The following is a 72,089-nucleotide window of genomic DNA, read 5'->3' on the forward strand; positions in this document are numbered from 1 at the left end:
CCTCTTTGATTTTGTCTCTGACCCACTGTTTGTTTAATAGTGACATAGCTGGTATGATTAACTTACTTGATATTCTTTGTTACAACTAAATGATAATGGAATCATCAAAAAGACCTTCATTAAAAGAAAATTTGTGAAAACTGTCATATCTTGAAATAGGATCATTATGAAGGTTTACTAAGCTGTTGCTAGTTGGGCATTCTCCTGTTGGTTTTGCTTGTTGAATTTGGGTGGCTTCTATGATAATCTCCCATCTAGTTTGGTGCATTCCTACTGGGATGTGAGTATGGAGGTGGTAGTGTATAGTTCAGAACTTTCAGGGTCTGTAGAGCTGATATGAGCTCATATGGCAGTAACTGGATTGTGAGTGTGGCTGTTAGGACTTCTAATAGTACAGAGGTGTAAGTGCGAGAAAAGGGCATAGGAAGGTGGTCTTCCCAGACTCCAAATAGTCCCTGGATAGCTCATCCATAAAACTGGCATACCTGGAGTTTGGGGCTGTTAGGTGTCTCTGCAGAGATTAGTGGAAAGGCCTTGAAGCTTTTCCACTGGCATACCTGTGGTTATGGGGAGTGTATGCATCTGCTGAGACTTTAGCAGGGCCAAGACTTGCCCTACCTACCTCCTTAGGGCCCCCACTGTGATAATCTTTAAAATCGGTATATCAATGAGTTTTTGAGGCTTGGCTTGAGAGTTAGGTGAGTCTATGGTGCTGGCTGGTAGGCAGACATGACAATGATTATGGATCGTGGGCATGGCTGCTGGTTCTTTTGGAAGTACCAAGGTGGGGTGGGGTGGGGTGGAGTCTGGCTTGTATTGAATTCAAAAAACACCTCAACAACTTTATTAATGATTTGAATAAATTCATTTTTTTTTTTTTTTTGGTTTTTGGGCCACACCCGGTGACGCTCAGGGGTTACTCCTGGCTATGCGCTCAGAAGTCGCTCCTGGCTTGGGGGACCATATGGGACGCCGGGGGATCGAACCGCGGTCCGTCTCCTAGGCTAGCGCAGGTAAGGCAGGCACCTTACCTCGAGCGCCACCGCCCGGCCCCAAATTCATTTTTTTAAAGACAGTCAAATTGAGCAGTGGGGGAGTTATATACCAACTTTTGTGATACTCACGTTAATAAGTTCTGATAAACCATTGCCATCGGATCAGCTGATATGAATAAATTTTTTTTTTTTTGGTTTTTTGGGCCACACCCATTTGACGCTCAGGGGTTACTCCTGGCTATGTGCTCAGAAATCGCCCCTGGCTTGGGGGGACCATATGGGACGCCAGGGGATAGAACCGCGGTCCTTCCTTGGCTAGCGCTTGCAAGGCAGACACCTTACCTCCAGCGCCACCTACCCGGCCCCATGAATAAATTTTTATGAAGTCTATACATTAATGGATTTTGCTCATCTTGCATTTGGCTTTTCTTTTTTTTTTATTAAATACTTGATTTGTAGAAATTTTTCACTTGCTCTAGAGTTACATATCTTTCAAATAATTTCTATCACTCTAGAGTTTGTGATATCATGGTAAACAAATTCTACCCTTTAATACAATCCATATATCAGTCATTTCTAATCTGTATGTTACATTTTTGTACCCTGTTCAAAAAATATTTCTCTACTTCAAGGTCATGAAGATTTTTTCTTATTGGTGTAGTTTTATCTTTCACATTCAGGCATATAATCCTCCTAGATTTAGCATTTGTGTACATCTATAATTCGGATTCTACTGGTATCCTCCATTTCCATCCCAAGAATATCAATGACAATTAATTTGCATTGCCCCTCTCATACACCAAGTCTTCAATGTTTACATCGTCAGCTCCTGAAAACTTTTACTATTTTATGTGTCTATTCATGTAACAATACCACACTATCTTAGTAATAATAACCATAAAGTAAGGCCTGGTACATGGTAAAATTACCTCTCACCTTTTTTTTTAAAAAAGGGGGTGTTTTGCCTTCTTTTCCTTTGCATTTCCACAGACAATTAACTGAGCAAATGCAATATGATTGTTGAGATTTTTAACTGGTATTGTGATGACGAGAAAAATGTTTGAACTAACATTTTTGTCATATTAATTTTACAAGTGGTATCACGAAAGTGATTTATTTTTTCTTAGGATATACTTCTAGTACCCATATTAGTGAACCAAATGGGAGTCCTACTTTTTAATTTTGAGAAATTGCCATACTGTGCATCATAGTGCCTGCCACAATTTGCATCTTTTTCAACATTGTGCAAGAGAGGCTTTGCATGTTGAGCTTTATCTACCTGGTCTAGGATTCCACCAGATCTGCAATTAAGATTTATAGCTTTGAAGATTAATAGCAACTGGCAAATGCTCTTAAGATAAAGCAAGTTTGAAAACTGAGCTTATCTCTGGATTCTGCCCATTTCCAGATGATGGTTAAGGAGTTTCTTACCATTTTGTTTGTATTTAATATTTTAATTAAATGTTTCATTTGAAAAATGCTATTTCCTTTTGAAGTTTGTCCTTAATAGAAAGATTGCATTGTTGCAATGGCATTCACTTAGTCTTATTTTTTTCAGCAATGAGAGCATATTCTTAGTGAAATACTAAGTAGATTTACAATATATAAAACAAAAGTTTAGAGATCCTTGGGCTGGAGAGATATACAGAAATTAAGGGAAGAAATCTGGTTCAATCAAGGTACCACATGCCCTCTTGAATACTACCAAGAGTAATATCATCTGAACACAGAACTAGTAGTAAAACTAGTAGAAAATTTGAGCACTGCTGGTTGTGGCCTACCTACCTTCCACAAATAGAGATCATGCTTAGAATTATTCATATATCAGTGTACCATACATTTTTTTTCTGGGGTCGATTTTCTTCTAGGATCACGATCTATTTCCTACTTCTTATGTATATCCTGAGTCAATATCTGTTTATTGTCATGTCATTTATACTTTATACTTTAATGCCCTTAACCGTGGTTCTTCAGAAATATTGATACATTAAAATATTTTTAGTGGAGAGAGTGTTTGGGCCACATCCACTAATGTTCTGGGGTTACTCTTAGTCCTCCATAAAAGAACCATGTACTTAGATCTTTGAGCTCTTAATCTAGCTTCTGATAAACTAAAATATTAATGAGAAATTATCAACTGGAATCACAAATATTATTAATTATTTAACATTTTATTGAAAATATATTTTTTATTCCTCTCCAAAATACAAGATCTAGGTCTAACATTCCCCCAACTACCTTGATAATCCTATCTTAATTTTTGATAAGTTATTTTATCATTTTGATATATATACCTTATTTATTGCCTACAGCCTTCACAAAGAAGGATTTTTTATACCTTCTTTCTTTCCTTCCTTCCTTCCTTCCTTCCTTCCTTCCTTCCTTCCTTCCTTCCTTCCTTCCTTCCTTCCTTCCTTCCTTCCTTCCTTCCTTCCTTCCTTCCTTCCTTCCTTCCTTCCTTCCTTCCTTCCTTCCTTCCTTCCTTCCTTCCTTCCTTCCTTCCTTCCTTCCTTCCTTCCTTCCTTCCTTCCTTCCTTCCTTCCATCCTTATTTTTTATTATGACTGATTGTTAATGACGAAAGTATACAATTTTTCCTGGAGCTATAGTCAAAAATAACTAATGAATAATAATTCTTTGGTGAATAAAATTTTTGAAAAGATGATGACTTGGCTGATTGGCACTCTTTCTCAGTGACTAAGGAGGACAAAGAATGATGAGTGGAAAGGGTATGCATTCTGACCCAAGCAGCTGATGGCCAGGATCTATTTTCAATTACATAAAATCAAAAGGAGACTTAGCAGACATTCTTATTTTATGATGTAGGGTGTGCCTCATGCTTTTTGCTTTACAAGTTCAGTGAAATCCAGGTGGATGTGTAGGAATCTTCAACAAATCATTAGAATTTAATTTACTGACATTTTCTCTTTCCCAGACCATATAGGGAAAAGAAAATCTTGGTTTATCTCTCTGTCAAGCAAGGAAGATGAAAAGTGAAACCAATAAAACCAAACATCTGAAATTGTCTTTAAAATACAGCTAAGGGTTTTGCAAACAGAACAAAATGTAATGTGGATATGAGAATTGGCTTACAGGCTTAAGAATGACAGATAAGGTCCAGCTATACCACTCCTAGGGATATACCCTAGGAACACAAAAATACAATACAAAAATCCCTTTGTCACACCTATATTCATTGCAGCTCTATTTACAGTAGCAAGACTCTGGAAACAACCAAGATGCCCTTAAACAGCTGTATGGCTAAAGAAACTGTGGTACATATACTCAATGGAATATTATGTAGCCATTAGGAGAGATGAAGTCATGAAAATTTCCTATACATGGTTGTACATGGAATCTATTATGCTGCATGAAATAAGTCAGAGGAAGAGAGATAGATACAGAGTAGTCTCACTCATCTATGGGTTTTAAGAAAAACAAAGGACATTATTGTAATAATGCCAAGAGATAATAGAGATGAGAGCTGGAAGAACTGGATCATGATATGAAGCTCACCACAAAAGCGTGGTGAGTGCAGTTAGAGAAATAACTACACTGACAACTATGATGACAATATCAATGAGTGAGAGAAGTAGAATGCTTGTCTCTAATACAGGCATGGAGGAGGAGGAGGGAGATTGGGGACATTGGTGATGGGAATGTTGCACTGGTGAAGGTAAAAACTGGGGGTTTTCTTTTTTCTTTTTGGTTTTTGGGTGACACCTGGCAGTGCTCAGGGCTAATCCTGGTTCTACCATCAGAAATCACTTCTGGCAGGGTTGGGGGACCATATGGGATGCAGGGATTCAAACTACCATCCTTCTGCATGCAAGGCAGATGCCCTACCTCCACACTATCTCTCTGGCCCCCATGGAGCTGCTTTTTTTATGACTAAAACCCAATTACAATCATGTTTGTAATCATGCTTAAATAAAGAATAAAAATTATAAAAATAATGCTGTACCAAGGCCATACACACACATACCCCGCCCAAAAAGAGTGAAAGATAAGGGCTAAAGCGAAGGCACAGCAGTAGGGCATTTGCCTTGCACATGACGAACCCAAGACGAACCCGGTTCTATTCCTAGCATCCCATCTGGTCCCCCAAGCCTGCCAGGAGAGATTTCTGAGAGCCAGGAATAACCCCTGAATGCCTTCAGGTGTGGCTACAAATAACCCCCCAAAAAATAATAAAAAGAATGAGAGATAAACTAATATAATTCCACAAGAATATATGCATATATATGCATAGATACCAACTTAATATGCTCTGCTATAGTAGAAAATAAGTTATATAAAACTATTTTCATAGTTGTATTATGAAAATACATTTTATTTTCTAAATATTGCATCCTACCATAATATGAAATGCGATTTTTTTAATATACTATTCCATATTCCCCCATGTCCATATTGTCCTTGTCTAACCTTAATTTTCTGCCTGAGAATCACTTGAAAACACAATTGAACCTCCCTTCTCATGAAAATATGAATATACAGTCAATTCTGGCAAAAAGGCTCAAAGCACTCACCACAGGAAGTCCAACAGCAATCTTTGCTTGGTTAAATAAATAGACAGTTGTTATTTCTCTATAAATAAAATGCAAGGTCATGGAGATAACTCAAATGGACTGGGGTACACATTTTGATGCTTGAGGCTCCAAGTTCAATTCTCAACACAGGATCGCCCCTGAGCCCAAGTGACATTGCTCATAGTACCACTAGGCCTGAACACCTCTGAGCTTTCAGATCCACATCTCAGGTCAAGAATTGTTAGGAGTGACTCCTCCCCTATAGGAAGCCATTGCAGGCCCTCCTCCAATATATCTAAATATTAATTACATGCAAAGTGGTTCAAATATTTTGATGAGGCACTTGAAAAACTATTATACTGATGGTTTATATAGATGATATTATATGAGTATTGTTGCCTGGTATATGTGAGATTTTAATGAGCTATTAATACAGTCATTATCTTTTTTTTTGTTTGGGGGTCACACTCAGCAGTGCTTAAGGATTCCTCTTGACTCTGTTCAGGGATCACTTCTGGCAGTGCTCAAGGGGGATTGAACCCAGGTCATCACTATACAAGGGCTATGCCTTACCCATTGTGCTATCACTCTAACCCCAATGTAGTTGATTTATTTTTACTAGATTTCCCCCTTTCATTCTCTCTAAACCTTAGAAAGAAGCTCCTATTTTTGGTTGTCATGTTTAGTGACCAGAAGAACTAAATTATTATCAAATGAGGGGACAAAATACAAAGAGACACCAGTTAAGAAATAAGCCTCAACTAAGAATTCTTCTTCACAACTTCTTAGTGTCTAAATGGGTAAATGGTTGATAATTAATATGTTCAGATCAGCAATTGAGGTGTTTTGCAGAGACACACATCCTTGCAGACGTGTAGGGAAAATGGCAAGTGAGGTAGTAGAGGTAGGGAGGAGAGAGAATAAGACAGACCTTGTTCTCAAATGCCATTCCTGTGTCTTAATATGTGACTTTGGGAAAATTAGTTCTCTTCTGAGCCTTCATTGTACCATCTGAAAAAAATAGGAATTATAGTTCCCTGCAGCATTATTCTTTACAGAATTAGTGAACATAAAGTAATAAGCACACACTTGTCTCTTACAAGTGGTAGTCACAATTATTATTGGTATTGACCAGATGAACACAAATATTAGAATTCTTTTAGAAAGGAAAAGCTTTACTGAACTCTTTTCTTCCTAAATATGTGTAGGAGGATCTGGCTTTCCCCCAATTTTCTGAAGCACGTAGCCTTGGCGTGAACTCTGCACCCAGTCCCTTTTTTGTAATCCCTATAGACCCCAAGTTCAGTTGACCCCAGAGTGCCTTGGTCATGGGGGAATTAGTGGGATATTTGGCCAAGAACTCTAAATGGAGATCTTCCAAGGACAGAACATTCTGGAACCCGTAGTGTTTTATATCTTCTCACAGTGACTGAGGTCAAAGCAAAGCTGGACGGAAAGTTGTCTAAAAAGATCCAGACCCAGAAAAGGCTCAGAATATCTTTTTGAATTTGTATATTTTAAATAATGTGTAGGTTCTTTTTTAGCAAACTGGTGGCATGACATTAGCTGTAAAGTTAATCTGAAAAATGAAGTAAGCTTTAGCAGTTGAAAAATAATACTTTAAAAATTCACTTTAATGATTTTAATATTCCTTTGTGATGATATTTTATAAACTCTTAATGCTATGACTCAAATGAGGACAGTTATTCTCTTTTAAGCTTAATCATCTTACTTGCAAGTACCATTTTTTAAAAAATGGAGAGACAAAATTGGTTAAAAAAATCTTCTATAAAGATTACCATGTGTGGTTTTTCTCCCAGGGCAAAGCACACTGCCACAGCCTTTTGAGTTAGATCCCAGGATCTCTCTTCCTTCCTTCCTTCCTTCCTTCCTTCCTTCCTTCCTTCCTTCCTTCCTTCCTTCCTTCCTTCCTTCCTTCCTTCCTTCCTTCCTTCCTTCCTTCCTTCCTTCCTTCCTTCCTTCCTTCCTTCCTTCCTTCCTTCCTTCCTCCCTCCCTCCCTCCCTCTCTCCCTCTCTCCCTCCCTCCCTCCCTTCCTCCCTCCCTTCCTTCCTTCCCTCCCTCCCTCCCAAATTTATGTTGTCACTGTGTCTGGAGGCTGCACAGTTTAATTGTGGTACTCACACATACTTGGTTGTGGTGTACTGGAGATTGTATCTTTATGACACAAATGGCAGTGTCATACAATGGTACTCTTTAAACTTGTGACTCTTCATTGATTCATGTCCTTAAATCTCATTTTATAAGTTCTTAATCACGAAGACTACTAGTTTTGGCATGTAATGCCAACAAGTTTGGGAATAGCTAACTTTCTCACTTAGGCCATATGTATAATAATGAAATAGCAATAATATTACTAACAATATTTTTTATTGAACTATGATGTTAGATCCTATGCTAAACATGTTACAATGTTTTCTTTTTCGTAACAGTCCTTTCAGACAGAAAGTAAGACAAAATTTTATCTTTGAGAAGAAAATGAGGGCTCAAGTCATAGCTAATACTAACAATGTAAACTCAAAAATTTAAGCTCTTACCATTTAAACTCACCATGGCATTGTTTTAACTCACAGAGGTTTATTTAATTAATTTATTTTTATTGGCTTTTTGACCACACCCAGAAATTTTTAAGGCTCTGTGCTCAAAGATTACTTTTGTCTGTGCTCAAGTGACTATATACAGTGCTGGAGATGGAACCCAGGGTTGGTTTTATGCAAAACAAATGCCCTATCTGTTGTACTATCTCTCTGTCCTTAACACAAAAAGTTTTACAGGTTTTGAGTTACCACTGTAATGTGATTGCCTTTATATAGCATATTTTGTTGAATCCTCACCAGAATCATTGCATTGTAATTATTATCAACTATTTTACATCTAGAAAAACCGAGGCCCACTGAAGCTTGAAATCTGGTTGTATGATTTCAATACATAGTTGTGTTTACCATATAATGATAGAATTTGAAACTGTGTGTAATTGTAAGACTAGTGATATATGTAGATACACACACACATATATATGTGTATATATATATATATATCTTCAACTACTTCTAAAAATAACTTAAGTCCTAAGTAATATACTTTTCTTAGTAGATGACATTTTGATATGTAGGGAGAAGTTAAGGAACGGGCTTCAGGCAAAACTTTTCTGAGCATGGCAGAAAAAATATCCTAAAAAATGTCACAGTAGAAATTAAGGATGACATTTGCCCTCTAACTTTTGTCTCTTTCTATATTGAGGGAAATGACTATATATTGCAATAGTTTTACTAAAGTCAGCCTCAAAGAGGGGTGCATCTCAGAGAATACAGGTTCTACGTTCCTGCCCATTACAAAATCCCCAAAGGGCCATCATTCAGAAAGGAGAGGGAGAGAGCAGAGAAGCAAATGGACTCTTGTGGGTGGTCCCTTTTGCTGAAGTGGTGTTTGGCCTTGTCTGGAGGCGGCGGCAGAAGCAACAACCTCCTGGGATCCTTCCATAAGTCTCCCATGCAGAGAGGCAGCATTGGAGGACCTGATGGAAGGGTAAAGGGTCTTGCTTCAGGAATCTAGAGGTATTCCTGCTGGCCAATTCCCAGATCTTCTGATCTGGGTCTGGTCACTGTCAGTAGAAGCACAACCTAATCAGATCCTCTAACCTTCCCCTTCTTCAGTGCACCTTTAATGAGAAAAGCTTCAACTACCCCTACTCTTGAGTAAATTAATCAGAGTAGCTTCTGCTTCTGCTGGCTAAATAGTTGATCAGAGCCACACACAAAAGGGACCTCCTGTTACATTAGCAGTTCTGGGGGCTAAGGGTGGAGGTCTGGGATGCATGCTGGGAATAGGGGCAGAGGGAAGTCAACATTGGAGGTGGGAATGGCCCAAATTCACTGTCACTATGTACCTTAAATATAAGTATGAAAGGCTTGTAATTCACATTGGTCTCAATAAAAATAATAAAATGAGGTTCAGGCAATTGAAAGGAATCTCAGCCACCTCAGAAGACTTCTGCTCTTTTTGTTTTCTGAGGGGGGACATCTGGTCCCCATGGTCCAAGAACCCCTCAGGAGAGAAACTGAAAAAGTGTATTTCTCTGAGTTCTTTAGATGACTGGGTGTGCCAGAGGCTTCTTGTATTTTTATAGTTATATTTTCATGAATTTTATGAGTCCACTGACATCACAAAAATGGGCAAGTGCTTTATTTTAATGCAGGGGCCAGAGAGATAGCAAAGTCATAAGGCTTTGGCCTTGCACGCAGTCAATTTGGGACTGACCAGGGTTCAATTCCCAGCATCCCATATGGTCCCCAGAGCCTGCCAGGAGCGATTTCTGAGCGCAAAAGCCTGAGCCAAATGTGGCTCAAAATAAAAAAAAAATTTTTTTAATACAAATTAAATTTTTCTCCTCAGTCCATCACTATCCTGACATCTTGAAATTTTATCCTTTATGCTGAGAATACCTTGGGAAATGTTTCACTGAGCCTCATTACTGTTGACTGTTTTCAGGCCTTTGTCATATCTCCAGTCTCAAATCAGTAAACAGGCTTTATAAGAATGATGTCAGTGCTGGTTCCTCAATGTGGAAGCCCCATTTGTTGTTCTTTTATTCTGGCAAATTGTTAATCCAGAACCTAATTTTTTTTTGTTTTTATAGATTGCCCAGAGAGAATCAGTTATTAATCTTCTGAGCATTCTTAACCCCTGGTACATGGATGCACTTGCTTAATTATCCTTCCTTTAAAATTAGTTACGCCATGCTTGTATGCTAGAAATTTATTTTCAGCATTCTTGTACCTTGGATATGCTAAATCACTCAATTCTCCTAAGACCTCAATGAGGTAAGTGCTATTAGCATTTTATAGGCGAGGAAAGAGAGACGCAGAGAGTTGAAGCCACTTATCCATGGTTACAAATCTGAGAATCTAAGACTAATAGTCTGATTAGGCTTAGAGTCTGGTCTTTAAAATCAGTTGATATCTGTATTTGTCTCCCCATAGGCACTGAATGTTCATTGTTTGTTTTTTTTTTTTTTCTGTTTTGGTAGCTTTTGAGGACAAAGTCTGGATCTTACCCATTTTAAATAGGTAATACCAAGGATAGTACCCCCCCACATATTCTACACTCAATTCATTTGCTGAAGTAATTTCTCAGTCACATCTGTGCAAATTCTTACTCCAAGGAATGTTCATAAGAAACTCCTGTTGGCTGCTTTGGAAGGTGGTTCATTGGCTTTCTCATGCTCCTTTAAGGCAGCCTTCTAGGCATCTCTATAGACCCTCAGAATCCCCATATTGTGCTTTGTACTGCTGCGTTGGACCACAGCTCTGGCATTTCATTTAGAAAATAAGGTCTCAGTTTCAGTTGATGTTCATACTGAAGTTTGAATGTGGTTAGTGCTAGTGTGAAGGTAGGAATAGATTCTTCTCAGAACAGAAGGGAAAACCACTTAATATCAGGAGATCTTACTTTAAGGGTAACTGTGGGAGTTAATATCAAAAACATTTATATGAGAGAAGAAGCAGAGCCAGAGATAGAATTTAGCAATATGAAGTCCTATTCATCAGGGCTACTGGATTTGCTCAGTTTTATTGATTTTATTTTATTTTGGTTTTTGGACCACACCTGGTGACGCTCAGGGGTTACTCCTGGTTATGCACTCCAAAATCGCTCCTGGCTTGGGGGACCATATGGGATGCCAGGGGATTGAACAGTGGTTCCTCCTACATTAGCACATAGCAAAGCTAATGCCCTACCGCTTGCACCACCGCTCCAGCTCCAAGGGTTTTCTCAGTTTTAGAGCAGTGGAATCTTCCTCATGAACGGGCGTATTCAGGTTAGATCTTTGAACATTAGTTTTTCTCCACCTACCCTAAATGCCCTTCTATAGGGAACACCATAGTCATCATACCTAATCTATGTAATATCATCTTTGGGAGACTTTACTTTTGTCCTATGCCATTACCCTTAGTATAATTAGGGACTTTGTAGACTCCACCAAAGCTCTAGATTATTCCACAGTTGTTTGTTAGTTTGTTTGTTTTTCTTCTCTGAATGTTTAATTTGAAATCAAGAAACAAGGTGCTGAGGAGAAATGATGTTTTAAAAAAAATGTTCTTGAAACCAGACAGATAGTATAGCAGTTTAAGTCTTTACATTAGTTGCAGTTAACTCTGGTTTGAGTCACTAGAACTGCCCTATTAGGAGTTAGCCCTGAGTACCAACAGGTATGTTCCCTTTCCTAAAATGCTCTTTAAATGGATAACAATTTTAATTCTCCATTGGTTCAGGCTATGGGGATATGAGCATATGTGCTGCTTTGAAGATTTTTATTTATCTCCAATCACATTATTTTTTGTATAAAATGACTCAGTCGTTGAAGATTATAACATGCTTTAACCCAGAGAAGGATGTGTGAGAGAAAATGTATGTGTTGGGAAAACAGCTAAATTGTCTTTCCTTCTATCTGATGCCCTATCTCACTAGACATCTTTCTGTCTATCATATGATTGTTTCTTTGTTTATAGTTTATGATTATGGCTGTATCTGGCAGCCAGAAAGTGATGGAGAAGAGCCTAAATGCACCAAGCCCAAGCCCAAGCCCAAGTAAAGCCAAAGGATAATTGGCGATAACAGAGAGAAGTTTTGTTCTGTAATTAAGTATAGTTTTTCTCATCTTTCTACTTCTGAGATAACTCTAGAAATGGATTATTTCCCATGCCTATTGGAGCAGTCTCTGTTCTTATACTGCCCTGGGGTACAGACCATGAAAGGGACCAGGGTGGACACAACAGTTATAAGAGCAGGGTTCATTGTTTAGGTTCAGTAATAGCAACCACATGACTCTGAAGAGGCCTTGCCATGCCTAGAGGGCATGTGTCTTGTTCTTATCCAACAAGATCTCTGAGTATAGCTAGGCTGAAAGTGTCATGGCTTGCATTGCAACCTTCAATAACCTTACAGAATTTTCTGACTCAGAAATCACAGGAGCGATATGATCTCATCTCATATACACATGCTCATGGCCATAGTTGTGTGTTTCCTCCAGTGTTAATTAGGGTGGGAAGAAATATTAAACATAGACATGTGTAGGAGGTCAAGAGGAATTTCTTGGGGGGAGAATCTTGAAGAGATCCTAAGAGAGCCCAAGAATGGCCTTTTCTTCCTGACTTGCTGCTTTGCTAAATATCTCTCATCATTTTATCTAGGAGTTATACTATCTGGTAGGCCACTGGCTCTTTTTGTTGCCTTTAATCTCTCAATAGGTCTCCTTTGCATAGATATGGCAAAGTCATTATTCTCAACCACTGCATCATAATATTCAACTTTTTCTACCCAAGTAGGCCTTCCATTCGTTATCCAACCTGCTCAACAAAGTTGCTTATCTATTTATCTTTTTACCACCTTCCACCTCTTATTGCTTCTATTATCATAGTTCTTTAGCCAACTGGTCAGTTTTCTGGTAGTTTAATATAATCTTGTCATTTTTCTCCAACTCAGAGTTAACATTTATCTTTGCTGGACAGACTTGTGTACTCCACCAAGACCTTTTGGAAAATACCACCAGCACCACATTCAATTCTTATTATTTGTTTTGTAAGTTTTCATATCAAGCACTGTGCTAAGGTATTTTCATGAATTAGTTATTTAATCCTCATGGTAATCCTAGGAGGTAGGTACTATTATCCCCACTTTAGAAATGAGAAAACCCAGGATCAAAAGATTAAATGATTTTTCAATTTAATATCTCATAGATATTAAGTTTATACCAAACTAGAGATTCAAATTTAGGTTTGTCTGATATTAAAGCTAGTGATTAAAATCATGATAATATACTATTTTTAATCTAACCTGTACATTGCATTTTTTTTTACCTTGAATTCTTTCAGTGTATGAAGGTAGTTTAGCTCTATCCTCCTGCATTTGAAGACAAGGTGGCATTCTCTTTGCATGTCATATTTTTAATTAAATTAACATTTTGTAACTTAACAAGATATATAAATGTATCTATTTAGTGATTCAAAGACTGACAAAACATCTCTGAAATTCCATAAAATTTAAGAACAAGATACAGTATGATTTTTGGCTTAATGTATTTTACAGCTTCAAACAAATCTTCTCATTGAAATTCATTGTTTACAAAAGAAAGGGAGAGAGAGTGAGATAGAGATAGATCTAGAGAGAGACAGACAAACATAGAGACAAAGATAGAGACAGAGATAAAGAGATGTGGGGGGTGCATGAGAGAAATTAGGGACATTGGTGGGAAATGTGCACTAGTGAAGGGATGTCTGTTGGAACATTGCATGATTACAACTCAATCATGAACATTGTAGCTGTGTATCTCATAGTAATTTAATTAAAAATTATTAATTATAAAAGGGTGACACTTTTTTGAGATCAGATGGTCAAGTACATTCTTTTTCTAGTATAGAAAATTAAAGATTAGCAATGCAGCAATATTTGTCTAGGAGTTTGAAGTAGGCTGATGGAGAAATCAGAACTTGTTCTAGGTTCTTTACTCATCTATAATTTAGTATTGGCTTTGAGGTCTTAATAGGTTTACACCTATTTCAAAATTACAGATCTTGCCCTTTCAATGGTAATATCACTGATTTTAAGGACAATAGTCATATTTTCTACCTTAAAGTTGTTTCGAGTCTTATATAAGAAGTAGAAAGTTCAAGGACAGCCAGCAAGCTGGGATACAAGAGGTGCAATTGCTAGAATGAAGGTCACAGAATAAAAACTACAGGAGATGGGGGAGGGCCTAACACATAGAAATGAGAACTCAGAAAGTACTTTTCAGATGAATGAGTGGATGAATGAAATGGGTGTCAGGAAGACTACGCTGGAGGGTGTTTCCGGGAAAATGGATGAAGTTTGGTAACAAAGGAAAAAAATACCCTGCTTTGAATGCTGCTGGCAATCTGGCCTTTAAAGAAAATTACAACACATGTGTATGGAGAGATGAGTCACTGGGGTAGAGTTATTGAATCTGACAGGCCTGAGGAAGAGAACACCAGCGGTCTGTGACTACTCACTTAATATGCTAAACACATGCTCAGCATCAGGAAGACCATCTCTGCCTACCGGTCAATATAAGTCTCTCTGAGTTAAATGGTGGCCTTTCATGTTTGGTGATGTTCATCTCAGGGCTCTGAAAGACGTGATGGTTGTAGTTGGTGAAAGGCCAGGTGTTGCAAGCTTTGTGGTGTACAATATTATCTAGCTCAGTGCTTTTCAAACTTTAATGAATGTATGAATCATTTGAGCATCCTTTTAAAAAGCTGAAGCTAAGGTAATAGGTCTTGGGAGGAGTCTACTCTGATTCTAATAAGCTATAAGGTGATAGCGTTGCTGCTCTCTGAACAACCATTCTCTGAGGAACAAGGATTTAGAGAATATAGAACATAGAGAATGCTGCAGTTTAAGTAGTTCTCTCTTACTTCTCATTCTCAGCATTCTGTCCTGGTCAAGAATCCCCTGCTGTGTGGGACAGCCCTCCCAAAATGGATCAGTGCCCTCAACTGGTTGCTTATGATACTTCCTTGGGTACAGAGTGGTTTTGAGGGGGTCATGGTGTTACCATGGGGAAAAAATCAAGGAAGCATTAGAATTCATATTTCCTAGAAATTTATACCTAAAATCCATATGAGAGGCATGTGAGTCACTTAGGAATTTATGTTTATTTCATAGAACCTAGAGCAAGTAGATAATTAAAAAATAGTCACATAAATTAACATTTTTATAAAAGGGGGAGGTTTAATAAACACATCTCGTGTCATACTGCATCTTACTAAAATTCACTTATAAAATTAATAAACTGGAAAAGTAACCATTAAAAATAAATGTATATGCGCACATAACATAAATATATGTATTTTTAGCCTTTCTTCTAGGTACTAGAATCAGCACACATAACATCCCACAGTCTACTTATATCAATATTTTACTACTATAAAGAAAATATAAAAACTTACTTCCAGATACATCATTTTATTTCCTTTCTTTAAAGTATTTTTATTATAAAATCATATTTGATTTTGGGTCAGCCAGTAAAAATTATAGAAAGTGTTATAGAAACTACACTGAATGAATCCATATTTATGAATTTTTTTGTTTTTCTTTCTTCTTCCCTAATCATCCAAATTCCTTACTTTGTTATTTCCTTTCTTTTCAAAGAAAATATTTTTATTTCTGTAGTTTAGGTTAAAAAAATTGACAACAGAGTTACCATTAGTGGTTTTGATGATATAGAATAAACATCTTAAAAATATACATTAGCTTTTGAGCATATTCATAATGTAGGAATTCCAAGCCCTTTAAAGGTCTATTTATGCTTTTTCTTTTAAAATAAAGTTTTGCCTATTTATTTTATTTTTAAATAAAAGAGAGAAGCAGTTTATTATCATATAAACAGAGAAACGTTATAGCTCACATTCTGGATTTTATAGAATGCTTTAATGCATTGGACTTTAAAAATAGATTTATCTGGGGGCTGGAGAGATATTATATCAGGCAGGATGCTGTCTTGTGCACAACAGAGGTTGATCGCTGATACCCCATATGGTTCCCTAGTTCCCACCAGAGTCAGGAATAAGCTGTGAGGACCCCTCAGTATTACCCCCAAACCCAACCACCCAAACAAACAAACAAACAAAAAACTATTGAGATATAACTCATTTACCATTAAAACTTTCCTTTTAAAAGTGTCTTTGTAATTATTTTAGAATCTATTTTGAAGGACAGAGTAGTACAAAAAAACCAACCAACCAACCAAACAAACAAACAAAAAAACCCAGTAACTTGAACCATTTAAACGACTGGAAATCTTTTCTTAACTTCAAAACATCAAAGAGCTGGATTATATATTGTATACAATGTGGTATACTAACAGATGTTCATGCTGCTTGAGTCGTCTGAAAAGACTATATTCAATGTTCTCTGTTATATTCAATATGACAAGAGGATACTATATTCAATGTGACCAGAAGACAGCCACATGCTCTTGGTCCTCATGGCTCACTAGGGAGAAACTCATCAAGTATCATCAATGCTGGAACAAGAGCATCCGGGTTACTGGGCTCACCCTAATCCCATAGCAACACTCTTCCCTTGTTGGGCCATGTGGTCCCTGTGAGATCTGAGCTATTTTCTATGATCCTCCAGAGTACCTAACAAATTTTCTGGCTATGAATGAGAATGGATCTGCCTCTGAGATGCAATGCAAATACATACTGCACAATTTTGGGTCAAATACTGGTTTAAAAGTGGGGACCTAGTTTGATTCTCTGACTCTTCCTCTATTGTGATGGGAAGAGAATACATGGATTTCCTACACCAGAAGCCACTACTCAGAGCTATTGTTTATGATTGTGTAACTCCATTTCAGGTTTCTTTCTTGGAGGGAGGGCCTGCACTTACTCAGTATTAGGCAAGGGACTTTCTGCACTTTTTTAACTTTCTTACTTGTCACATGAGAATAACAATACCTGCTTGGAGCCCCTCATAGGGCTGGTGTGAGGTTTATTAATAACATTAAGAAGTAAAATAGAGGGCCGGAGAGATAGCACAGTGGCTATCCTTGTTATGCTTGCCTTGCAAGCAGCCCACCCAGGACCTAAGGTGGTTGGTTCAAATCCCGGTGTCCCAGTCAGCCTGCCAGGAGGAACCCCTGAGGCTGCCGAGTGTGGCCCAAAAACCAAAAAAAAAAAAAAAAAAAGTAAAATAGATTGAGTGCTTACTATATTTTTATTTACCATGGGATTGACTTTGCACACATTATTTTATATTTTAACTAATTAAAATTAAAATTAATTTATATTTTTATATTAGTTTCTAGGAGTCAGTAGTTTCAGAGGCAAAGAGATTCAAGTGGTGGTAAATGCACTTTAAGTGCAGTCGAAACTGGTTTGCTTTCTTTTCTCTCTCAGATGGTCCCTTGAGTTTCACCCAAAGTGATACCTAACCTTAGAGCCAGAAAAAACGCCCTGAGCATAGCTGGGTGTGTCCCTCCTCCCCAAATAGTTTTAAAATTCACATATCAGGGGTCAGAGTGGTGGCACAGTTGTAGGGTGTTTGCCTTGCACGTGCTGACTGAGGACAGACCACAGTTCGATCCCCCACCATCCCATTCGGTCCACCAAGCCAGGAGCAATTTCTGAGCACATAGCCAGGAGTAACCCTTGAGGGTCACAGGGGTTTTAGGCAACACAGGGTGTGGCCCAATAACCAAGATAAATAAATACAATAAAATAAAATTTACATATCATAGATGAAGGCACTTCTGATGAGTGGGGGAAACTGGCACAAAATTAGAATGATCAAAATTGGTGGATCCTGAATCTGAAGACATGTATTTGGATTCCAGAAATTAAATGTGTGTGTGTGTGTGTGTGTGTGTGTGTGTGTGTTTGTGTGTGTGTGTTAATGCTCACAGAAGTATGTTGGAAGTTGTAAATTTCTCAGATAAATCTGAGATTAATGACTTCCTCACTTTTGGCTGACTCAGATTCATTTCCAGCATCACATGTTCCAAGCATCACCACGTATGGCTCTCTCAAGGCCCTTGAGCATCGTGACTGTGGCCTCCCCATCACCACAGGTCTGAAGAATCATCACATCTCAGGACTTGCACATTGATCTGCCTGACCAGTTGGCTGAGAGCTCTGAGTTCTGGCTGAGAGTTACTGAATCTCTTCTATGAGAAAAATACAAAATCCAGGATAATTTTACAGATCTATGTTCAGGTCTACACCCCTTCTTCCTGTTTCCAGCTTGTCTTTGCTGATTGGACTCCTTTCCAGGCAATGGTGAAATTTGGATATTTGCAGCCTCTTGTAATGCTTTTTCTGAGTGTTGAATTATGGGTATCTTTGACTTGGAGATTATTAGAAGGACCCGAATCTGGTCAGAACTGACATTTAACACTTGTGGACCCAAGGCTTCCCTCAAATTTTTGGTAAGGTGGAATCTAAACACAGTAACTTCTTTGTTTCTTATTCATGGGAAAGGCAACCACCTTGTCACCAGGATTAAAATGTGAGATGATGGGGCCAGAGCGGTGGCGCAGGCAATAGGGCGTTTGCCATACATGCGCTAACCTAGGATGGCAGTTCCATCCCCTGGCATTCCATATGGTCCCCCAAGCCAGGAGAGATTTCTGAGCGCATAGCCAGGAGTAACCCCTGAGTGTCACCAGGTATGGCCCAAAAAACCAAAACAAAACAAAACAAAATGTGAGATGAGGGAGATATGGGGGGGGGGGGTAATTGGTGGTGGGAATGTCACGCTGGTGAAGAGGGGGGAGTTCTTTTCTAGAAACTGAAATCCAACTACAAACATGTTTGTAATCACGGTGCTTGAATAAGTATATTATGAAAAGTCAAAATAAATTTTAAAAGATTAAGAAAAGTGAGATGACACCTCCCATAGACCCCATGAAGCAGCTGCTTTTCTCTTCCCTTCCCAATGTACCATCTCAGATGGGAAACTTCTACCAACCAGAGGGTGTGTTATCTTGATTTCTGAGGTTGGAAGTATCAGGATGAAAGGTTGCTAGGATGGTATTGATGATTCAGGATTTGTGAATATTTTGTTTCAATTTGTGACTACCCCTTTAAAGCCTGCATAGAGCTCTTGCTCTCACCAGGGAAAAGAAAACAAACCTCTATCTCAGGTTTCTTTCCCTCTACTTCCTGTTCCTTTCCAATGGTCAATTCTCATCATCTTTGCCACAATGGGTGACTCAGTCTTAAAGTGTCACTGGTTTCTCCAAGTTTCTCCAACTTGTAAACACCAGTCACCTTTTTCCCACTATATTTTGCATGGATTGTCTCTAACTCTTACCAACACTTTCTATTTGGGCCTAGCAGCACAGTTTTTAGAATCAAATGTTATGCTCTTTATTTCTCTTTTAACCCTTTTTGATTTTCACTAACCCAAATTTCTGGTATCATTACTCCTTTACTTACTGTTTTCCATGTGTCTGACTTGAGAGAATTTTTCTGACAGCCATGGCCAATTCCTCCTGCAACACCATTTTTATAGAATGTCATAAGGTCTATACCTTTACCATGTCCCCTCCACACACTCTCCTCCAGGATTTGTGCCTTATATTTTGAAACTGGACACATTTGCTTTTCAGACAAAGGTTAGGAAGAGCTGGCAGTGAAATCACAGCTGGAACCAAAGAAGAAAACAAGGTATCCAGAGGATAGCATTACTTTTTCTCTAATCAATAATTCATTTTGAACTAGAATGTTTGAGGAAATTGAGACTCAGCCTGACACAGTTCTTCGCAAACAAAAGAAAATGAGCAGGAATCTAAAACAAAATACAATTTGGGACACAGACCAAACAAAATGAAAACATCTTGCAGGGCGATAAAGACTGTGTAAACTCTTTTAGTTTCAATCAGATTGCTTTTGCAAAATGCAAGGGCATGGCTTATGTTTATATATGTATATACAAATACACACATATATATGTATATATATGTATCTGTGTTATATAAGGACAGTAACTTTGGCTTTTGACTTGTCTTTATATGAATGGAAAGACCCTAAAACCTTATATAATTTCAATGCCGCAGTTTAATGAAAGGCAAGGACAGGAGGTGCTTTATCACAGCAAATAAAATGCCCAGCAAAGCAAATGAATGATTACCCATATGGAGAGAATGATGACAGAATTTAGCTTCCTGGGAGCAGCAACCAGACTCAAGAACTTCAAATAAACTACTTCAGATATCCAGGGTGGTCATTAATGGTTCAGAATTATTTAGACCCCTGGCCCCAAAGGTGCTTGTATACCTTTTATTTTCTACCTTGCCTGTTTCCTGTTTCTTTGCTTTTTTTCCTGTTTTCTGTCTTGTCTTTCTTTACTTTAATTTCTTCTTGCTCTTGAGAACTCAGACTTACTTGTTTAACCTTGGTCTTTTGATTTATTTGTTTGTCTGATTTTTGGTCAAACTCGGTGGTACTCAGTCTCCTGTTGACTATGAGCTCAGGGGTCACTCCAGGAAGTGCACAGGGGACAATGGATCAAATGTGACCACCACATGCAAAGCATCATTTTAACTGTTCTACTCTCTCCCTGGCTCTTGGCCTTTTTTTGTTTCTGCCTTTACTGGTGATTATCTGAGCTGTCTTCTGATCATGGTATCTCCCCTGCCAGGTATTCTGGAAGCAGTTGCAAAGGAATTCAGTTATTTCTCCACACAGAATTGCCTCCTACTGGTTCCCATCCTACTGGCTTCCCAATGTGCTCTGTGTATTATGGCTGAAGCCTAGTCTGATTCTTGAAGACTCAGTGGCCCAAGTTCAAAGGATATTTTTATATTCCTCCTGTTCAATTCCATTTCAGCTGGACACTCCAAAACTTCCTTGTCCGTCTTTGCTATGGAGGGTCATTATCTCTGTTTTTATTTTCAAATTTGTAAAGTTTTTTCCAGACTATTGGCAAATTTTCTCAATTTGCAACCTGTCTTTCTTTTTCCCTTTGTATCTGGGTTTCAAAATGTCCTCTAATACATAAGAAATGGTCATGAAATTGGGCCTGGAAAGATAGCACAGCGGTGTTTGCCTTGCAAGCAGCCGATCCAGGACCAAAGGTGGTTGGTTCGAGTCCCGGTGTCCCATATGGTCCCCTGTGCCTTCCAGGAGCTATTTCTGAGCAGACAGCCAGGAGTAACCCCTGAGCACTGCCGGGTGTGGCCCAAAAACAAAAACAAACAAAAAAAGGTCATGAAATTGATTTGTTATTTTACAGTAAATTAAAAAAAAAAAAAGCCTGTGCACATGGAAAGAAAGCAGAGTTTGAAGTTCAGGAGCCAAGGAGAATCTTAGGATGCAGCTCGTCTAGGGAAGGAGTTGCAGAGAACAGGAAAACATGGGATGGACTTAACACTGCCCCCTTTCTTTTCTTCTACCCAGACACAGTTTCTATTATCATCCACAGCCTTTAAAGAGCCACTACCTTCATGCCTCTATGCAGAGCAGACTCTGAGCCCAAATCAAAGCTGTTTTTAGTAAACAACACAGACTAATTTTCTCAGTAGGGGAGAAGAATTTAAGATATTAATTAATCATGTTTCTTCTGAGATTTCTAGTTTTAAATGTAAACATTTCTTTAATTAAGGCCCCTTGAGAAAGTATTTGCTAAGACACTCTTCTACTTATTAAATAAAAAAGTTTGTAGACACAATGACCAATATTCTCTTAGTGATGACTGTTAGAATGGTAAAATGGGAACTAGTAAGATAAGATAGTACAGGCATTAAGGTATATGCCTTGCATACAGCCAATAATGGCTCACTGCCTGGAATTACATATGGTTCTCTAAGCAGTTCAGAAATAATATCTAAGTGCAGAGCACAGAACCAGGAGTAAGCTTGGTGTAAGTTTACTCCTTGGTGTAACCAGGAGTAAGCACCCCTGGTGCTGCCATTCTCTTGAGTTCCTTCAGAAAAGAATGGCAAGATGTGTTATTTAAGGCACACACATATACATAAATAAAAAACACCTATGCTAAAGTACTTATTTGTTCTTCCCCAAAGCAAGGCTGAACAGAGTTTAATGTGGTATGTTCTGCACATGTACCAACACACAAATATTCAGCTGTTGCTTCTTTTTGTGATGACTGGATTTGCTAGTCTTGGAACTTCTTTGTGAGATTATGGTACTTGTTGGCAATTTAAGTTGGGAGAGGTTGCATTGATTGTGGCATTTTCTGGCAGGGAGAAAAGGATCTTATAGTAAAGATGGTTCGAAGATTTAAATGGCTTTCACCAGGAGTGACATCCTTTTGACAGTTTGGATATCTAGAAAGAACTTGTCTAAGGCTTCTCAAAAATGTTTTTCAAAATTTATTTTTAGTTATATTTACATGAATGTTTCAGTACGTATAAATAGGATTGAAACAAGGAAAGGAATTTGTCATTACTTGCACCTCAGTGTACCTCACTCATTTGTGATCAAGTTCGTTACCTCACAACTTTTCTTATATTTTTAGCCCTGGTTTTCTTTTATATAGTCTATAGAGGTTGGCTCTATGAATCCCACTGTTAATTGAAACCATTATTATTTTATTTTATTGCGATTATTTCTTTATTAAATAATTAAAACTTCTTTGAAGATACCTCATTTATAGCAAAATCACTACATAAATATACATCTCTCTAACATTCGATTTGACACTTAATTTTCTCCATTCAAAGTAATAGAGGTACCACAGTTTTTCCCAATGCAACTGCTGTTTTAACTCTGGCTTGACTAAGGCATCTAGTTTTTAGAAATCTATATAAAATTCAAACCATAAAATCAATAGCCCTTACTACTCTTGCCAGTGATTGAGTAGATATTATTTAAATTGAGGTTGCTTGATGTGTCTCCTACATAGAATGTTCTGTCCACCATTACTAGTTTTCTTTTGGTCTTATCTAGCATAGTTCTAGATCCATAAAAGAAAATCTTATGATCAAAATAATTGTTGAGTTTTTGAAAATTTTTACTGTATCTCTTGCTGTACAAAAGGTAATTTTAAAACTATAAATAACAGCTCTAAAATTAGCAAAATGAAAATAGACAGGCGTGTGTTTTCAAATAGCAGTTATGATGCAGAAACACTTAGTAGATTTTTAAAATTTTAAAACAAATTTAGTACTACTATAATAATCCTGGGGAATGGTACTGAAGGCTATAGCTATGGTAAACCTTTCTTTGAATAAAAAAACATTTCTTTCTAAGAAGTTACCCTCTATTTCAGCATTATCCAACTACATATGTGCATGACTCCAACAGGGTGAGTAAAGTTTCTGAGATAAAAATTCACAATGTATTACCCATTAGAACTTATTATTACTTCTTAATCCTTTGCTTCTTTTTTTTCTCTTTTTTCTTTAATCCTTTGCTTCTTATAGATATCTCCCTATCTTATTCATTGCTATCCCAGAAAATGTCAAGCCCCACTGATTACATGTTGGGAAATAGCTATAACTTCTTTTTTTTTAATTTTTTATTTTTAATTATGAGAACAAAGATGCAAAGAAAGAGGACAAGGTAAAGTTACACTGGAAGGACAATCACCCATAACGTAATTCTCAGAAGTCCCCTTGCTGATATCTTAACTTTGAAATTTCAGCCAAACAACATTAAGATAAATAAGACAGAATCCATGTACAATTACTTTGTCCCGCAAGTCTGTCCCGCAAGATTGTAACACATTATAATATTTCTTAACAGCACACAGGCAATCTAAAGCCATAAAACTTACATAACTCCTTACAGACATAGTATTTTTTTACATTTCCATGTACATGCATATTAGCTTACATTAACCTCAAATTTTAAGTGGGTTCTTTTTAAGGATTAGAGTCAAAGGAGCACAGTAAAAATGGTGTTAGAGTGGCAATTGTTGTTTTCATAGGCCCACCAAAATATGAGGGACATGGAAAGTAATAACCTTGGCCTAAATACAAAGAGACCCAACCCTTGAAGTTTCCTGGCACAAGACCAACTCTAGGCTCCAGGCAAGCTAGATCGTCCAATCCAAGACATTGTCTGTAGTGCCAACACACTTTTATTTTTCACACAGTCTCTGTTGTTGGTATCATGTTTCTGTATTAAAGAACCTGGAATCTGCATATCCTACATTGAAGTCAGGATGTGGAGCATCCTCTCGTTTCACCTCACAATCAAAGGACAATGCAAGGAGCCCTGTCCTGTAAGCAGGTCGTTGTTGTTGTTAAGTCTTCTTGGTGTTAAGGGAAGTCTCTTTTGAGCAGGTCGATGTCTAAGCAGTGTAGGGTCTTCCGTAGTAGAGGACTGCTTCCAGTTGTGTTATAGACAAGCCTGGATGTTTCGTGGATGGCTTCCCTGGTTCAGGGGTGAATGGAAAATGCCCTTTCTTCTGAGGTCTGTGCCAGGTCGTTATGTCAATGTTCAGGGTGTAAGGTCCCTTTGCACTACAAGATTTGTGTGTTCCAGTCTCTATTAGATAGGATCTTATTTGTACGTATAGTATATTCCCATTTTTTTTTATGCATAATTTTTTTTTATTTAAACACCTTGATTACATACATGATTGTGTTTGGGTTTCAGTCATAAAAGGAACACCACCCATCACCAGTGCAACATTCCCATCACCCAAGTCCAAATCTCCCTCCTCCCCACCCAACCCCCGCCTGTACCCTAAACAGGCTCTACATTTCCCTCATACATTCTCAATATTAGGACAGTTCAAAATGTAGTTATTTCTCTAACTAAACTCATCACTCTTTGTGGTGAGCTTCCTGAGGTGAGCTGGAACTTCCAGCTCTTTTCTCTTTTGTGTCTGAAAATTATTATTACAAGGGTGTCTTTCATTTTTCTTAAAACCCATAGATGAGTGAGACCATTCTGCGTTTTTCTCTCTCTCTCTGACTTATTTCACTCAGCATAATAGATTCCATGTACATCCATGTATAGGAAAATTTCATGACTTCATCTCTCCTGACAGCTGCATAATATTCCATTGTGTATATGTACCACAGTTTCTTTAGCCATTCGTCTGTTGAAGGGCATCTTGGTTGTATCCAGAGTCTTGCTATGGTAAATAGAGCTGCAATGAATATAGGTGTAAGGAAGGGGTTTTTGTATTGTATTTTTGTGTTCCTAGGGTATATTCCTAGGAGTGGTATAGCTGGATCGTATGGGAGCTCGATTTCCAGTTTTTGGAGGAATCTCCATATCGCTTTCCATAAAGGTTGAACTAGACAGCATTCCCACCAGCAGTGGATAAGAGTTCCTTTCTCTCCACATCCCCGCCAACACTGTTTATTCTCATTCTTTGTGATGTGTGCCATTCTCTGGGGTGTGAGGTGGTATCTCATCGTTGTTTTGATTTGCATCTCCCTGATGATTAGTGATGTGGAACATTTTTTCATGTGTCTTTTCGCCATGCGTATTTCTTCTTTGTCAAAGTGTCTGTTCATTTCTTCTCCCCATTTTTTGATGGGGTTAGATGTTTTTTTCTTGTAAAGTTCTGTCAGTGCCTTGTATATTTTGGAGATTAGCCCCTTATCTGATGGGTATTGGGTGAATAGTTTCTCCCACTCAGTGGGTGGCTCTTGTATCCTGGGCACTATTTCCTTTGAGGTGCAGAAGCTTCTCAGCTTAATATATTCCCATCTGTTAATCTCTGCTTTCACTTGCTTGGAGAGTGCAGTTTCCTCCTTGAAGATGCCTGTAATGTCCTGGAGTGTTTTGCCTATGTGCTGTTCTATATATCTTATGGTTTTGGGGCTGATATCGAGGTCTTTAATCCATTTGGATTTTACCTTTGTACATGATGTTAGCTGGGGGTCTAAGTTTAATTTTTTGCAAGTGGCTATCCAATTGTGCCAACACCACTTGTTGAAGAGGCTTTCCCTGCTCCATTTAGGATTTCCTGCTCCTTTATCAAAAATTAGATGGTTGTATCTCTGGGGAACATTTTCTGAGTATTCAAGCCTATTCCACTGATCTGAGGACCTATCCTTATTCCAATACCATGCTGTTTTGATAACTGTTGCTTTGTAGTACAGTTTAAACTTGGGAAAAGTAATTCCTCCCATATTCTTTTTCCCAATGATTGCTTTAGCTATTCGAGGGTGTTTATTGTTCCAAATGAATTTCAAAAGTGTCTGATCCACTTCTTTGAAGAATGTCATGGGTATCTTTAGAGGGATGGCATTAAATCTGTATAATGCCTTGGGGAGTATTGACATTTTGATGATGTTAATCCTGCCAATCCATGAGCAGGGTATGTGTTTCCATTTCCGTGTGTCCTCTCTTATTTCTTGGAGCAGAGTTTTATAGTTTTCTTTGTATAGGTCCTTCACATATTTAGTCAAGTTGATTCCAAGATATTTGAGTTTGTGTGGTACTATTGTGAATGGGGTTGTTTTCTTAATGTCCATTTCATCCTTATTACTATTGGTATATAGAAAGGCCATTGATTTTTGTGTGTTAATTTTGTAGCCTGCCACCTTGCTATATGAGTCTATTGTTTCTAGAAGCTTTTTGATAGTGTCTTTAGGGTTTTCTAAGTAGAGTATCATGTCATCTGCAAACAGTGAGAGCTTGACTTCTTCCTTTCCTATCTGGATTCCCTTGATATCCTTTTCTTGCCTAATCGCTATAGCAAGTACTTCCAGTGCTATGTTGAATAGGAGTGGTGAGAGAGGACAGCCTTGTCTTGTGCCAGAATTTAGAGGGAAGGCTTTCAGTTTTTCTCCATTGAGGATAATATTTGCCACTGGCTTGTGGTAGATGGCCTTCACTATATTGAGAAAGGTTCCCTCCATTCCCATCTTGCTGAGAGTTTTGATCCAGAATGGGTGTTGGACCTTATCAAATGCTTTCTCTGCATCTATTGATATGATCATGTGGTTTTTATTTTTCTTGTTATTGATGTTGTGTATTATGTTGATAGATTTACGGATGTTAAACCAGCCTTGCATTCCTGGGATGAAACCTACTTGATCGTAGTGGATGATCTTCTTAACGAGGCATTGAATCCTATTTGCCAGGATTTTGTTGAGGATCTTTGCATCTGCATTCATCAGTGATATTGGTCTGTAATTTTCTTTTTTGGTAGCGTCTCTGTCTGGTTTAGGTATCAAGGTGATGTTGGCTTCATAAAAGCTATTTGGAAGTGTTTCTGTTTGTTCAATTTCATGAAAGAGTCTTGCCAAGATTGGCAGTAGTTCCTCTTGGAAAGTTTGATAGAATTCATTAGTGAATCCATCTGGACCTGGGCTTTTGTTTTTCGGCAGACATTTGATTACTGTTTTAATTTCATCAATGGTGATGGGGGTGTTTAGATATGCTACATCCTCTTCCTTCAACCGTGGAAGATTATAAGAGTCCAAGAATTTATCCATTTCTTCCAGGTTCTCATTTTTAGTGGCGTAGAGTTTTTCAAAGTAGTTTCTGATTACCCTTTGAATCTCTGTCATATCAGTAGTGATCTCTCCTTTTTCATTCCTGATACGAGTTATCAAGTTTCTCTCTCTCTCTTTCTTTGTTAGGTTTGCCAGTGGTCTATCAATCTTGTTTATTTTTTCAAAGAACCAACTTCTGCTTTCGTTGATCTTTCGGATTGTTTTTTGAGTTTCCACTTCGTTGATTTCTGCTCTCAGCTTTGTTATTTCCTTCTGTCTTCCTATTCTTGGGTCCTTTTGTTGAGCATTTTCTAGTTCTATTAGCTGTGTCATTAAGCTACTCAGGTAAGCTCCTTCTTCCTTCCTGATGTGTGCTTGCAAAGCTATAAATTTTCCTCTCAGTACTGCTTTTGCTGTGTCCCAAAAGTTCTGAGAGTTTGTGTCTTTATTGTCATTTGTTTCCAGGAACCTTTTTATTTCCTCCTTGATTTCATCTCGGACCCACTGGTTATTGAGCATGAGGCTGTTTAACTTCCAGGTGTTAAAGTGTTTCTTCTGAGTCCCTTTGGAGTTCACAAATAATTTCAGAGCCTTGTGGTCAGCGAAGGTAGTCTGCAAAATTTCTATCCTCTTGATCTTATGGAGGTATGTTTTATGTGCCAGCATGTAGTCTATCCTGGAGAATGTCCCATGTACATTGGAGAAGAATGTGTATCCAGGTTTCTGGGGATGGAGTGTCCTATATATATCCACTAGGCCTCTTTCTTCCATTTCTCTCCTCAGGTCTAGTATATTCTTGTTGGGTTTCAGTCTGGTTGACCTGTCCAGTGTTGACAAAGCCGTGTTAAGGTCCCCCACAATTATTGTGTTGTTGTTGATATTATTTTTCAGATTTGTCAACAGTTGTACTAAATATTTTGCTGGCCCCTCATTCGGTGCATATATGTTTAGGAGAGTGAATTCTTCCTGCTCTACGTACCCCTTGATTAATATAAAATGTCCGTCTTTGTCCCTTACAACCTTCCTGAGTATAAAGTTTGCATTATCTGATATTAGTATGGCCACTCCAGCTTTTTTATGGGTGTTGTTTGCTTGGATAACTTTTCTCCAGCCTTTTATTTTGAGTCTATGTTTGTTCTGACTATTCAGGTGCGTTTCTTGTAGGCAGCAGAAGGTTGGATTGAGTTTTTTGATCCATTTAGCCACTCTGTGTCTCTTAACTGGTGCATTTAGTCCATTGACGTTGAGAGAAAGAATTGTCCTGGGATTTAACGCCATCTTTATTTCAAAATTTGGTGTGTCTTTTGGGTAGTCTTGTCTTAGATTAGGTCTTTCAGTTTTTCTCTTAAGACTGGTTTTGTGTCTGTGAAGTTTCTGAGCTGTTTTTTGTCTGTGAAACCATGTATTCTTCCATCAAACCGGAAAGTGAGTTTTGCTGGGTATAGTATTCTGGGTGAAGCATTCATTTCATTCAGTCTTGTCACAATATCCCGCCACTGCTTTCTGGCATTGAGCGTTTCTGGTGACAGGTCTGCTGTAAATCTCAGGGAAGCTTGCTTGAACATGATTTCCCCTTTTGATCTTGCTGTTTTCAGAATTCTGTCTCTATCTGTGGGATTTGTCATTGTGACTAGGATGTGTCTTGGGGTGGTTTTTCTGGGGTCTCTTTTGGTTGGTACTCTTCGGGCATGCAGGATTTGATCACATATATTCTTTAGCTCTGGAAGTTTCTCTTTAATGATGTTCTTGACCATTGATTCTTCCTGGAAATTTTCTTCCTGGGTCTCTGGGACTCCAATGATTCTTAAGTTGTTTCTGTTGATCTTATCATAGACTTCTATTTTCGTCTGTTCCCATTCTTTGACTAATTTTTCCATTGTCTGCTCATTTGCTTTAAGTTTTTTGTCCAATCTCTCCTGCTATATGGAATTGTTATGTATCTCATCTTCCACAGCACCAAGTCTATTCTCAGCTTCTGATACCCTGTCCCAGAGCTTATCCATTTTGTCATTCACTTCGTTTACTGACTTTTTCAGTCCTGTTAGTTGACATGTTATTTCAGTCTGGAGTTTTGTCATTTCTGCCTTCATATTTTCTTGGTTCTTATTAGTGTTCTGTTCAACTCGATCCATGGTTTCTTGGAGTCTGTTGAGCACCTTCCATATTGCTAGTCTAAAGTCCTTATCTGAGAGGTTGATTAGTTGGTCAGTCATTATCTGGTCCTCAGAATTGTCATCTTCATTCTCTATGTCTGATGCTGGCCTGCGTTGTTTCCCCATTGTCACACTTGTATTGTGGGTTTTTCTACGTGTTGTGGTGGTATTCATTGTCTATATGATGTAGGCAGCACACTCCTCTGGCTCCTCCCTTTCTGGATGGGCTGACTTGCCTCTAAGGGAGGGGAGTCCTCCGTGGATGAAGCCTCACACTGGGTCAAATCTTAGGCCCGAGCATGCAACAGAGAAGACAGTCCAGAGAGAAATGTTTGCTTCTGTGATATAGCGCCGTTCTTAGTGTGATTTTTCCTTCTTGTTGCAATGGAGTTCTTTCCTTAGAAAGAGTGCACGGCTGCGTAGCGAAGCGGAGCGGCCGTGCTCCTCTGCGCCTCTTTTTGCCCCACTCGCAAGAGTTTCACGCAAGAGGACAGTAGACAGACATAGACAGGTCACACTCACAGTCTTTCACAGCTGAGCCCCACTGGGCCGGTGTGTATATTCCCATTTTAATGTGCCTATGCAAAAAAGAAACAATGCCACGTGGTATTATTGGCGCATATGGGGGCCATAAGAACAAGTCCAATGATTCCCATGATATGGTTCAATCATAAGCATTAAACTGGGGGACTCTTTCACCAAAATTCCTTGTTAAACAGCTCATAAAGAGAAGATAAAAAGTGGTTAGAATCGTCACTGTATAAGACAACATTTAGTAAGAATTATAGCTGTCAAGAAAAAACACAAAATATTCTAAAGAAATACGTGACCATTTTATGTCTCTTGAAACAGTTTGGGGTTGTTACACACAATGCACGGCTTTGGTCTGTGATTAGGATTGTACAGTACTAAAGTTAAAAAGAATAATGTAGGTTAGTGACTTTGGGGGGGGTTAGAGAGTTAAGGAGTAAAAAAGAGCTTTGTAGGGGTGTGGGAAAGGGCAGAATACAAAATGAACATTCTGGATACGCAAAATATAACATAAGGATAAGGAATACTCTTAATACATGAAGTGTGCACAGGGGCTCTTGCCCTTGCGTGGTTCTGTAGTTTTTGGATGCATAGGGAGGAATTTCTCCCCCCTCCCACCAGGGCCTTATTAACCAGGCGTGGCCCTGAAGACCCGCCTGGTGTGGGTGGATCTCGGTCCCCTGGACTAAGTGGTCAGCCCAGGGGGCCTATGGCTAGCTGTCCTGCCCAGAGCCCCCAACATACCAGTCAAAGACACCCAGAAGTCCTGGCATGTCAATAGCTATAACTTCTTATTCTTTGGTTCTCTTATATAGTTCTTGAAAATCCCACTTATATTTATGAAGATGAGTACTGTGAAGGCCAGATAACTATCTTATAATGAGTTTTCTAATTTTAATCGGTGACATGATAATTATTAATTTCTTACTGAAAAAGTTATTGAAGAAAGCTGAACAGTCTCTGAAGCTCCTAGAGATCTTTAAAATATTCACCACATCTCTGAGATTTCCAATCTCTTTTCAACAGTGAGCATAAAAGGTCTGACAACAGATTTTCCTTCCTTTCCCAAGATTTTTTCTTAGTCTGAGCTTCTGTCACTCTAAAATACAGTTTCAGGCTCCACCCACCCTCAACATCCTTTTGCTCAATAATCATCTTGTTTTGAATTCATTATGTACTTTCTAACCAACCACATACCTATGGATTTTTCTGACTGTTTTTTCTTGAAATTTTCAATAGGAACTGATTAGAGTAGGCAATTGAGCCCTTGTGATATCTTTGGAAAGCTTCAATCGAAAATATTCTGGTTCTTAGTCCTTAGACATCAATTGTATTAGCCCCTTTATTCCCTAAACCTGAGACTTACTTTATTTCCATGAGATAAATGGGTCACCAAATTAGATGCAATGGCATCAAGTATCAATAGGTATTTGTTTTTGTTTTGGGGCCACACCTGGTGGCGCTCAGGGGTTTCTCCTAGCTCTGTGCTCAGAAATTGCTTCTGGCAGGCTCTGGGGACCATATGGGCTGCTGGGGATCAAACCTGGGTCCATCTCGGGTGAACCACATGCAAGGAAAATACTCTACCGCTGTGCTATCGCTCCAGCCCCAGAAACAATATTTTCACTAATGTAAAATGTCTGAAATTTTCATTGTAAAAGAGAAATTTTCTTTCTATTTTCAACATTTTTTTTTATGCTGAAGAACATCCTCTAATCTTAGCCTTGCTCTACTCATAAGAAGGTTGAGTATTATCTCATAACAAGTTTGGGGAAGGGACTAGGTGTGAGCAGCTCAGCTCTTCATTGCCTTTGAACAGAGGGGGCTCCTTCCAGGACACGTGACCTTCCTTGGTCCCAAACATGTGCCATATTTAGTGATAGGTTTATAGGAAGCAGTAAAATCTGTCTCATTAGATGTTCAAGATCAGGGCATTTATTTACAAGCAAATGTACGGCACAAAATATGAGAGTAGGTTGTTAATCAATCTTTCTAGCAATAAAGGCAATAGTTGGCTCTGCATCTACCTTCTTCTTGCTTGTGTCTCTCTTGATTCAGAACACAGCAAGAAACAGAGTCCCTGAAACTAAAACAACTCTCTAAGTTATTATCTTAACTTGAGGCATTTTGCATTGACCAAAATGAAGATCAGAGGCAGTGAGCATAATAAAATTTTCCTGCAGTTCTCTTTTTTGGACTTAAAATGCAATAGGCGTTTGTTTTTATCTTTGGTGGTAATAGGAACATTTTGGATTAATGGGGAGAACAGGCAGACTGGTATAAATAAGTGTTTTATCCCTGCTGAAGCCTTTGATTATATTCAAACTTTATGATTTGGGAGGACCCAAATCATAAAACAGTTCAAGAGAAACTTTCAATTTCTGGACCAAGTAAAGATGCTGTGGGTACAAGCGACAAAATATGGCCCAGAACTGGAGAGGATATTTTCTCAATCTTTAAAGTAAGTTCAACGATATTTTGACACTGAAAAGACTAGATCGGAGAGCTTTGATCAGAGGCAATGGTGAGACTGAGGACACAGACAAATGGCTAGAAGAGGAAGAGTGGAACTGTATTGGTTAAATATGGTACCAATAGATGAGATGTGCCCTTGGAAAATTCCTAAAATTATTTGAGACATTTTGAATGTGTTTCATTTCTAGGAATCATTCTAATAAAAGTATATATTTCAACAATCATTTTATCTAATAAGTATTTATCAAGTGCATAATCATCAGTCAGGTATTCTCCTAGGTTTTAAGAATAGTATGAAAATCAAGATAGAATTCTTTTCCCCAAGAAATGCAGATTCTGATAGGAAAACAGAGAGATATATTTGTTGATGACAATGATAATGTCTTATAAGGTGTGGGATGTCCTGTGCGGTATATACATATATATAAACATATGAATGACATTTTGATGAAAATATATCTTTAAAATTCTTTATAATTATTTACTGAACTAAAACATCATTTTTAGAACTATTTTCTTCCCACTTCTCTTCCTTTTGTTGTTCCTCTTATTACCATGTCCAGGGTTCAGACATTTCTTTGTGGGAGAGCACCTTTTTATGCTCACATATTTCTTCAGATGATCCTGTCCTTCCATCTCTGACATTGGATATTTGTGACGCTGCATTATAGACCGATGTTTTGTGCGAATTATCTGACTCCAGCACCACTTAGCAAGATCCCAAAGTTTTCTGTGCATACCTGGGAGCTGCTTAAAAATTTTCCTCCCTCAGTCTTTTCTGATAGTCTGCTGTCTGAACTCCTGAACAGCTCTCTGTAAATAGAACTGCTGCCTCTCCCAATACTTTGGCACAATACTTCCAGATTAGCAGTTGTCTGACATTGCATAGAGCCAGAGCTATGCAGTTTTGTCAGTGGAATGGGAAGAGTCCTTTCTTTGATTTGCCCTCTTCATGAAAAGTTCTCAAGGCAATCTTTTAGGGACTCAGTGTTGGAAACATCAGTGAAATGACTCTTGTGGTTTTCTCTTCCAGTTCTCCTCAGACATATTGTTAGGGCATGGGTGGGGATAGAAGCTAGCAAAGAACCTTCTAGAAAAGCCCAGTAGGATCATAATATATCTAATGGGAAAGTTACATAGGAGCTCACCAAGCTCAGTGAACAAAAACAATAACACAGAAGATTCAACTAGCACCAACCAGCCCAGTAAATCTTCAGACAATGACTTCAGTAATACTATTGTGAGATAGGACAATTATCACAAATGAAGTCTTATTGATCTATGTTTTGATCATTTCATTTGCTTTTATGCTGCAACATACAATATGAAATGAATTTGTTTGTGTTTGCTAAGGAAGCAGGCTTGTGTGGTGTTGGAAACAGAGTCATTGGTGGCAGGAAGATCACATTGGTAGTAGAATTTGTGTTGGAACAGTGAATGCCTGAAACAATTGTGTTATAAACAAAATTAAATCATGATGCTATAATAAAAAAGAAAAAAGCATGCCCTCCCTCAAAGAGCTAAGATCAACAAACTTTTTCTATAGAAAAACAAGTAAGAAATATTTTAGACTTTGTAGACCAAAAAACAAAGTTGGGGGACCCAGAGATAATACAAGGATTGAAACTCTTGTCTTATGTGATCCTTGGAAACAGGGTCCCCAAGCATGACCAAGGATCACTCCTGAGCACAGTCAGGACTTGATTTAAATACTTCTGTAGGAGATCCCAAATAGATAAAATACAACAACAACAGCAACAACAACAACAACAAAGTTAGACAATCAGAAGGTATGGACTGAATTGGAATGTCTGGTTGGAAAGATGGTGAAAGTAGTCTATAGTTAGAAGCCAGAATCCCTGGTTGAGTCTCTTTGTATAGGAGATCAGAGATTTTGGAGATCTCCCCAAATAGCTACATAGTCTGTTGGTTCAGGGAGACAGCAAAGAAATGATCCACCGGCAGTCAGATGAAGTTTCAGGAGACATCCAGCTTTATTACAAGGTCCTAGCCGCCATGTGCATTTCTCTACATGGCTTCTAGGTTAAGCTTTTTAAGCAGCCTCCTTCAGCTGCCCTCCATCCAATTTGCTGCCTCATCCTCTCATCTCTCCCTGATGCATCTGCCTCTCACCTCTCCTTCAGGCCACTCTTAATTACCAACCACAGACCCATCCCTCCCAGTTGTGGGAAGGTCTCACCATCCAGGTTAGATTAGCATTTGGTTTGGGGAGGGGTAACAGGACCAAATGTATTGTGGCCTACAACAGCGTTTCATAAGTTGTAAGAACTCAGTAGAACCTGGCTTTATTGTTCAAAGATATTTATAGTCCAGGACGTGGAAGTTCCAGTGGTGATTCATTCTATTTATTCTCAATTTTATTTCCTAGCCCCATATTTAAATCTGGATTAAGAACCACTCATGTCAAGTGCCACATTCAATGACTGGGACAGAATCTGCAATGCTGATGAGGGATGGAGAAGAGAAGAGCTGGAATGAGGCTTGGGAAGGAAGTTTCTCTGACTCTGTACTGTGAAAAGGCAGGATCATTACTTTTGGTGCCTATAGGGTCCACCACCATCTGTGGGCCTTCCCCCCCCCTTCTGTCTCCAAAAGAAAAGGATGAATGCAGGGGAGATGCTGGACTGAGGATTAATTCAATTGTCAGTAGTGGAACAAGCTTTTCCAAAGAGCAATCAGTAAACTACTCAAGAACAGCAAGAGGGAGATGTGTAGCCTTTTTTCTTTTTCTCTGCTTTTCTTATATTTTTTCCTATTTTGTAAGAAGCCAATTTAGTGAAATGGGCCTTTAGTGGGATGTCTTTTAAATAAGAGACTCTGTAGAAGACAAAACGTGATGGACAATGTGAATTGCTTTTTGTGTTTAGAGATTTTGGTGCTCACATTTGCCTGCCTGTAATTCACTATGAGAGAGAGAGAGAAAGAGAGAGAGAGACAGAGAGACAGAGAGAGACAGAGAGACAGAGAGTAGAATGGAAAATGCTCTAGTTCACTACAAGAGAGAATAATAGAATTAAAATGGTTCACTATGAAAGAGAGAGTAAGAGAGAGGAATAGAATGGAAAATTCTGTAGTTCAATGAGAGAGAGACAGAGAGAAACAGGGAGAGAGAGAGAGAGAGGGAGAGAGAGAGAGAGAGGAAGAGAGAGAGAGGAATAGAATGGAAAATGCTGTAGGCACTACAGAGGGCCCATTATCTCAAAATAATTCTTCCCTTTGCGAAAGTCACCGCAGCAAGGCTGGGGGCAGAGAACAGATGTGGCTCCTTGTCAAGAATACTTAGAACTAAACCAGAAATTCAACTTTGGGAATAGCATCCAGGACCAAAAGTTCTTACTGAGCCAGAGTGGCTAGCCCCTAGAAATGCAAATCCTGTTGTTTGCAGCACAAAAGCACTGATTTTTCCCTTCAACAGAGCTCGAACTATTAAAATAGCATGTCTTGTGTAGAGTTGCCACACATTCTTTCCATTTTTTTTTCTGTGTGAGTCAGAGTGCAGATTCTCGACAAGACCGAAAAGAAAGAAAGCCATCTAATTTACATGGGTACAGAGTTTCCACATCTGGATGGAGTTAGAGTGAGCGGGAATTACTTGCAGCATTTAAATATAGGCGTGCAGCACTTCTTTTTCTTGACCATATGAGGTATTTCCATATAATTCCATGAAAGCAAAACCTAAGAGGCAACTTCGGATTCAAAAGGGCTTGCTGCTAGTATGATTCAGCTATGACAAGAATTGGTCCAAACTTAAGGGAACTGACCCCATCTTGGACACTAATGGGTGACACAAAGCCACCACCCATTAGATGTCCAGAACTATACATTCATGTTAGACACATACTGGAATCTACCATGCTTAGGGCAGGATGCTGGTGGGATCTGAGATCTGTCCCATTTAGAATTCCCAAGTGTGGGAGTGAACTGTAAATATAAGGAACAACTGGTGGAAATCCTCATTAATATCAGATCCCTGCGGGAGGGGGTCTTGTACTTATTAATACTGGCACTGACTGTCATGTTTTTAGTTCAAATAAAAGATGGGTATCAAGGATATTAATACCAGATACTCAACCACTAGGAAAGAGACAATCAATAGCGGACATAGGCTATAGGTAGATTGGGGAAGAAATAAATCTTGCCTTCTATGTTGGGGCTCATGAATACATAATCACTGGCATCTTAAAAAAAACTATATGGTTGCATACCTACATAAACAACATCATTATCACATGATGGTGGCAGTCATGTTAAAGACATTGGTAAGGAAACTGATAGATAAATGTAGAAGCATATATTTTTAGAGGCTGAAAATAAATCTCACATTGTAGACTTATTCTCAAGACAACTCACAACATGGTAAAATAATACTCAGCTCTACGGATGTGCTGAATCCCACTTTCTCAGAATTAGCGTTCATTCAGGTGACAGCTGGTAGAATTGTAGGCATCTGGCCTTGACTTCTGCCTCCTTCCCTACATCTCCCTGACTGTCTTCTGGGAGGCAGCCCTGCTCACCAGTCTTCTGAAACAGCATAATAATGCATTGTCTCTACAAGGGCTTCTATTAGGATGTCTTTTAGGGAAGGCATCTATTTCACTTAGAGACGATCCTTGATGTGCTGTTAGTGCTAAAAGTGAAACTCAGAGGCAAGGATAAGCAGAGTAGAAGGAAAATGAAGAGAGAATAAAGCTGCCGCACAGCTGATTCAATTTGAGGTTGCTGTTGTGATGGAAATCTTGCTTCACTGATGTCAGAAGTCTCTTAGTCAGCAAGGTCAACCTCTACAAATGCAAATTAATGGTGCGAATAACATTGGGAAGATCTAGGAAATGATTTCGTTGGATGCAATGAAAGTTGAGAGAGACTGCCTAGCTGAGAAAACAGGAATTTGAGGACAGAAGTAGGTAAAGGCTGATTGATAGTTGGTTCCTGATGTTGCTAGTGGAGAAACGACTTCCACCAGAAAGTGGAGTTTTCTGGGTGATGGTTGTGAAGTAGGTAGGAGAGATATGGCATTCTTGAGAAGGAAGTCTACTACTTCTCTTTTGTGCCACTGGAGGCAGCTGAAGTATTTGGGGAGAGATTTAGGGCTGAAGAGAATCTACTTAATGCACCTGCACAGTGCAGACGTTATATTTCACCAGCTTCACACCAAACACCTGAATGCCACTTGTCCTGCCCAGTGTGGGAAATAATCTTTGCCACTTAATTTTTCAAGGAGCCATAGAACTCAGGCTGCAGTGAGGAATTGCTCTTTGCAGGAAAGAAAAGACAGTTCTAACTTCTACCCAGTCTTTCCACGTCCATTCATTTCTCTTGTAGAAAAGATTTTCAAGAGGAGAGAACTAGTGAAATAAGAGAAATTCATTTGGGAAATGAGGGGAGGGAATAAAAAGGCATATGTGTTCAAGTGAGAAAACAGGCTTCTCCAGAGTGGTAAAAAGCCAAGTTTACATTTCAAGTAGAGCCACCGCATCCTAAAGAGACAACTCAGGCAGAGATGTAGGCAAATGCTCCATCAGATAAGAAAACAGACATCACAGGAAGAGTAAGTCAGAGTAAGAAAATACATTAATGCATCCAGGAATATGGACAAATGTGCTTTTTTTCTTCCAAGTTAGTTTATATACATCCATCCCCCAAAGTATGATGCTAGAATGATTGCTAGGGGGAGACCGTGGAGCTATTATTGATCTTCTAATGGTATTTTTAACATAGCCTTTGTTCCATCCAGAAGCTGGTCCTCTCTGGAGACCAGCCATGTTTTGGACCTGGGATTCAGAAATTTAAGTCTCCTCAAAGGGCTTCTGTGTATCAAAGGCCTTTATGTCTGTGATTTTATGCCTCTGAATTGGTTTAAGTGCCAGACTGTGTTTTTTCCCATATACATCACCAAGGACCTCCTATCTCTCTGCCTATAATGTTAGTATCCATTGTTTCTCTATTCTGTCACTAAAGAACTATCAGAGTTTGAGCTGGGAATGCTGTCATCTAGGTAGAGATTATGTTTCCAAGCTATTTTTGAAGTTACTATGTGAACAGATGACATAAAAAGGTTGTGGTAGAAATCATATGTATAGTTGGGGTTGGGGGTGATCCATGCTTCTCCCAACTCCACACAGTTGAAAATCATAACTTTTGACTTCATTAAACTTTATTGTCTCTTCTTTACCAGAAATCTTACTGATCACATAAAATCAATTGACTCGTACCTTGCATATATAAATACCATAAGTTTGTACCCTCTTTATAAGGAAGTTCATACATGCACCTGCATTATTTATATCTGTGTTGTTTAAGGGTCAGCTACATTATTTTTATGTTTTGCTTTACACAAAATGAACATGTGCTTCCTAACCCATCCCCTATCTGGAAATGGGTGGGTGGTGGGTGGTGGGTGATGGGGAATGGACTAGTAAATGATGGAACAGGTTATGAACCTAAATATGAACCTAAATATGTCACATACTAAAAGTGAGAGACATGCCTTGGATTCCAGTGTTTGGCTTATAAATATGCAAGAGATATAGATGAGAGAAAAAATATATTCCAATGTTATAAATTCCAAAACATTGTTATTTCATTGAGCTTTAAGAAAAAAGCACAACCAATTAAGTTATGGCACAGTGCTAAGATGCTATTGATTTTAAGATTTATTCTTATTTCAGAGTTTCAGAGTAAACATTTGTATCTTAAATGTAAAAGAAATGTCTTGCTTAAATCACTATACTTTGATTTTTGTCATGATAGCTGCGTATGCTATATTCTACTAAACATAATTTGCTATCAGGAATGGGATGCTGCCATAACAAATTCCCAAATTAATGACTTAGTTGTCTGGTGATAGGAGGCAAAAAAATAAATATTGTAAACTGGAACTCTGGTGATTCTGTCATGCTGAGACTACAGGGAAATATTGTTTCTAATAAAGACTTGGAAGACAAAACTGCATGGTGCCAGATCTAAAAACTTGAATTTAACTGGTTGGGAACATTCACAATGTTTATGTGCTCTGGAAACTTCTTATCACTTTGTTGACCCCAGGCTAAAAATAAAAGGTAATTCATTTTCTAAAGGGGCAGCTTTATCAAGTACTAACATTATATTAAGGAGACCTATTTAATAACACCCCCTAAACCAGATAGTGGGAGCTATAGCAGAAGCAAAACTTAGATTAAGAGTATTTTTCCCCATACAATATTGATTTAGATATTCCTAAGGAATCTGTAATGCCAGAGAAAGGAATGAGGGGAGGAGAGTGAAGGAGAAATCCATGGGTGGGTAGATCACAAATTAATATAAGATCAGTTAAGAAACATAACTGTTTGTATGAATTCTTTGCTTTGCATTACATATATTTGGAATTCGCTGGAGCCAAATAGCCAGAAGCCTGTAATTCTTCCAACCCTAAAGTTATCCTAATTCCCCAAATATACCCCAAGCAGGAAGTAAATTACAAATGTGACACAGCTCCCAAGGACGGCCTGTTCTTTAACACTCATTTCAGATGTGACAAGTAAGAATGATGGGGAAGGAGGAACTCATCAAGGAAAGGCGGGATCAAATTGAAGAGATTTACTTATTCAAGAGAAGGAATTTTAGTAATTGCTATGGACAAGAGATGAGATGGCTGTTTTTCCCATCTTCCCTTTTTTGAAACAGAATGCTAAATTGTGGTTCACTTGGTTCGACTCCACCACTGTATGAGGGTGTGTGTGTGTGTGTGTGTGTGTGTGTGTGTGTGTGTGTGTGTGTGTGTGTGTGTGTGTGTGTGTGTGTGTGTGAGTTAGAGAAAGTAAGAGGAAGAGAGACAGAGAAAGACAGAGAAATAGAGAGAGAAAAATAATATGAACTTACTGGAAAGACTTTTCTTACTAGAATCCAGCCCTGAAGCAGGCGTAGCTACGAGATGAACCCTGAAACAAATGCCACAAAGATGGGGCAAGCATATTCCCTTTGGGGGAAAGTTGCAAATGGATATTTGAGTAGCAGAGGGAGTCTACTAGTTGTCCTCCCACATCTATTTTTTCCTTACTTTACTAACAGAAGTAAAAGCTTCTTCTTTTTTTTATTTTTATTTTTTTTAATTTTTGCCACACCCAGCAGTATTTAGGTCTTACTCCTGACTTTGTGCTCAGGCGTGATTCCTAGTGGGGCTTGGGATTCTGGAGGATGGAATTCAAGTTTACTATGTGCAAGGCAAGCACAAGATTTTTGTAGCTAGACCTCAGGCACTCAGTATAGGACTTCCATTGCAAGACTTTCTCTAATAGTTCTAGGTGATGAAATGTGAGTAGATGTAATGTGTGCCGGTCATACTCTATGTGTTTTATAAAGTCATGACTAAACTACAAAGTTTGCCTTTTGCTCTTTTTTGTTCTTTTCTTTCTTCCTGTTTGGGATGAAGATGTGGTAGGTATCGAACAGGTCACTTTGAACTCAGGCATGTGCACTGAAAACCACAGAATGGCTATATTTATTCTGGTAGCTTTTGAACCAACCAGTCTTAAGAGAGAATAAACTTATTTCTTACTTGAACTGCTGCTGTTCTGAGCCTCTTTTTTTTTTTTTAAATTGTAGCTTAGAATGTACCCTCAGTAATATAAGTAGTAACCCAAGGCATGCCAAAGCCATGAGTTCACAAAATTGTAGGAAGGGATTGTGCATTAGGCATTCAAATAACATCTTAGCAGAATCTCAAGGGACAGATGACTGAGGACGATAAGATCTAGATCTCCTGAGGGCCTTCCATTTCTCAGAACAGACCAGATAACCTAGACAGGAAGTAGAAATAATAATATTACTGAAACAGCCTGAAGCTGGCTAGGAACCAATATGAACTTCACCCTCTGTCCGAGCTGTGGGTAATTTTTAAATGTGAGGTGTCATCAGCTCCTTTTTATGAACACTATGACATATAAACCAATACTTCTGCCAAGGAGACAAACTGAGCTCAATATACATTTTTTTCTCAACTAAAAAAAAATGAAATAGTGGTTTATTTTTATTTTTATTTTTGCTACTTGCTTGTTTTGGGGACAGTCCTGGCATTGCTCAGGTCTTACTCCTTAGGTATATCTCCTTAATCTTGGTAGTGTTTAGGAGACCATATATGGTGCTTGAGATCAAACCCAGCTTATGCATGCAAGACAAATGCCCTATCTGCTGTAACTATAGCTCAGGTCTCCAAATGTAGTCGTTTTGGGGTAAAGAGAAATGCAAAAACTATTTTATTTCTAAATTTGTCCTTCATTGAATTAAACTAGAGAATGTTTTGTTATGGTTTTTTTTTTTTTGAGAGATCTCATACAAAACAATAATTAACACATTTCTTGGAATTCTCAGAGCAATCTTTCTATGTAAATCACCCAGATGTTCTAGCCACAAGGAAAATATAACTTTCTTGGGGATGGGGATATGGCTCAGTGGCAGAGCACACACCTCATGTGGAACTCAAGTTTGATCCCCAGAATTTCCAGAAGGGGAAAAAAAAAGTAGGGGCTGGAGAGAAAGTTCAAAGGGCTCAGCACATACATGCAAAGCATGCCTCACATGTAAGAGGCCTGGGTTTAATCTCTGGCACTGCATGCTTCCCTGAGAAATTTTGAGGGTAACCCTTAAGTACAGAGCCAGAAAACACCCCTAAGCATTGTAAGATGTGGCCTAAACAAACAAATAAGGATGATTTTCTTTAGGTCTCCAGTTAGGCTCTATCAGAAAGAAGCTTTGGTACGGGAAACTGAAGCAAATGAACTGGACATTTAAGGACAGTAAATAAATGCCAATCCAATGCCTTACTTCCCCATCCTATTCATAGAAACATGTATTATTTATATCCCAAATGACCCTTGACCTGCTTCATCTTTATTTATCTTTTTTTTTTTTTAATTTTAAAGAAAAGCTGAAATGACTTAACTACCAGTGGGATAGAAATATAGATTCCTGATCTGTCTTGTTGCTCCCTTTAAAACTATCATTGGCAATTCACAAAACTCAGCAACAAGAAAATAATCAAAAGCATTAAAATTGGACAAAAGACCAAACACTTCTATGTGTGATCCCGAAGACTCTGCATTGCACTGCCTGATCTGAACAATGCTGGGGGTAGCCCCAGTGAAACATGATGAGAAGAGCTGAATAGACCTTCACAGAAGAAGACATACATATGACCCATGGGAGGAAAGATTATTGTTACTTACTACCAGGGAAATGTAAACCAAAATAGCAATGGCAAACCTCATAACTGATAATGGCCTACCTAATAAAAGGCCAGACAGAATCAACAAGTGGGAGTGTGGAAACATAGAAACCTCCATTTACTGCTGGTAGAAAGATAAAATGGTTCAACCTTTGTAGAAAATAGCAATTCCACTCCTTGATAGCTGCCTTAACAATACAAAAAATAAAAATAGAAAGATAAAAGGACACGGCACAACTATGTTTATTGCAGCACTATTTACGACAGCCAATATATGAAAACAACACAAGTGTTCAATGACAGATGAGTGAATTTTAAAAATATCATATATACATACAATGGAATACCTCTTCTTTATAAAAAAGAAATATTTTCTCTTATGACAATATTGACAACTAGAGAGTGGCATAAGTGAAATATGTCAAGAGAATAATAAATATTGATTGATAATAATGTTGGTGGAAGGAATAGGGAGTGAGGGAAGTTGTAGCAAAGGGAGAAAAAGGAAAGGTTAAGGAAAGAGAGCGTGCGAGAGAGAGAGAGAGAGAGAGAGAGAGAGAGAGAGAGAGAGAGAGAGAGAGAGAGAGAGAGAGAGAGATTCAAAAAAGAATGTGGGCTCATCCAGAGGGGAGAGAGTCCTAAATTATTGTTGGGTTGGACTTCTCTAGGCATTTTCTTTAAGTGCCTTGGCTTGGAGTTTCCTGTATGTATAAAATGTAATCAGGGCACTGTCAAAGGGGAAGAGCTTTGAACTTTTGGTGGTCTTCTTTCATGTTCTTATGACAGCCCTTTGTTCCCATTTTCCTCTTCTGAGGGAGTCCAGGCTTCTCTGGTCTCGTTATGGTACAAGTTAGAATTTTTATCAGCCTCAGTTCCTATGTCCACAAAGGGGTCCAAACCATAATAATTGGGCTATTTTAGGGTTGGTGACAGTGTAACTTCTTGAAATCACATCTTGGTTTTATTACTTCTTAAAAACTCATTACCATCCCCTTCCCTTCCCATCTGTCTGTTTGCTTCAGAGTCACTCATATGTGTGAATAAAGAGAAGAAAAACAAGGGAAAGACTAAAACAAGTGTATTCTACCCATGAGCTAAGGCTACAGAACTGAGGTTACCAATAGATTCTAGGTCATTGAAGGTGGGAGGGTACCTGACTGACTGTGTAGATAGATATAGGTAGAGGTGTATGAACAGTTGGGTGGTGTGGTAACATATCCTGAAGTGTTAATCCCTCCTTATAACTTCCAAGATGGTTGTCCATCCACTAGATGAGTACTCATAGAACAAAGGCTATGTGAGTGCTATTGTGAGTCATGAAGATACAACAGAAATACAGACAAGAGGTTTCTGCCCTACTGGAATTTACGTAAGAGTAAACATAATAAATATATAGAATATTAAGAAAGCAGTACATAAAATCATATAAGGGGAATGGGCCAAGTCAGACAGGGCTAGTGGTGTAATTTGGGTGAATATAGAGGGCCTCACGGAGAAGTCATTAATACTGTTAAATTCTGAAGGAGGTAAGAGATTGAGCCACATACATGACGAGGAAGCCTATCAAGGTAAAGTCAATTCAGAGTCCCTGACACAGGAGTATTCCTGGCTAGTGAATAAAACTTCATTGTCTAATCTTCATAAATGTTTATGATTGTCTTAAAGGAACTTCCTGTTCCTTCCCTTCCTTGTTCCTGCCTTCCTCCCTTCTTCTATCCTCGCTCCCTTCTTCCCTTTCTTTCCTCCCTCCCTTCCTCCCTGCCTCTTTCCCCTCCCTTTCTTCCTTCCTCCCTTCCTCCCTTCCTCCATTCCTTTCTCCCTTTCTTCCTCCCTCCCTCTCTCCCTTCCTCCCTCCCTTCATCCATCCTTCCCTTCCTTTCTCCTTTCCTTCCTTCCTCCCTTTCTTCCTCCCTTCTTCCTTTCCTCCCTCCCTTTCTTCTTCCCTTCTTTCCTCCTTCTCTCCCTTCCTTTCTCCTTCCCTTTCTCCCTCCCTCCCTCCTTGCCTCCCTTTATCTGTCTCCCTCCCTTCCTCCCTCCTCTTCCTTTATTTCTCCCTCCCTCTCTTTCTTCCTCCCTCCTTTCCTCCCTTTCCCTCTCCCTCCTTTCCTCCCTTTCTCCCTCCCTCCTTTCCTCCCTTTCTCCCTCCCTCCTTTCCTCCCTTTCTCCCTCCCTTTCTCCTTCCCTTTATCCCTCCCTCCCTCCCTTTCCTTCCTTCCTTTCTTCCTTCCTTCCTTCCTTCCTTCCTTCCTTCCTTCCTTCCTTCCTTCCTTCCTTCCTTCCTTCCTTCCTTCCTTCCTTCCTTCCCTCCCTCCCTCCTTCCTTCCTTCCTTCCTTCCTTCCTTCCTTCCTTCCTTCCTTCCTTCCTTCCTTCCTTCCTTCCTTCCTTCCTTCCTTCCTTCCTTCCTTCCTTCCTTCCTTCCTTCCTTCCTTCCTCCTTTGTTCCTCTCCTTTTTTATTTAAACAGGTGATACTTGCCTAAATAGCACAACTTAGTTTAAATGGTTCTTATTCAAGACTGACTGTTATTAGAGACTAACAGTATTCCAAAGTGTCTTATATATTTAGCTTATTAAAATATGAATAGTAAGGTTCAGAAACATGATTTGAGTACTGTAGGCAAACCCACACTTTTGGAACATGATCTTCTCAAGTGCTCACAAATCTATTACTGATAGTGCATAGTGTACAGTCTAGTTTTAGGAAGGGGTCACATCTATGCTGAGTCTTCTAAGACGAGGTTCACATTTGGTGACTAACTTTGTGTATAATCCCTGGGGTGGAAGTGGATCTTCCATAAACAAAGAAGAGTTGCTGAAGGGAAAATGAAAAAAAAAAAACCTGTTTTCTTTAAAACAAAACATCCAAGTTACATGGGAATGAACCACATGACTTTTGTGAATTAAAATCAGTTTGGCACTAACAGAAAATAATCTTAAGAATGAAGTTTGCCTACAATATGTTCTTATGGAAACCACAGTTAGAATGTAGAGTAAACTGTTAAAGATAGACCCCTCTTTCTCTGAGTCGCATTAGCTGACTTTGGGTGGGAAGAGCAAATTGTTTCGTTTATTAGCTTTGTACATCAAAAGCAAGATCTGCTTACACTTTAAAACCAAAAGGAGGAGAAAGACTTATTTTTAGCTATCTGAAATTTAAACCAAACCCAACAGTGACATATGGATGTCTCAGACTGCACCATGTCAGAAAATTTCTCAGAGATGACATTAAACAATATATTTTTGCAGCTGTGGAAGTCAGTGAGGTTCGTCTCTTGCAACTTGGCTTAATAGCTATTGGGCCACTGGGCTAAAGATATTGGATTTCTCAGAAATAGGTCAAGCTTCCTGGGATTGAAGTTTTCATGTAGAAACTGAGTTCAGTTCTGTGAGAATCAGAATATGACTGGATCTAGGAGAAATAGTACTTGGTGCTTTGAAAGGGTCAATTAGATGGCCTAAGGGTTAGCTGACCTATATTACATTCATTAATAAGAAACATTTAATTTATAAGTGTTTAGATTATATCTGAACTCATTTAGATAAATTCCAAATAACATGTTCATTAAAAAAACTCACCAGCATGAAATATCTGTTATTTGACATTTTGGTTAGACTATTTTTACTGACATATAAAATCATTCAATAAATATGGAGATAGATACCTGTGGATTGTTTTTACTCTATAAAATGGAAAGTATTATTCTTCTGGGAAGATTTTATTTTATATTTTGTTATGTTGTATTTCACTTGGCGTGTTTTAATGCCAAAACCATTATTTGTATTAAGCCCATGAATTTTCCATGGTCTGCTTCAGTGAGGCTTTATTATGTTAGGTCTCCAAACATTAACATGTCCCAACTCCAGGTATCTGTGACTTCATTGAGTTACATGCCCCCTCCGCCCCAAAAGCTAGAATTAATGAAAGGGATATTACCTTATATATTTACATAGGCCCCATGGAATGATATGGCTCCTTGAGAGTGCAAGAAGCCATCAGAGTATAGTTCACAGAGATATACATGAGAAGTATTAATCCTATTGCTGCTAATTTAAAGTTGGAGTATCGGAGACACGAACCAAAAAATGCAGATGGTTTCTAGAATCTGGGAATGGCTTTCAATTGAAAGTCAAACATTTCACTGCAATGGCCCATGTATGTACTATTTCATCAAAGTTTCCCTAATGAAACAGTGCAATTAACATCCTCATAATGAAGCACCATGTAAAATTTTATGGTTTCTTTGGGATAATTTTACTTAGGGAGAACTACTGGATCAGTGGTACATAAAATGGTCAAACTTTTGGTAGGCATTGTCATTTTAATACATAATTTCTGATTAGGCGTTTGTCCAAGGGATAAAAAAAAAAGTCATCCCTTTCTTCTAATTATTACATGTAGCTTTTGGTTTCTACGGTATGGATGGTACCTCTTTCATATTAGCTAGCCACGACAGCTTTTTTTCTGTGTAGATTGAAATAGTTGCTGTTTTAAAGGAATAATAGCTGTGTCAAGGGCTGCTTGAAAAGAGCTTTCTGATGAAGCTGCTCCCTCAAATTTGGAATGTGAGTCAAAGTGCATCAGACCAAACTTTGGAATCAAAATGGAATTTGATTTGCTCTTCAAATACACTTATGCTGGCATTAGGGGAGGGTGGAGGGCAGGTCACATATCCATTACTGGACAAACAACTTGAAGTATGTTTATTTTATGGGTTTCTCTCCATATATGTTAGTCAGAGTTGGTAAGAGGCTAACTGCCTCTTTTATGAGCCTCCAGGGTAGCTATGTTCAAATACATTCAACCACAGTAGAAATCAGAAAACTAGGTGGTGGCTGATATGGAAGAAAGATAGAGAAAAAAAATATCACTCCAGGTTACCAGGTATACCTTTGCTATGCCCTCAGCTCTAAGCTAGTACTCATCTTGCATTTTTCAGATGCTTTCAAGTTAAAACAACATCAGATTTCAGATAACAAAGCTAACATTTTGCTTGCTTATTCTTTTCTGTAACTATATACTGATCACATTTAAAAATATTTAAATGCATGGGACTAAAGCTTTAGAACTTCTAAGCTATATTTCCATCTGACCCAGGGATTGATTAATAAATTAACCACATTAAGAAATTTAGCTTTACAGTAAATTAATTTTAGTGTTCTTTTAAGTCTGGAAAAGATCTGAAGTATCTAATATCACACGTAATTTTAAGAAACAAGAATAACTTGTATACAAGTGAGGTGCATGTTTCTTTCTCTTTCTTGATCTCTGTTTATATCTCCACGATCCTTTCTTTGTATGTGTGTCTGTTTTTAAGTTTCCACCAGTACCATAATTATTGCTACTGGCAAACCAGAAATCCCCGACAAGTAACTTAATCAAGATCAATTTTTTAAATTGGAATTTGGGTCAGTAGCCTCGGAAACAATACTATGAACAAGTTCAGCTGTGTAAAAACAGTCTAGTGTAGTAGATGGAACATAGATTGAGAGTTGGCTAGATTGGCTTTAAATCCTACTTTACTGACACTTATTAGTTGTGCTCCTTTGTTGTGGGAGGGAGGCATTTCTAGAAGCACTCAGGCTTAATTTTATCTTTCTGCAAAATGGATTCTAGTATTTACTTTGATAATAAAATACAGGAGAAAATGATACTACCACCTAGTACACTGTTTGCCATAAATTTAGGCCTCAATGAAGAAGAAATATACTAATTTCTATTACATAATTATTTTTAATAAAATGAATATTATTAATAAGTAATATATATATATATATTTTGGGGGGGGTTCACACTCGGCAGCGCTTAGGGGTCACTACTGTCTCCATGCTCAGAAATAGCTCCTGGCAAGCTCAGGCTATCATATGGAATGCCAGGATTCGAACCACCTTCCTTCTGCATGCGAGGCAAACTCCCTACCTCTATGCTATCTCTCCTGCCCCAATAAGTAATGTATTTTTAATGTAGGAAATCCAGTACTTACTTTGGATGCAAGTCATAATAATTTAATCTTGCACATAGTAGGAAGAATATATTGAACTTTACCTCACATTCATGTCAACTAAGGTATAAAATTACTCTTTTATATGTAAATAATTATATACTTAACTTTGGGACACATAAAGTCACTTTTATGTGACTTCAGTTACTTAGAAAAATGATCAGTTTGTATATGTCATTTGTAATTTAAACATATGATATTTCACAAACATAACCATAAAGAATTGAATAAATCTCAATGAAAGAAATTTTTAGTTAAATATTGGAATCTAAGTTCCTGAGCATGAATATCTTATATATTTTTTAATCTTTCTAATGGGGGAAAGAGTGAAATGGAGTAGTACATGTTTATTTCTTTTTTAAGAGTGGTTTGTGTAATCGTGCTGGAGGACAGATTGCATTTCTTTTCTCTCTCAGCCAAATGCCTAAAAAATAATACTTAGAATTTAGTTACCATATCTTTCTACATATTCATAGTAACTCTGATATTATCTGTGACCTGAGTCTATTGAGGTAAGATTATCCACATCTTTTTGATATAAAAGATCACCTGAAGGATAACCTAAGAAGGTTTTCTACACATTGTTTATAGTTGAAGAAAAAAAATAATGTTCTACTTCCTGTATAGTGGTTAATCATGCTACCTGTTTATATGTGGATTCAAGTAGTAATCAATTATGCATCTATGTTTATCTCTAAAGGTAAGTTTTCCGGAAGTATTTTGCTGCAACTATAAATCTCTCCTTGGAAGTATGCCTCTGTCATTCTGTGACATTCTTGGTCTTAGGTTTTCAAGTAGTTCTTTGTTTGGCCTTCAACCTAGTGATTTTTAAAGGTTGTAGAGAAGGAAGTCAGTGTTTTTCATTAACCCTATGTTTTTTAGATATTGGTGTCCTACCCATGTCCAGTCTTGAGGCTAATGAGGTAAGGATGTGATTTTCACCATCATCAGCTAATGAGGAATATACTCAATGAGTATACTATGTTACCTAAGAGATAATAAAGGGATTTCTATAATCCTAATAATGAGTAATTGTAACATTAAAAAGAGATATAGGGTGGGGGGAGAATGAGGGAGAGAAATTCCTCCCCTATGCATACACAAACTACAGAGGCAGGGGCTGCACCCAGAAGACTTCACATGCCAATTCTTCTGTGTCTCTTCAGCTGGTATGTTGGTGGCTCTGGGCAGGACAGCTAGCCATAGGCCCCCTGGGCTGACCACTTAGTCCAGGGGACTGAGATCCCACCCAGGCCGGACTGGTCTTCAGGGCCACGCCTGGTAAATCGGGCCCTGGGGGGAGGGTGGGGAGAGAAATTCCTCCCCTATGCATACTGGACCCCATTCAGGAGTTCTTAACTTACTAGTATTCATTTTTAAATGTGCCCGCATGACATATATACTTTTTAATAACACCCAAAAATATTCTTGATTCTCGACTGCTTCTAGGGAAAAAAATAGAATTCCCTAGATTTGGAGGATAATAATCAAACAGGTCTCTAAAATCATTGTATATGTATACATGACTTCCTATACAGTCGTCCTCTCTAACTGCCAAGCCTAATCCATAAACAATTCATCTATACAATGTATATAGCCCCTCCCCCACACCAGAGCCCCTTCTACTCCCTCATCTCCCAATCGGGATTCCTTATTTTCCCCTTAATTAACCCTCTTTACCCTCAGTTCTTAACTTGTTAGGCACCAAGACCGACCTCCTGCCCCAACAGATTCTGCCCTTTCGCACACCCCTACAAAGCTCATTATTACTCCTTAACTCTCTCACCCCCAACCATCAGTACCCGACATTTACCCTTTTTAACTTCAGTACTACACAGTTCTAATCACAGATCAAAGTCGTGCATTGGATTTAACAACCCTCAACTATTTCAAAAGACATAAAATGGACCCATATGTCTTTTGAATATTTTATGTGTTTTCTTTAACAGCTATAACACTTCCTAAATATTCTTTTACCGTGACGATTCTACCCACTGTTTATCTTGTCTTCTCTTTGTGCGCTGTTCAATAAGAAATTTTGGGGGAAGAGTCCCTCAGTTTGATGCTTATGATTGAACCATGTCATGGGGATTGTTGGACTTATTCTTATGGCCCCCATATGCGCCAATAACACCACATGGTATTGTTCCTTGTTTGCATAGGCACATTAAAATGGGAAAATACTATACATACAAATAAGTTCTTATCTAATAGAGATTGGAACACACAAATCTTGTAGTGCAATGGGACCTTACACCCTGAACATTGATATAATGACCTGGCACAGGCCTCACAAAAATGGCATCCTCCATTCACCCCTGAACCAGGGAAGCTATCTACGAAATATCCAAGGTTTTTTATATCAACAACTGGAAGCAATCCTCTACCAGGGAAGACCCTACCATGGCTCTGACATCGACCTGCTCAAAAAAGACTTCCCTTAACACTAAGAAGACTTGACAACATCAACGACCTGCTTACAGGACAGGGTTCTCTGCATTGCCCTTTAATTGTGAGGTGAAACGAGAGGACGCTCTGCACTATCCTGACTGCAATGTAAGATATGCAGATTCCAGGTTCTTTAATACAGAAACATGATATCAACAACAAAGACTGTGTGGAAAATAAAAGTGTATTGGCACTACAGACAATGACCTGGATTGGACAAACTAGTTTGCCTGGAGCTAGAGTTGGTCTTATGCCAGGTAACTTCAGGGGTAGGGTCTCCTTGTATTTAGGCCAAGGCTTTTCCTTTCCATGTCCCTCATATTTTGGTGAGCCTATGCAAACAATAATTGCCACTCTAACACCGTTTTTTACTGTATTCCTTTGACTGTAATCCTTAAGAAAAACGACCCACTTAAACTTTTGAGGTTAACTTAAACTAATATGCATGTGCATGGAAAATGCAAAAAAAAAAATACTTTGCCTTCAATGTTTAAGGAGTTACATAAGGTTTATGGCTTTAGATTGCTTTGTGTGCTGCTATGTACTACACTCTGGGGACTTGAGGGACAAAGTAATTGTACATGGGTTCTGTTTTATTTTTCTTAATGTTCAAAGTTAAGATATCATCAATGGGACTACTGAGAATTCTCTTTATGGGTGATTGTCCTTCCACTGTAACTTTACCTTGTCCTCTTGCTTTGCATCTTTGTTCTCATAATTAAAAATAAAAAATTAATAAAAATAAGAGATATAGAGGATGGAGAGAATCTAGACTTACAATTTTTGCCTTTTGAAGATTGTAAAGCACACATACGTTAGTAAATAATTTGTCTCTTATAAAGGTGAATATAGAATTAGACTTTTAGTGTTGAACTTAGACTCTTAGTGATAAGCTTAATATAATGTATAAGCACAACTAATATATTTTTGCTTGTTTTTGAACTACACTTGGTGGGTGCTGCACTCCTGGGCTTTGTGGCACTTGTGGTCCTTATGGAGTGCTGGGGATCTAACTCAGGTTGACTACGTGAAGGAAAGTAACCTACCTATTGTACCATCTTTCCAAACCCATGTATATGTATATATATTTTAATGAGATACACTCAAAACTTTTATAGTGATACAACACAAATATTTTTGTTCTTTTCTTTTACATGCCTGGCTATATTCAGGGCTTACTCTTAGTTTTGTGCTCAGGGATCACTCTTGATTGTGCTAAGTACTGCCAAGTATCAAATTGAGGTTGGCCATGTGCAAGGCAAGTGATTTACCTGCTGTATTATTCCTCTGAGATCCCTTAACTGATCTTCTTCCCTTTTTTATACAGTTATTTCAATCTCTTATGCATGCTGTCAAGTTTATTAGAGTATGGGTGAGATGATATGTTATCTTTGCCTTCTAGCTATAAAAAAATCTGCGCCTTCCATACTAACACATGGTAAAATCCTTACCTCACTGTTTTCTGATTTTGGTTCCAATTTACCCTTCATATCTTATTTGCCCAATTTGAACACACAAAGACATACTGTAAATTGAGAGTTGTTTTCTTTGCATGTTAGATATATTCTTTGATTGTCTCAGAACCAAAGTGAATTCATTCATAAGTGAATAAAGCAAATAGATTGATATCAGCACTATCCTAGGTATTTCAAAATGTTGTGTTATTGAGGACTTAGAAGAAAAGAAATGGCAAGCTTAAATTGATAAAGAGACATAATATTGGTAGATGACTTTCACTCAGTGGGCCCCAGGGACCACTCACTTCCTATGATAATCATCAACCAGCTAGGGTGAACAGTTCAGTCCTGACTGATCTAGGTACAGAAGTTCTGGGAATCAGTGGGTCCACTCCATGCTCCAGATCTAATTTTGGCAGAGCTGTGAGGGGAAACCACATTGTTACAGATTGAATTTGAGGCCTTGTTTTTGTCTTACATGTACTCCCAACCCTTTGAGTTTTCTTTATAGCGTCAAAAGATATAATAAACTAATCTTGTTTTGCTTGGGGCCACACCAGGTGATCCTTGGGGTTTACTCCTGGCTCTGATTGTAGGGCTCATTCATGGTGATGCATGGAGACCATATGTGGTAGCAGGGATTGAACAAGGTTAGGATGAATCTAAGTCAAATATCTTAACTTCCTGTACTATCTCTCTGTCCCAAGAGATAAAAATTCAAGGAAGTACTAAATGTAAATAATCAGGCTACAAAATCCACCAAGAATGAAGTCAAAAGCCTTTGAAATAAAACTTTGCTAACTACATTGGAAAAAATTGCCAAAAGCATCTCCTGGTCTTGATTTTACTGGTCAGTCTTAAGGACAAAGAGTTTTCTCATCAAGAGGCAGTTGATATTTCCAGGAAGAAAGTCCTTAAACTCTTCTTTCCTGGAAAATATTGCTCAAGTGTTCATTTATAATATAATAAGCCCAGAGAGTACAGCAATGGGAGATAAGGAAAGCCACATTTTGAGGAATCCCAAAGTAAATAAATACAATTCAATCAGCTATTAAAACGGAGTAAGACCATTTTTTAGCTTGGTTGGAAAACACAAAGTCAGAATGTTCAAGCAGTCTTAAAACAATCCTATAATTTTTAAATCAATGATCATAGTAAGGAGTTTTATAAGGGATCCTAGGAACTGGGGGTGAAGGAAGAAATTGTTAGATCACCTTTGCTTCATGTATCTTAGAAGAATCTGCTAATATCATCTTTGGAAAATCCTTTGGATGGAACTAATTTCTGTAAGTGACATATTTTATGTAAGGGCATAGCTAAGTAGTCAGTTTTAAATCCACGTAACACCCACCCTCCCTTTCCTCAAAGAACTTGAATTTTACAGATGTCTTTTTTGTATATCTCTCAGCTTTCCATGGTGGCCAAGAAAAAAAAGCAGCAGAAAAATGTTAAGTGACTCAGTCAAGGTCATAGCATGATGAAAGCACTTGGGAACTGGAAGGGAATTCAAGACATCCCATCCGGTGCCATACATCTGAGTTCACACTTGGGTAAAACACATTGCCGTTGCGTGCATATTTAAGTGATATATCAGTGCTAAATAGTAACACATGTAATGCTTCCCACTTAGGATATGCTCTTGGCTAACTCTGCTGGAAAATATTATATAGAGATTTTTCCATGGCAAAAAAAAAAATTTTAGTGAAGTTTAAAAAAAACAAAACAAAAAATCCCTACAATATCTGAATCCCATCTGAATCCCAGAATCTTCCCACCCCATATTTTAAAGAATGGTGGTAATGCCAGTGATTTTTATTTTATTGAAAGATTTAAGTATCAAGCCAGAATCTCCTTGTTCAGGTATTTTTTTTTCCTACAGAGTATCATCAAATTAACCAAAGAAAAACCACAACCAGCAATAGAATGTTACAGAGCAAACCGAGTGGAAAAGAACAAAGTCCTTTTTTATTAGAAGAGCACACTCATGTTTCATAGCTGCCTAAATAGGGTGTCCTTGGGCTGGGACATGTGTAAGTATCACAGGAGTTGACACACAGCCAGGACACTGGAGTTCAGCCCTTTAGCAAGCTAAAGAAACTGGCTGATGGTGTTTAAGAAAACTCTGAGACTAGCAGACTGGGGGGCAAAGGAAGGAGAGATGGAATGAATGCTGGGAACAGGAGTGGTTGGGAGGACAACATTGGTGGTGGGAATGTCCTGACTCAATATCACTATGTACCTAGAGTATTACTGTGAAAGATTTGTAATGCACTTTGGTCAAAATAAAAATTATTATATATATAAAAAAAAGAAAAAAGAAAAAAAGAAGACTGAGAAAGAGGATCTGAGCATTGCATGAAAGGAAAAGACTCCTCAGTAACCTGTTTCAGTATGAAAATCTCAGTCCCTTATATTCATGTAGGTGCTAATAAAGCCCAACAAATTTTAAAAAGACTGGACAAACCATAAGGAGACTTAGACTTAGATTAATCCACTTCTAGTAAAGTTTTGATGGAGGCAAATTAGGGGTATTGGGTAAACACACATTTATATCTGGGTGAATGTTCAGGCTTCCAGTGCCTCTCATCCTTTTATAGACTACTGAAGTAGTTAAAAGCTGATTTCTACCTTAACTTTTCTCTTTCACTGCCATAGAGATCATTTGTGCTTTAAGTTTTATAGCTTAGAAAATGGAAGCCTTTTAGTCTCTGATCATTCCTGGAGGACTGTGACATAGGCAGAACTTTACTAGGACCAAGAAACAAATGTTTCTATGTTAAAACACAAAGGTTTAGGAAAGTTTTTTTTTTGTTTGTTTTTTGTTTTTTTGTTTTTTGGGCCACACCCGGCGGTGCCCAGGGGTTACTCCTGGCTGTCTGCTCAGAAATAGCTCCTGGCAGGCACGGGGGACCATATGGGACACTGGGATTCTAACCAACCACCTTTGGTCCTGGATCTGCTGCTTGCAAGGCAAACGCCGCTGTGCTATCTCTCCGGACCCCGGAAAGTATTTTTTTTTTAACCACAGTACATCCTGACTTATTTGGACTAATAGATATACAAAATCTAAATAACTTTCCTGTCCTAAGGGATATTAAGTAATCATGACGGGTCTTACTTTTTTCTTGATTCAGCTTGTTTTTCACTCTCTTGCCTTCATTATGTAACATTATAATGGTAAACTTGCATTTTTTTCACCTGAATATACATTTATAACATTTGGTATATATGTGCATAAAACAAAATATGCACCCTTGTGTATAAGACATAAAATATTAAGGTGCCTTATTGAGCACAGACTTTCTTCTTTACTTGGAACTAAATCATCAGTTGTTTATCTTAACATTTTTTTTCTAAATACATTCAACATTTCCTTGCTATTCAGTGGATTTAACTTTTGGTGGAGAGGTGGGGAGGTGGCATGTATGGGACACACCTAGTGGTGCTCAGGGCTTTAATCCTAGTTCTGTGTTCAGAGATTGCTCCTGGTAGGATTTAGGGACAAATAGGGTGGCAGAGATTGAATTTGAGTTGGCTGCATGCAAGGTAAACACCTTACTCTGTGCTCTCACTGGGCTTCCAGATATTACTTTCTTTTAGCTAAATGATGTACTACGATTTACTGGAAAATATCTCTTCTCATGATGACAGCACTAGGGTTTTTTTTTTTTAACTAAGCAGTTAAAATGGCATGATGTCACACATAGTCCACTAAAATGACTATTTATTATTATTGTTGTTGTTATTGTCATTGTTATTTTATTTATTTATTTTGGCCACAGTTGGCAGTCGTGTTCAGGGTTTACTCATGGCTCTGCACTCAAGAATTAATTCTGGGGCCCGGAGAGATAGCACAGCAGTGTTTGCCTTGCAAGCAGCTGATCCAGGACCAAAGGTGGTTGGTTCAAATCCCGGTGTCCCATATGGTCCCCCGTGCCTGCCAAGAGCTATTTCTGAGCAGACAGCCAGGAGTAACTCTTGAGCACTGCCGGGTGTGGCCCAAAAACCAAAAAAAAAAAAAAAAAAAAAAAAAGAATTAATTCTGGTGGGCTTGGTGGAACCATATGGAATGCCAAAAATCAATGGTCAGCCCCATTTAAGGCAAATGCCTTATCTGTTATCCTGCCCCACAAAGGCTATTTTTAAAAAACAGGCTTCATAAACAAAGTCTTATACTACAAGTGCTGTCTAATAGAAATTGTGCTTATATGACTTTTCCCTGTGTACAAAAACCCCAAAGAACTAAAGTTAAAATGATGCACAGTGCAAAAGATTCAGACATTGCAACCAGCAAATAAGATCTTAGATGAATCATGGTCCAAACATTAATTTGCATGCCTTTGGGGGTTTATATCAAAATGAATTATTTAGCTTTTCATAAAGGCAGCTCCAATGTCTAAGAAATGTACAAAAAAAAAAGAGAGCTATTTTTATAGTCACGAACTGAAAATGTAAGAATATTTTAGAATTCATTGTTAATTTGACCTTTATTCTGTGAATTAAAATTATTATACTTTTCTGGCCTCTTACTTGCTCTTGAATGCTCTGTACCTCTTCTCAGTGTATAGATCTTTCTTGTAAATTAGAGTAAATCTCTAAAATGATAAAGATGAAAATAGAAACATAGATATAATATTTGTTGTTAGATAATAAATACATGTGAATTTTAGTTCCTAAATTCAGTGTTTGATTAAAACAGTGTTTATATGGAATTCAGTTTTAAGACCTCACATTTTTGATGCACATTGAGTTCTAGATTTTATGCTTTCATGGTATTGACATATGTTTTAAGGATACAAAAGAAGCTGCATATAGATACACAGTATAGATATGCATGACATTACTTATCTAGATGACTAGCTGTGTATAAATACATAGATAAAAGCATATATAGAGTTTAACACTTCAGATATGACTTACAGATTTGTGAGCATGTGTGTGTGTGTGTGTGTGTGTGTGTGTGTGTAACACACTTAGTGGTGCTCAGGGATATTTCTTGTGGGGTTTTAGAGGGTCATATAGGATTCCAGGGATTGAACCCTGGTTGGCTACCTAAAAGATAAATGCCCTATATCTTTACTCTTTCAGTTCAACTTTAACAGCTTTTAAGGGGACTTATACCTGAATTCTATTTCCCTAGATTTTTCTCTAGTCAATGAACCAGCCATTTAAATTACTTACATTAATTTTTTGGTTTTGGAGTGTCAATAACATATTCTTTCATATTATACATTTTAGGTTGAACAACCAGCAGAATAGCTATTTGAACCTCTACAAAGAAGTTGTAATAATTTTACTATGCAGAAAATGTGCGAACACATTTAACTCGAAAACTCCTTCAAAATAAACAGAGGCATACAAAAAGGAAGGAATGAAAAAGGAACAACGGAAGAAGGAAGAAAGGAAAAAAGGTGTTTTCATTATGCTGAATAAAAAGCTAACAAACTTCATGATGTCAGAAACTGATTCTTACTGCCTCCCCCACCAGCTTTGCACAATTCCTGTTGTGTAGTGGACACTCAATAAATATTTGTGATTGAATGACAATCAGAGTGAGTGACTGAATGGAACAAAAGTTTTGGCATTTAAACAATGCATGACTGATTTTTAAATTACTCTTGAAAAATATTTAACCAGCTAAACAGTGGAGGATAGCTGATAACATCTTTGCTACTTCCAGCATGTAACAAATGTTTTTTTTTCTCTCCATTTTTGCATCTTTAAAGGTATCCCAAAGAAGAGTGGGTGGCATAATTAAAACTTTAAACACTGGCTTATTGCTCCTTAATACCTCTTAATTCCATTTTCAACATAGTATAATGTTCATATCCTAATAAGCATATTGTCATCATTTGTGTGACTTCTGTGGTATAGAGAAGACTAAATAATAAACTGAAAATGTGAACATTAACAAGAGCAAAAAATATAGTGATTTCTACCTCACGATTCATGCCAAGTGAGAATCCGAAGTTAGCACTTTGGGGGACCCTTTCTTTAATTTTTGATCCATTAAATCACAGGTCTTTTCTGCCTTTGTCATAGATATCTGTCTAATTCCCGAAGATTTATTTATCTTCCTGGATTTCCAACCCATTATCTGCTTTGCCATAGAGCTGCCTTATTCTTTATCTCTCAGAAAAACTTCTCATTGATCTTAGCAACCTGGCTGACATTTTGAGTTATGCCTGAATCCCTGACTCTTGAATCTCTTGCTACCTACATGCTGGCTTGATGCAAAGAGACAAGACAAACATAGGTGAAACAATTTGAGAACACAATTAGGAAAAAAGGAAGTCCAGTGGAGGCTATTAGGATTAGGGAAGAGACTTTAGGCAAGCTAGGTTTTGTGGGGAGGATTGACTTTGTTTGATTTCTACCTATTCCTAGAACTGTTGAACAAATCATATTTAGTAAAAGCATTAATATTGAAATCTTTCTTAATTCATACCAGTTTCCAAGCAGTATAAGATTTTTCTTATACATACTCTTACATACTCTAAGAGATTCTAGTTGATCAGGCATAGAATTCAGTTTATGTGTTCTTCTCTTCCTCTTCCTCTTTTTTATACACATCTGTGTTTGCTTATTTTCCATCTTCTCAGATCATAGTTCATGGTCTGGAAAGCTCATCTCAGAGTTGGCTTTTCTCTTGGGAAATCAAACAAATTGGCCATGTCTGCCATATTGTATTCCACTGTCCACACATTATACCATACAGACCTGTCTTAGCAGTGAGATCTAGGGTGGATCTGGTCCAGAGTGCAGAAAACTTCCTTAGACTGAGTGGCAGGCTTGCCCTGGTTCTTCAAAGCCTAATTTAGGGTTTGGAAGGAGTTTCAGAACCATGCCAGAAACTTTTTCTACAGGCTCCCATTCTGAGACCCAGCAGATTTGGCTCATTGACAGTGACACATGTGGGTTCAGGATATGTGCTCCTTTACCAGGGACTTTTGCAGCTTTTGTATTCAAAGCTGTGACTCCTAAGTCTTCCTACACACACCAGTCTTCAAAAGGGCTCATCTCTTATCTCCCATAGAATCAGCAGCTTTCTTTTCTCACTGATAACTGTGATAAGTGCTTATCTGTGAGGGCAAGGCAGACCATTTTAGAGAAATTTAGGAACCAGTACTGTTCAGAAACAGCCAGTACTGTTTCTGGAGTCTTTGTCCAGATGAAGGAGTTCTTTTCTTGTCCTTAAGAAAAGTATTCTAGATTGCATGCTTTATCTTCTCATATTAGAAATTCTGATGCAGAGATTGAAGGACAGAAAAAGGTTAGTTAGCAGGGAGTTGCTCTTGGGAACAGAAGCCTTATGCTAACTCTGTCTCAGTAGGGATGGTTTGGTTGTTTGTATTATCTGAGTGTCTCAGTCTTTAGCATACTCAATCTTTAAATGTAATAGCAGTCAAGTTATGTGTAGGAAAAAGTTTTAGAGTCAGAAACAAATGCCCACCATGTGACTGTGGGCCCTTTGGCAAGACACCCCCGGGGTGCTTCCTTACTTGGGTGTAACTTGAGATAATGCTCCATGGGACCAGTCAAAGATTGTACATGATCTTTTCATGTATTCTGAGTCCATCATGTCCTGAATTGTGTCGGCATTGGATACATTTGCTAGTTCTAGTCTGAACTGGCAAAGGCATCTCCTTTCTTGCCTCTGCCTTTGGTCATTTTTGATGGGAGCTTTTGTTAAGGGAAAACATAGATACCTCCACATTCTGTCTTAAGGAAACACCTCTGGGACTTTGTGTTCTCCATAAATATTTCACTTGTTGGTTAAAAAAAAAAAAAGCACTGTGGAGCCTGCTCCCTAAAAGACAAGTACACGTTACCCTCCCTGTTTCAACTCTTCCAGTCATTTAACTCAGAAAAAAAAACAACAAAATGAACCAAAAGCAACCAGTGCTATCTACCTTGAAGATTCATTATGAGGATTAAATGGACTAATATTCTGGAGAGTATTTAGAAACACCAGCACATGGTGGATGTCTGTAGAATAACCGAGCATCAATAAAATACTAAACAGTCTGCTATTTAAATAAATGAAGAGATCCCTAACTACAGTTAGTTAGTATAGCAAAATTTGGGGTGACCAAAGTTCAATTCCTTTTTATTATAGTGCTCAGAATATTTAGTTGAGGTTTATTTAGACCTACAGGGATTAGATGAAAACTTCCTGGGATCAACAGTCTGTGTGGTCTTTTATTACTTATAGAATAAACCCAAACACATTAGCCAAGCAGTCAAACCTCGTGAAACTGGGCTAACCTTAATTCTCTTCCTCATATAGCAATTAACCTTATTTACTCTTTTGGGATCAACATATCCACCAGTGCCTAGAGGGATTCAAGGGAGCTTTTCTTTGTCTCTTTGCTTGAACAACTCTGCTTGAATAATTGTTGAATGGTGGATTGTGCATGCTACAATCCCCAGAGAGGGACAGGGATTCTCATGCTCCCTGTCCTGGTAGGACAAGAGATTCAGGTCTGGTAGCAATTCTGAAGCAAAAGAAAGAATCCACACACAATGGGGAAGGTATGGCAGGCCAGAAACTAACACTGCAAGCTGTTCACTGACAGGCCAGTCACTCTACCACATGGAACCATGAGTCAAGATGACAGTTTCTCCTCCAGACTTCCTGAGTAGCCTTTATAAGGAAAAACAAAGCCCACTCCCAAGGGGACGTAAAAAGCCAGATGAGAAGGCAATGCGGAAACATTTTTTTAAACATGAAAACCAAAGAAACCAATCCAGAGACATCTAATTAGAAGGCAATATGAGGAACAATTCAAAGGCCCCTACCAACAAATAACCTTGCTTAAGTGTTCTCTCTCTTAATCATACCTATTTTTAAGACTAAAATAAAAACATCACATCTGCTTTCTTTGGGTTATACCCGGCAGCGCTCAGGGGTTACTCCTGGCTCTACACTCAATAATCACTCCTGGCAGTCTCAGGGGACCATATGGGATGTCGGGGTTGGAACCACTGACCTTCTGCATGCAAGGCAAATGCCTTTCTCCATGCTATCTCTCCGGCCCTACATCTGCTTTCTTGATGATCATTTGTCTACTCTCTACCAGAGATTTCAGGGTCCCCACATTTTCTTTTCACTCATGTGAAAAGTACATGTCTCATGTATTCCATTTTGAATTTTTCTCTATTATATATAATAGAATTTTTGGGAAAGGCATAATCACTATTCATAGGGAGTAATTTATGTGAAGGTAGGGACTATGCTGTTTTTATCCAAATCTGAGGCCACATCTTAATGAGTTTGTGCTAAAAAAATTTGTTGAAATTAGTGAAAGTTATTATTGATCCACTACAATGTGACAAAATTTAACATTCAAATGACTGCTAAGAGTTGTTTATTTGCATTGCTGATCCTTTAGGCTTATGGTTTTGCAATCACAGGTGATTTTCCTTACTCTTGTCAGCCAGCTAATCATGGAATATTGTTGACATGCTTAAATTGGGCATTCAATACCTTCTATCCTCTGGGCTCAGTCATAGCTCCTTAGAACATGAAGAAGGGAATATAGACTGAGTTTTCTTTGAAGAATAACACAGTCTAAAGCAGAATTTCTAGCATAGGTACTAAATCAGAATTTTATTTTTACCTTCTTAAAATGGAGGCACAAAGATTTGCAATACTGTCAAGTATAAATTTACATGCATACATCATTTCAAAGTCATACCTACCACCTGAGTATCTGCTTGCCCAGTAGTGTCCCAAGGGCCCATCCCGGTCCCTCTTCCCTGTGAGTTCAGTTCTATTATCTAATTCCAAAAAAGTAAATGCCAAAAAGTAAATTCCAAAAAAAAAAAAGTAAATAAATGATAACTTGGTAAAAATTTTATTTTGACTATAGAATGTATTACTTTTTTGGGGGATCATGCTCCATGATGCTCTGGGGTTACTCATGGATCTATGCTCAAAATTCACTTCTGACAGGCTCAGGAGATTATATGGGAAGTCAGGGATCAAACCCAGGTCAGAATCATGCAAGGCAAATACCTTACCCACTGTGCTATTGCTCTGGCCCCGTATGTTTTTTTTTTTTTTACAACTATACATATTAAAAATTTAAAAATAATTCCATGTTATCACATTGTAAAATTTACACTAAATAAATGAGCCCTACAAATATATAATTTAGTAACAGTGTGAAGAATTGAAAAAATTCAAGGGAAAAATCTGAATAGGCATATAAAGATGTGTTTAATTCTAAAATGGAAATATTAACTTTATGTTACAAAATATATGATAGATAATCTTAAATATCTGCACTTATAATGAATTATAATAAAAATCTATGAATATAAAAAGTATACTGAACAATGAAACATTATTGAAAAAGTATAAAATTCCTTTGTAAGTTAGTAGAGAGACCTTTCTTTTTTAATTTATTATCATTTAAAACATTAAAAATATATTTATTTTAATTTTAACTCTATGGTTACAAGGTTATTCATACTACAGTTTTATATATATATTTATATATATAAATATATATATATATATATATATATATATTTTTTTTTTACCACAGATAAAGTTGTTCGTGACTGGGGCCGGAGAGATAGCATGGAGGTAAGGTGTTTGCCTTGCACACAGAAGGTCGGTGGTTCGAATCCCGGCATCCCATATGGTCCCCCGAGCCTGCCAGGAGCAATTTCTGAGCGCTGCTGGGTGTGACCCAAAAACAAACAAACAAACAAACAAAGTTGTTCATGACTGAGTTGCAGTCATAAACTGTACAAAACTAGTGCACATTTCCCACCATGAATAACAGACCTTTCTTGATCTAGCAGAGGGCAATCATAAGAGAAAATGCCAAATTCAATGGGAAAGTGCTGAGAAGCTTGTCTTGTCCTTTAGCACTTCATATAAAACTAGCTGCAAGGCTATGAATTCCCTAAGTTTTGCTTGTCCCTGAGCTCTGTTTCAATTGGTTTTCAAATCTTAACAATTATTTGGATAAGTGTTCATTTTGCCTCCTAGTCTCATTTGACCGATCTGTTGGGATTTCCTTAGTATGTAAGTTCCTTTTCTGAACTCTTTTTCTCTCAGTATTCTGGCTCTGTCTTTGACTTTTGTCATTCTGATTATAACATGTCTTGGAGTTTTTTGTTTTTTTTTTTTTTGTGGTGGTTTTTTTTTTTTTTTTTTTTTTTGGTTTTTGGGCCACACCCGTTTGACGCTCAGGGGTTACTCCTGGCTATGTGCTCAGAAATCACCCCTGGCTTGGGAGGACCATATGGGACACCGGGGGATCGAACCGCGGTCCATCCGCTTGCAAGGCAGACACCTAACCTGTAGCGCCACCTTCCCGGCTTGGAGTTTTTTTTTTTTTTAAACATGAATTCATGTTTATTGGAACCCTTCTGTCCTCTTGAATCTCAGTGCTTCAATATTTTCTAATAGTTTATGAATCTGGTTGGTGCTGAGGTTGATGGGTTTCTACACATTTTCCTCATGGTGTTTGCTGTGCTCCTACTGTGCCAAGGGTGAATATTTGTAATTATGTCCCCCAAAAAGTCTTTGAGATTTGAAACTGGGTGCGGCTCTATCCCTTCCCATTTTAATTCAAGAAATAAGAGAATACTGCACTATTGAAGAAAGGTGTTCTTTGTTTTATAACTGAAAGCCAACAACAAATATGTTTGTAATCATGGTGCTTAAATAAAGATATCATTTTAAAAGTAAATATTAGCTTTAAATCTATTGAATGCACAAAAATATTTTAAGTCACAATAATTATAACATTTAAAAAATAAAGTTAAACATAAAGTTACCACAAGACCCAGAATATTGCTTCCTCATAATTATCCAAGTAAATTAAAATCTTTCATGTGTTAAAAAAACAGTTAAATATTGATTTTAAAAAAGAACCATAAGTGTGAGCAAAGTGAGACATGATTAGAGCTGTCGTGTATAGCCACATGGCTCAGTAGATATGGAGGCAGGTCTGCTGAGACGGTTGAGGTTGAGGTGAAGACTTCTGGGACTCAGATGGAAGGAATGAACATCTGTTTCTAGCTCCATAACGGCCCTGGGGAAGCCATCTGGGAGGCTAACCTTGCCTGGAAGGGTGGAGGAACAAGCAGAAGGTCTGGGATGTGGAGGTTGGCTTGCTGCTATGGCAGAGGTCAGGCATGGAGACTCAGTTCAGAATTTTACTCCAGCTAATGTTGTAGTAGTAAATCCTGTGCATTGTACATCGCAGGCTATGTAGTAGTAAAACACTTTCCCCTTCCCTATCCCAACTTTAACCAACACATGTAGCAGCATCTTTCCTTGCTAATACCTCCTTCTGAGATAATGATAATAAAAATTGTTTCCAGACATAGTCATTTGTGGTCTATTTTGTTTAGGTTATTGTAATCAGTGTCTCATTTCTACCTCTCTAAGAACTCAGGTGTTATCTTTTACCTGGAACCACCAGAAATAAACTTGGTATTAGGTAAATGCTTTCAGAAAAGCAGGAATAGATAAGATGCCGCTGATCCCTAGAATAGTCAAGTAATCATTAATACAAGGGACATAGGATAAGCCGAAGAAAATCACAGAGAGTTACATCACTGATTTTTAAAATCTTGTTTTTGGAATCCTATATGTTGGAGAAAGAGTTTAATACAAAGATTCAGGGGCCGGCGAGATGGCGCTAGAGGTAAGCACTAGCCAAAGAAGGACCGCGGTTCCATCCCCTGGCGCCCCATATGGTCCCCCCAAGCCAGGGGCAATTTCTGAGCGCTTAACCAGGAGTAACCGCTGAGCATCAAACGGGTGTGGCCCGAAAAAACAAAACAAAACAAAACAAAACAAAACAAAACAAAGATTCAAGGGCTATTCTTTAGACCTACTGTTTTAAGATTTTTAATAACTTTGAAAGATTCTAGTGTTCCTGAGTTTGAGAACAACACCCACAACAGGTAACAGTGCTTAATTTTTTTTATAAAAAAATTTTTAGGGTGTTGTACATTGTATGACTGAAACTCAATTAAAAACTTTGTAACTTTGCATCTCACAGTGATTCAATAAAAGAATTTTTTTTATAAAAGTAAGTAAATAAAATGCCAAGTTACAAAAAACAACTTAGTTATTTTTAAATAAACAGGAAGAGTATATTAACTTTACATACAAAATAAAAAGTGGCCTTGACAATAATAAAAAGTACTGTACCTTAAATTTGTTTTCTTTTTCTCTTTCAATTAATGGCCTTTTAAGTACTAACACAATCCATATGTTCCTGAGGAAAAAAGTCCTTACTAGAATGTAAGTTTGGTTAGGCAGCTCCACTGAGTTTATTAAACCTAGTACTCACTGAGTTTGGCCTACAAGTTGTCTTTTCAGCACAGTAGAGTTGCCTACTAAATTTTTCAATCCCTTCCCATCTGCTTAGTCTATGCTTATTTTTTATCTGTCCCCAAAGTAAATATTTTTGAGGCTTAGAAGGAAAAGAAGAAAGGAAAGCAAGTCCAGGTAAGGTACTCTTTGGCAAAAGAATAGGATAAAATTGCTTCTAAATTTGTATGTGACTTGAGTTTTGTCTTCTTGTAAGCAAAGCCCAAAATTTTTTATCCACTTTTCTGAGTTGTGAACAGTCATAAAAGTTCCTAACTCAATGAATGGATGTTTGACGATTGCTTTCTACTTATAAAATATATGTCTTATTTCTTTGCTATTTTTTTTTATTGCCTGGCCTTATACTCTATAGGTCATATTGCTGTTTGACATACAGAGCTGCACAATTCTTTGGGTCTTAATACTTGAAATGCATCTGTATTGACCCTCTTATGAAGCTACATTGAAAAAATTTTTTTATAGTTTTACAGAAAGACACTGCACAATTGCATTGAGAGGACTCACTTCATGTGGGATGGATAGGGTACTTGACTGGCACATAGCCAACTCAGGTCTGACCCCTGACACCTCATATATTCTCCTGGGTCCCTTGAACATAGAGCCAGGAATAAGATCTGAGCATAGAGTATGGTCAAAAAAATAAAAATAAAAAGGAGGGGGGAAACAAAGAGAAAGAAAGAAAAACAACAACAACCAAATACTTAGCTTATGGATTTACTCTCTGGGAACTGAAATAAGTGGCATTGTGGAATTTATTTGAATAAGACAGAAAGACAGAAAGACAGAAAAATGTTATCGGGAAAGAACATTTAAAAAACAGACCAATTCAGATTTCCACTGGAATGGTGTCTCCTGGTCCAAACACAACTCCATCAGTAGAATTGCTGAGCCAACACAAGGAAATGTAAATACATCTACATCCAGTAACATGACCCCACCAGAGGCCTACTCTGATTTTCTGTAACAGAAGTTGGCCCCAATCCTTTCAGACTTATGTTCCTAAGAACTTTGCTTTTTCTATTTTATTACCACTCTGGTTCTATTTGTCAAGCAGTTAGCCTGGTGTCTGTGTGTTTGTAGATTACAGAAGTCTAGATAAAACACTAAATGACAACTCAGACCCCAAGGTAGAGGGACATATTTTTTTTTCAACAGACATTTACCAAAAGCTACTTTAACAGATAGCTGAAACTTGATACAGGAAGGATTTCTCCTTGTACTCAGGCTTGATGAAGACTCTGGCATCCTATAATTTTTTCTACTTTTTTTTTTTAAGAAAATGAAAAGTGGAAGGATGGAAACTATCTCAGTTGAAGAACTGAGGATATGTTCTGCATTATTCATAAGCCAATTTTTTGGGATAAATCTTTTTGTAAGTCACTGGGGTTTTATACATCCTTGCCACACACTCCACTCTGTCTATGTTAGCCACACTCCAAATAAATCAGAAAATGCTTTTAGTAGATGAAATTATTGACCTCAGTTTTTATTTTGGAGGGATAGTACTAGTGAGGGTTTGGGACACACATAGTAGTGTGCAGGGTCTATTCCTGGCTGTGCTCAAGTGATTCCTGGAGGTACAAAGGAATCATGTAGTGTCCGGGATCAAAATAGGTCACTATCTCTCCAGTCCTGGTCTTAATTCTTTATATACACCCGTTAACATGTATATGTCCCTAGGTCAGCTGCATGCAAGGCAAACACCCTGCCACTGTGCTATTCCTCCAGTCCCGTGACTCTTGAACTTTGCCTACAACCCTTCCCCCTACAAAATACCTTCTCACTGCCATACAACTTGTCTTGGTCAATAGAGTGTTGGTAGTAATGTCCATGGGCATTTTTGCACGTGGGCATCACTTCTTGCACTTCTATAAGGAGATCTTTGATGAGGAGAACTGATTTCCCTCTGTCTGAGGTTTCTAGAGATGAAAATATCGAAGATTCTGTGTCAAAGAACCAAGAACTGTCCAGATCTGTAGTTTCAGAGTTGCTTGGCTCTCCCCGACTTTCAGCTGACCTGAAAAATCTATGAGCAAGGAAAATAACCGTGTTGGCTTAGCGCATTGAATTTTGCAGTGAATTATTTAATGTACAGTAATAGGCAACTTGATACAATGCCCTTAATCCCTTTATCTCTCCAATTCATATGTTAATTCTCAGTTCAATATGTTTAGGGATAAATAGATCGTTTTTTTCTATAGCCCCTTTGAAATACTGCACGAGCTGATTTTATACATCAACGTCACTGGAAACTTATTACTAGAGACCAGCTCCCCTTTCTAATTAATAATGACTCTGGGAATCGCCACTATCTTATAATCTTTATGTTCAGAGTACTGAGATTGGACATAAAACATCCCAGCCCTGAGGAAAGCACATGGTTTTGGAATTTAAAAAAAAAAATGTCTTGGAATTAGGAATGAGGAGATAGCTCAGAAAGCTGCATCTCAGAGTCCAGGTCTTATTCTCCCTGAAGTTTGAACCCTTGAACATTGGTTGGTGTGCTCCCATAACAAAAATTAAAATTGAAATTAAGTCAGATATCTTCCCGGCAACTCTGTAACTTCTGTGAGGTCATCTTACTTCTGTGAATCTCAGTTTTCCCATCTGCTCAGACTGTCAGGAGACAGTACAGATAATGAAGGAAAGAGCTTTATATACAGTATTAGATAATTGACAGCTGTTAGAATAGTGAAATAAGTCAATGAATTCTATTTCTGTCCACATCAGTGACCTGAACCCCTTTATATGCTCCTACTATTTCCTTCCTGTCAAATATGGCAACTTCTCTGTTTTTTTTTTCTTTTCTGGTATATGTTTACATATAATATAGTATGTCAGTACAGATGTTCTTTTTCAGTCTTGACTCAGTAGACTCTTTTCATACTGAGTATCAAGCAGCTGACCTGATTTTCCTAGTAAATAGTACTTTGTACCCTTAACAATAAAAGCAGTAGCAGAAGATAGACTAGAAGCCTTTGAGTGTCTCTTAGCTTCAAATGCTTTGCATAGATCATCTCATTCAATCTTTAGAGAAATCTTTTGCTATGGACCTAGCAGACTGTGCCTGCTTACCAAATTCATATAGGCAAGTCCTAACATCTAATGTGACTAACTTTAATGACCAGGCCTTTAGGAGGAAATTCGATTATATGAGGTCATAAAGTAGAATATTGATGCATTGCAATAGGAAGTAGCTGGACAGAGTGCTCTCTGTGTGTGTTCACCGAAGGCCAGGTGGCACAGTGAAATGGCAGTTATCTATAAATCAAGGGGAGCTCTCAGAAACAAGCCACTTAACACCTTGATTTCTTCTTTCATAGTTTCCAAATCTGTGAAAAAATATATTTCTGTTGCTTGAGCCACTATACTGTGGAATTTTGTTATGACAACCTGAAAACTTCATATATGATTGATGTTACAATTTACATTTTACAGTAAAGAAACTTGAGGTTCAGGTGTTGGAGCAATAGTACAGGGAAGAAGGCAGGGTTTCATTTCTGCTTCTCCATATGGTACCCCAAGTCTCTACAGTAGAGATCCTTAAGCAGAGCCATGAGTAAACCTTCAGCACTGCCAGGTGTGATACAAAAACAAAAACATAAAACAAAAAAAATTGAGGTTCAAAGAGAGTAAATAAATTCTTCTGGTTCCACCTCTAGCAAAAAATATAGACAGGGGTTCAGTTGGGATAAGTTTGGGTAGATAAACCTGAGTTGGATTCATGTATCCCAAGAACCTATGCATGGTTAGTAGGAACTCTAAAAGTTCCAGCTTTCCTTGACAGTAGGCTCAGAGGTTCCAAAGAGTTCCATGGTGCTACAGAGATCTGGAAGCAGATGGCAGGATCCATGGATATTTGTAAGTCAATGGTTGAATAAGACATGGTGTAACTTATTAAGGATATAAGTCAGGACCAAAAGAGAGTGTTGGTCTTATGGTACCTTACATCTATATTCAGCATAAACTTTTGGTGAGAAATAGCAAGAAGGGGAGACATAGGAAATGACCTAAATAGGATATGGGTCATCCAAATAATATTGAAATGAGATTTTGAGGTGCTATGAATTGGCATACTTAAAATCTTTTCCCAGATAGCCATTTCAGTAAGGGAACCCTTAAGGAACATTATAGCAATAACTGAGCAATTAAGAAAGTGACATTGGGGCCAGAGAGATAGCATAAAGGTAAGGCATTTGCCTTTCATGCAGAAGGTTGGTGGTTCGAATCCCGGCATCCCATATGGTCCCCTGAGCCTGCCAGGGGCGATTTCTGAGTATAGAGCCAGGAGGAACCCCTGAGCGAGGCCAGGGGATGGGTGTTACCCCAAAACAAAAAAAAGAAAGTGACATTTCTTTGCATTTGTGGAGATTATGTGTGAATTCAGGATATAGAGACAATAATAACAATAGTTACTATGACCCTGTGTATGTGTGTCCTGAGTACCATGCAGTTATTCTTTTAGTAGTTACTCTTTTAATTGTCAGCAAACAGCCTTATGAGTTATACATATTTTTTGACTGTCTTTTCCTCACCTGTGGGGAAAGTGAGTTTCCACTAAGCTCAGTTAAAGGGGTTGTGTTTGGAAAGTGATTTGACTTGGCTACAAACCCAGACAGGCGACCTAGAGAATTCAGGTATCCCAGTTCTCCTTATTAAAACACACTGATCCTTTATGGCTGTGGGTCTTTTTGTCTAGGTCCCAAATTCACTAACCTATTCCATTTGCTGAACGTGGAGAGAAAAAGAGTGCCATTCCATTTCTTTTCCATGGCAATGCTCAAAGAGAGCTTTTCTACCATTTAACTCCTATTGGGCACAGATTTATTTTCCCTCAGGAGCTCCAGTCCTCTCAAGGCTAAGAAGAACTAAAGGGAGCATTTGTTGTAGTAGATTATTCATGGTAAAGAATTTGCTGCCGCCGGAGCAACAATGATCTGTTTGTGTGTGGACTGCAAGGGTGGCATCTGTGTCACAGTGAATACCATATGCAGAACACTGAGCGATCAGCTCTTCTCTGGGCCAGTGAAATAGCCTTCCATGACAATGATTTGCAGCTAGAATTACTGGGTACTTCTCAGTGCTTCTCAGTGTGATTCTTTCTGAAACATCCAAGAACTCATTTCCAGCAATAAAAGTTAATTACATTAAAGTGAGTCTATCTGTGAGGGAGCAAGCCTTAGAGACTCCATCTTGTTCTTCATATATAGACTTCTTATAATCTTTCATTTCTATTCTCCTTTGCCAAGTCTGTCTCTTAATATGAAGGAATGTTTCCATGTAGTGTGTGGTTAGTGTTAAATTCAGACAGTCAGAGATGTTTTAAAGAGAAAGAGAGAGAGAGAGAGAGAGAGAGAGAGAGACCACAAAGGTAGAGAGATGACAGAGGTAGAGAGAGAGAGACTACAGAGGGAGGGAAGAGGTAGATTGCTATTTCAAAGTTTTGTCAGATGAAGATTATCATTCAACTTCTGACATCAGCTGGACAGTTCATGACTGGAACCCTCCTGATGATTCACTCTCCCTAGATAAACTGCGAGTTCCAGCCTAATATCAAGTGTTCTCAGAGTAGGAGTAGTCAGTGTACCATAATCTTATGTTGCCAGCACCTAATAAACCTGCTTTTTTTTCATCCTCATTCTTCTCTCTGGTATTGGCCATTGAGCAGTGAACAACCAAACCTTGAATCTCATTGAAGGTTTTGCCCAGCTAGCCAAGAAGAGTTATATGCCCCAGGTGGCTGAGCTCTCCTGGCTCCTAATTGTAGGAGCAGTTGGCTGTGATAGTTCCAGGGTTTTCCCAGTCACGTTCCTGGGAGCAGTGACAGCCATCTGGCTTGTGCCAGTGCCAGCCATTTGCAGTTACCCGACCCCAGGGAGGAAAATGGGGGACTTCCAAAAGCAACTGGGAGCCATTTTTCCCACTGTAACTCTTTGCTTCTTCCCCTCATAATGTTATCTTATCTAAGTGATTGGTTGGTGGAGATAACCAGTTTTAGTTTGACA

This window comes from Suncus etruscus, chromosome 17 (genome assembly GCF_024139225.1).
Source record: "Suncus etruscus isolate mSunEtr1 chromosome 17, mSunEtr1.pri.cur, whole genome shotgun sequence".
NCBI lineage: Eukaryota > Metazoa > Chordata > Mammalia > Eulipotyphla > Soricidae > Suncus > Suncus etruscus.